General features: G+C 45.5%; 1 long non-coding RNA gene across 1 annotated transcript; it reads left to right on the top strand.

Moving 5' to 3' along the window:
• The first annotated feature begins 35,770 nt into the window (after positions 1-35,770).
• Positions 35,771-65,364, top strand: LOC138489401 (uncharacterized). Its single transcript, XR_011274791.1, has 2 exons — positions 35,771-36,396; positions 61,967-65,364. It is a non-coding gene; the product is annotated as an uncharacterized lncRNA (long non-coding RNA).
• Positions 65,365-72,089: the final 6,725 nt, after the last annotated feature.

Genomic DNA, 72,089 nt, shown 5'->3' with positions numbered 1-72,089 from the left:
CCCTCATCAATGCTTTTTAAAACAAGCAGTAGTCTTACTAAGGTCAGTGTTGCAAAGATGTCTCCACCAGGCTCTTCCCTTTCCAGTCAGTGCCCCGGCCGTGATGGCTTCAGTGGCTGTGTGAGCAGCCCTTCACAAGGGGCAGATAGCCAGGCCAATCACAGCCTGCGTCTGCAGGCCTCTCTGCTACTCCCCAGAAGCTCCACTGCCCCCATAGCTGCCTTCTGGCCTGCCAAACATGATGTGGCTGCCCACTGAGGTTCACTTTCTTTTTCATCCTCTGCACAACATGGAGAACTTGATTCTACAGCTGGGCAGCCACGTACTTCAATGCTCGATTTGAGGATTACATATTGGCGGAGTGCGGTGAGTGTGTTGGCAGTGTTGGGAACCCTAGAGGAGCTGCAGCTACTGGTCTGTTCTCACTATTCATTGGTGTGGAGGAGGAGCTATTGACAACAAATACACCACTTCCTACGCGGAGCGTCGCGGAGTGCGGCGAGTGTGTTGGCAGTGTTGGGAACCCTAGAGGAGCTGCAGCTACTGGTCTGTTCTCACTATTCATTGGTGTGGAGGAGGAGCTATTGACAACAAATACACCACTTCCTACGCGGAGCGTCGCGGAGTGCGGCGAGTGTGTTGGCAGTGTTGGGAACCCTAGAGGAGCTGCAGCTACTGGTCTGTTCTCACTATTCATTGGTGTGGAGGAGGAGCTATTGACAACAAATACACCACTTCCTACGCGGAGCGTCGCGGAGTGCGGCGAGTGTGTTGGCAGTGTTGGGAACCCTAGAGGAGCTGCAGCTACTGGTCTGTTCTCACTATTCATTGGTGTGGAGGAGGAGCTATTGACAACAAATACACCACTTCCTACGCAGAGCGTCGCGGAGTGCGGCGAGTGTGTTGGCAGTGTTTGCAGTGTGAAGTAAGTGTGAGGAAGTTCCATATAAACTGAGACCAGTCTGCCCTACTTGACACTATACTTGACATTTTATTCTATATGCATATAGTTATAAATGCGCATAAGCGCGGACTCTGTGACCACAAGTGCCATGAAATCTTGCCTCCCTGCAGCGGAACGAGCTTTGCCGTCTCCCTCTGCACATCCCAAAACTCACCTGCATTATAGACGTTGTAAATCTGCACTCGAAACACAGGAAATGTTCAATTTGCAGGGCGAACCAACAGCTGATTTACAGCAAACGCAGTCCTTTGCTGAGGACAGCAATACATGTAAGTTTACTGCGAGGAACGTGACCCGTCCTTTGGCCGAAATGGGATTAAACTCGGAATCGAGTTCAGATCAATTTAATACTCAAATACACCCTAAGAAACACATATTATCACACTCCACTAAAGTCCAAACCTTGTTGGGAACCCTCCCAGTTCCTCCTGCCCTGCACGAACAGCCGATCCTGGACCTGCTGACGGCGGAGGGTCCTGTGGGGTGCAGGCTCGAGGAGGCGGTGGCGAGCTCGGGCGCGGAGGTGGCCGAGGCTCTGCCGATCATGTCTCCGAGGCCTGCTTCCCCCGGCTTGGTCTCCCGCGGGGTGCTGTTGGCGGGTTGTTCGCCTGATCTCCGTGGCTTGGGGGTGGCTGCGGGGCATCCCGGCGGTGATGTTGGTGCCGAAGGATTGTCGATTACGGCCGACCTGGGAGGCCCCGCCGTGCTGCGCGACGAGTCCGTTGGAATCGGCAGCGTCGCGGGTTAGAGAGGTGGACCCTACGGGGGATCAGAGTAGCAAGAGGGATTCCCTGAATGAGACATTGGGAGTCGTCTCATACAGGCAAAGGAGTCATAATCCACTCCTGGAACATGAATCAGGACCACAGAAAGTTATTAATGATACAGGGAATAATTTAATAAATAATCCCAACGCGACTCAAGAAATGAAGAAGATGGAAAAAGTGAAATAGCAGCTAACAGGAAGTCCTCTGGAGCTCCCGGCGTCTACAGCAAAACTGGCCCCCCAATCGGCCAACAATGACTTGATCATGGCATCATGGAACACTAGAGGCTTCAACCATCTGACTCGCCCGAGCGACGTAAATTTAGGAAGCTTCGACATCCTGTGTTTACAGGAAACATGGCTGGTAGACCCTCCGACTCTCGACGGATTCACAATAGACATCTCTCCAGCTTGTAAGTCACTAATGGGAAGGCCTTCTGCGGGTCTTCTAACGGCAATCCGCATTGGCTCCGGTGTCTCGACAAAAGCAAAAATCATCGAAGCCTATGGTATGCTCGGCACCTTGACATCATGGCAGCGATACGACCCGGAACAGGCTGCATGGATTACCTCAGACCTTGCGAGAATAAATTTATATTGGAATCCGGAAAGAACAACTTCAAAAATATTCTGCAACGCAGTGACAAACGCTATCGACACCATCACCACAGACTTTGAAATCGACAACCTCATAGTCTGCGGTGACTTAAACGCCATGTTTAATGCGTTTAACGCCAAGTTTAAATGCAAAACTTTAACATCATCGGAAAAACCAAGTTCAACCCAGTCTATGGCAAAAAAAAGGGGTTTGGCGTGGTCCAAAATGATGAAATCAAGAAACCTCTTCAACGTAGCTACGTTAAAACCCGAACCCCAGATTCCAACATGGGAAAGAGACAAATCCTTCGTTACCTTGGACTATATCTTTGTAACCGAAGGCCTGATCCCCCTTGTTTCATCCTTTAAAGTTGTGAAAACTTTAGAAAGCGACCACAACTTGCTAAAACTAGCATGGGGAGCCTACATACTGGAAAAGCTTACTTATGCTTTAGAAGTAGAGCCAAATATGCAACAGTCCAGATTGCGCCTTACAGTTGACAACATCAAGGCCATAAAGGACAGCCTAATCACAGATCCTCAGTTCAGAACAACTAGCCTTCCTGCCAAAAGACTAGACTACATTCCCCTACTTCTGCCCCATAGGGTGGCCTTTTCAGGAAAAAAGGGCAAAAAACCCACGCACAAGCATACTTATGACCGGCTCGTGGTAACTAAGAGACGAGAATTAAGGAACCTGAAAAACTTTGCCTTAAGGCATCAAACAGCAGCGGCTTGGGCCAAATTCCGAAAGGGCGCAAGCCACTATAAATCGTGGATAAAACATCATGCAGCAAGTCTGCATCAGAACGACGCCGAGACCATGCAGAAGGCCCTTGCTTCAAAAAACACAAGAGACTTTTGGAATGTATTAAAAACAACCAACGGGCTAAACACACCATCAATAGCAAACGCGGTATCGGAACAAAACTGGATGTCGCATTTTAGTGCCCTTTTTGAAGCCCCTGCTACGTCCACAGCGGAGAAAATCGACTACTCTGGAAATCACTGGATCCAACTGGATGACATGGAAGACATTCTGAGAACAATAAATCAACTGAAAACTTCAAGAGCCCCGGGCCCCGATGGTCTTTCTAACATCGCCATCAAAAAACATCCAACTGATTGGGCTGCAGTCATGAAAGAAATCTTCATACATTGCTACAAAACCAAACAGATTCCGGTAACTTGGACAGAGGCGATACTGGTCCCAATTTTTACAAAGGGGTCCAGAGAAAATCCAGCGAATTACAGACCCATTGCACTGTTGGACATTTTGGGTAAAATATTTGCAACTCTATTACTAACGCATTTTCGGAAATGGGCTAAAGCTTCTCCGGCGTCTGACATTTTTCAGACAGGCTTCCAGAAGGGCACCGGGACCATGATTAACATCTTGATATTAAACATCATCAAAGCTAGGGTGAAAGCAGGTGCTCCGAAAGTTAATTTGTCCCTGGTCGATCTATCAAAGGCTTTCGATATGGTGGATCGCGAGAAACTCTGGGAAAAATTGAAAATCTGGAACTGTCCAACCTCAATTCTGGATCCAATCAGGGCTTTACACACCCAAACTTCCATATGTGTCCGCCTGAACCAGCAAGGTCACTTGTCTAGCAAAATCTTGACCAAACGTGGGGTAAAGCAAGGTTGCCCCCTGGCACCAGCACTGTTTATTGCCTTTATAGGCGATTTCCAGTACACCGAGGAGAAAATTTGTTCATTTCCACCCAAGGTGGGTCTGTCAAAAGTACCTAGGCTATGGTACGCGGGTGACCTTATCCTTATGGACCAGACAAAAATAGGTCTGCAGCGACAATTAGCAAACCTCTCCGCTTACATGAAAGAAAATAACCTAGAAATCAACACGCAAAAAACAAAAATCCTGCTCTTCACCAAGTCAACAGTGAACCATAAAACTACTTCAGCTTTCTTTCTGGAGAACAAAAAACTAGAAGAGGTCAACGAATACAAATATCTGGGGGTGTGGGTAGACAATACGCTGAAAGAAAAAAATACCACAGAGGCTTTGTGGGTCAAAACAAAAAACCTGACAGCCCAACTGAAAGCCGTCGACAGAAAATTTGGAAGGTTTTCATGGACTCCAGCTCTTAATTTCTACAAATCGAAAGTAGTCCCAGCTCTAACGTATGGGATGTGTGCAAACTTAAGCCTTCCTGAAGATCTATGGCAAAAGCTAGAAGGCTTTGTGTGGAAGACGGTACTGACTCTCCCTAAGTCAGCATCTATGGCGGCGATCCGTCGTGACCTCGGTCTCACGTCTCTTGCTGCATCTGTGGAACAAGATGCTCTCCAGATATTTAGAAAAATTGTCTCCCCGGATGCCCTCCCTATCTTCCAGGTGGTAGCACAAGAAATCCAAAAAGGAGGGTGCAAACCACTAACGGCGTGGGTGAAGAAAAGAAAGGACAAACTGGAAGAGATTGCCTGTTCAGAAGAACTTTTAATTTCAAATCCTGGAAGAGTAAAAGAAAAAATAGTGCAGCAAGATTGGATCCTAACAAATGAAAAAATTCTGTCTCATAAACTACTCAAAGACCTTCCGCCTGGACACAATAAACCGAAAGAGCCATTAAAATACTGTGATAAATTCCCTGAAAAAGCTCTGAGGAAAACGTTTATGCGAGCGCGGCTAAACATCCTACATACAAGAGAAATCCTGGCCATCAGATCAAAATCCACAACAGCTTCATGTCGTTTATGTGAAAACGCTGACCACCTGGAAACTGTTAGACATCTTTTGACGTCTTGTCCTGCTTTGTCTGCTGAAAGAGAGGCTTACTTGGCACCGCTAATATCCTATCCTTCGACAACAACAGAAGAGACGGGCTGGTATCGACTGATTTCTGGGGATTCTACCAGATGGTCGAGGGCCGCAGTCAAACTCTTGGACATTGCCTTAAAAAAAGCAACTCTGGGAAATCTCAATTACCAAAGGGATCCTGCTCAGTCTCAGGACGACAAAATACAAGCGGGTATCTGACCTTGGCCCTATTAAGAATGAAAATTGAGAGCGGTACCCTAAGTAGCCTCATAAGAACTATCTGCAACCAAACGCAAATTTTGTAAAAATCTTTTATCGATTAAATAAAAAAAAAAAAAAAAAGTGATTCTAAATTAAAAGGAAATTGTACAAAATAAGGAAAATAGTGTGGTTATGCATCAATTACCGAATGATAGGAGTGGTGGTCAACCTGTTGTCATGTATGAACCCTTTAGTGCTTGCAACGGCTCCTCAGAGTTAAAAGATCACTTTTGTCCGTTAGGGGATGCCATTGACAATGGAAATCTACATGAAATTCAGCCAGAAGTAAATCATAGATCCTCATTGGCCGTAGCAGACCAATTGATAATGGATCTATCAACTCTAAATAAGAGATTACAGCTGGAAACACTGTCAAGAAACATAGCAACTGGAAGTGGTGACAAATGTGAGCTCCACATAACAGAGAATGGGGCTCAAAATCTCAAGAGACAGCGGATTATTCAAGCGAAAGGACCCATGAAAGATGTATCATCATACTGAGCCAAGAGGAGAAGAGTCGAACTGAGCCCACAATTAGACATCTTAAGCTCACAAAAGAGGCTGAATAAGGTTGGGCAAGAACCGGAGGAGGACAGGTTTTTTGCCACCTCTGCCAAAATACCTCATAGACTACATGATCACTCGGAGTCAACGTCTGATGAATGCTCGTCCGACTCCTCTTTTGTCGAAAGACCCTTTCCAAAAATCAGGAGAGAACGAAATAAAATGTCCACAAAAAATGATAAACTTATCGATCCAATAAATACATCATTGGAAAAACTGAGTGCTGAACTAATACCAAAAATCTCACTTGCAATCACCATAGCGACTGCCCATTTCTCCTAGATGTATGAGCAATTTAATGAGAGCTGTAGAGAACAAAACACTCTCCTAGCAATGTTAAATACTAAGCTGGCATCAATGGATCTAGAAATGAGAGAAATGAAGTTCCAGGTGCACAAAGACACGCTTTCCTTAGATACTTCAAATTCCATTTTGAAGGAGCATTTACAGAGTTCGGTAGAAGATAAAAGACTGCTGGCGGAGGTTGCCTGTGAGGCTTTACACATTTTTAAACATACTAATCCTAACAGCGATTCCAGAAAGAATTCCATTGATAATGAAAAGATGACAGCAGAAGCCCGCTGCTGTCAAAATATGAGACGGGAAAACATGGAGGAATTTGGGTCCAATAGAGAGGCCAAGGCTGCAGCGTTAACTATAGAGACATCAGATCAGCCGAGTACCTCCAGAACGATATCGGCAGACCTTAAGTCCACAAGTGAAAAAGCACAATCTACAGATCACGCTGCGATTATAAATGATAAAACTGATACAGGACTAAAGAGTCCCACAGTTATCCCCTGTCAACCTTTGGAAGAGAGCCGTAAATCAACGGTTGAACCAACAGGAAAAATAATAACACAAATAATGGATAAAGAGACTGTAAAACAGGTTAGAATGTATCCAATATTTGGAAAGAAGAAAACACCTTCAGCAGAAAATGAAGCATCATAAAAATCAAAACAAGGGAAGTGCATAAAGAAAACGAAAAATATAGTTATATATCAGAAAACAAATGGAAACGGCTTGAGAAAATTCCTTAGAAATTTAAAGATGTTAAAAAATGACAGCTTGCAAACAAAATCGAAAAAAGAGAATTCAGCTGATACAAATAAACCAGTGGCATCATTACATTTGGCAGAAAAAGAGAGCCCTACTACTCTGGATGCTCAGGAAGATTCCTCAACCGACTTATTGGATCTATCAATTTATGAACTAAGTGATGTTGAACAGAGTGATAATGAAGTATGTCAAGAAGTGTGTAAAGATTGGCCGAAGTTACCTAAAGAGACTAATGTTGAAAAGAACGATGAAAAGACGAATTTTAAGGCGATTGAAACCAATGAAAAGGATCCAGGTCGAGAACAGTTGTGATAGCAGAATCTCAAAATAAGGATTGCATAGATAATGGGAATGTAGAAAACAATGATGCTGGCTGTTTTCGAACACTAGAAGAAAAAAGGACAGCCCTACATAATAACAGCGAAAAAGTGGCTGCCATTCAAAAAAAGTACGAGGAACTGTCAAGAATTGGCTCCACCAAAGAAATATCTTCGTTTGGATTGATTCAGCAGCTGATAGCAAATCAATCCTCTAAATCTTTAGATTGGTAGATTGGTGGGAAAGCTATAGAGAAAAACAGTAAGAGAAACATCTCATATAAACAGATGCAAAATGATGAACATGAACGAGAGAATAAGAAAAGAGTAAGATCTAATTACTACATTGCGCTGGAAAGAAGTGATAGTGCAAATGACGGATTGATATTAAACAGATAAAACATCATAACTTTATTTCAGAATATTCCGGAGTTGAAGTCAATCGTATCGAGTGATATCAAAACCGTTGAATTCATTAACGAAACTCAAACTGATCGAGTGGTACTCCACATCCACTCAAATTACAAAAAAGACCAAATCCTGGGAGGTAAAACGTCTTTATTACGGCATGGTTTCAAAGTTGTAGAAACATTTGCAAATCTATGCTATCAAGAGGGAGTTCCTTCGAAACAAAAGTGGAAGTAAACAAGATGCAAAGAACTCAATTCCCAAGAAGAGTCAATCCCGAAGAGAGCAATGAATCTGCAAAAACAGTGGCTGAAAGAAAACCAGTACCTTTATCTAATGAGATGAATGAGAATGATATGAGGCAAAAGGCACGGTTAATCACGATAACACTTCCATCTGATGGGAAGAAGATTCAGCAAACAAATCCTACACGTGCAAAAAAGATGGCTACTCAAGTTGATGACTGGAGTTGGATTGCAAGTGCCTTAAACAATAGAAATTCAAGTTAATGTTTAAAGGAGGACCAAAAAGATTTACTGGAAATTGGATCCTGGAACACAAGAGGTTTTCTCCACTTATTTGAGGAGCAACCACCGGAATTTACTGAAGCTGATATACTATGCTTACAAGAATCATGACTTTCTGTCCAACCTGTAGTTGATGAGTATGAAATATCAATGAACACGGCCATAAGACCTGCAAAGGGGCGAGCAATGTCTGGTCTACTCACTTTGGTGCATAAAAGAAGTGGATTTCGTATAACAGAGACAATGATAATATCACCCTACATCATGATCTCAATCCTGGACAGAATTAATGAAGATGTGGATATGGATCTAAGGCTATATATAATTAATATATATTGGCAACCAAAGGCTACAGGGCATGGATTTTTGCCGATAGACTATGTGATGAAATTGACAACATCGTATCTGAAGCTGAAAATCCAAACATAATTATATGTGGAGATTGGAACCTTGATTTAATAGCCTTAATTGAGGGAACAGCAGGTTTGGAGAATGGTGCTAAATTAACTACAAAAGTAAAATTAGCAACATATATACAAGAAGAGCTAAATAGTCAAGGCTTCCATCGTCTAAATGGACTTATTCAAGGAGACATCCCACCTAATTCAACTTGGACAAGGAATAACCAAAGATCGATACTGGACTACATCTTCATATCAAGTGGTTTATTAGGAAAGATATCATACCTAAAAGTACATGCTACTCAAAAGAGTGATCACGATCTTATAAAGTTTGGGATTGGAGACCATCAGAGCCTCAGTTATCAAGGCAATTTTGCGCACGACTTTGAAGTAGTTCCTGGCCGGAACAGGCTCAGGTTAAATTCCGCAAAAACAGTGGAGCTAACAAAAAAAGTTGAGGACAACAGCACAATGAATTATCCACCATTCCTGGAGCAATATAAAGAATTGACAATAGGTCATGGGAAAATTAGATACAAACCCTGCCATATCTTTGATCAAGAAATTAAGAAGAAAAAGAGAGAGTTGCATCAAAAAATCTGCAAATTAAAAAAACAAAGATTTGGCGAATTGGCGAGACGAAATATTAAAATTGAAGAGAGTACACAATAATTGGATAAAAAGTCATAAACATATGCTGCAGAATGACGTGGAAGCGATGGAACACTGTTTAAGAAAGAAAACTACCAGGGAGTTCTGGGCTCTAATAAATAACCTGGAAGCCCCACAAAATGCCATAGTCAGCAATATGGTAAGCGAAGCTGCCTGGATCAAACACTACACAGAATTGTACAAGAGCAAGGGTGAAAGAAAACCGGTGATACTTGATGAAACCAAACCATGGGATTTAAGGATTGACGAATCAGACATTCTAGACAACATAAAAAGACTAAGCTCCTCGCGAGCATGTGGACCAGATAGTCTTACAAACCACATGCTGAAACAATACCCAGATGAGTGGGCTAGTTTTTGCAGAACTGTCTTTAATACCGTCATTGAAAAAAAACAAATTCCACCAACTTGGAAGAGCGCCATCCTTGTTCCAATCTTCAAAAAAGGTATTCGCTCAGATCCCAAAAATTATAGACCCATCGCACTTCTCGATGTTGTCGGTAAGATCTTCACAACTCAACTTCAGCAACAATTGTCATCATGGATTAAAGAGTCAGGAGCATACGACATAAGACAATCAGGGTTCGTGAAGGGTTTCGGATGTAACCTGAATCTATTTATAATCAATGTATTAAAAATGGAGGAGATAAGGAAAAAGGAAACTGTATTCGCAGCGTTTGTCGATCTAGCACATGCCTTTGATGCAGTGGATCGCGAATTGCTATGGGAAAAGCTAAAAAAGAAAAACTGCCCAGAGGGTTTGATCCTTGCAATAAAACAGCTGTATACTGATACAAATATTAAAATCCGTTTGGATAGTAATGGCTCACTATCAAGATCTATAACAACAGAAAGGGGTGTGAAACAGGGCTGCCCTTTAGGTGCAATCCTGTTTAACTTTTTTATCGTGGAAATAGGAACAACATTCGAGGAAATGAGATCATACTCACCCAAAATCAACAACACGAAATAGAATGGATGATGTACGCAGACGATATTGTGCTGTTGGACCTAACGGAGATTGGCTTACAACGTAAATTAATGGCTTTACAATCATATGTGGCGGAGAATGGATTGCTGATTAATAGTGCCAAGACTGAGATAATTGAATTAATGAACTTACAGGGGCAAAGATCGACAAAAAAGTGAACTTTCAATGGAACATACTTTCTAACAGTTTGAAGAAATCCACACAACTAAGATACCTTGGAGCCACGATAAGTGCAAAAATCAATGATAAGCCTATGATGAGAGTTGTAAGGGCAAAAGGTAAACAACTGACGGCTCAAGGGTTATTCATTAATAAGAAATATGGTAAATTCAGTCTGAAACCAGTAATGAATTTTTATAAGATGAAAGTTGTACCTGCTTTAATCTATGGTGCAGAGACTTCCTTTGGATGTTCTCATAAGGTCTGGGAAACCTGTGAATATCTTTTTTGGACACAAATACTGCACTTAGGAATAGGAGTTCCAAAAGCCTGCATCAGATACGAGTTAGGTCTAACAACCATCACAGCGAAAATAATTTGGAACTCGTTATCTTTGCATGGGAAAATAACAGACCCAAATTGCGCTCCTCAATTTCGAATTCTGAAATTATGTCCCGGAATCCCTGATCAATAAATAAAAAAGTTGTGGATGGCAAATTGTAATTAATGCTAGAGACGCTTAATGTTGCAGAAGAGATGTTATGGTCAAATCTGAATAAGGTTAAAATAAAACTGTGGCAATGGGAATGGATATTAACCTGCCACCAAAGATTGCAACACAAATGTATGGAATTTGTTCCAACAGAAGCCAAACCATATAACAAATTATCGAGCTACTTTGTTAAGTTTCCAAGTATACATTTCCGTGACATGTTCATTAGATTCAGGCTAAATCAATTCGAAACGAAAGAAATTTTAGGGTACAGAAAGAAAATTCCACCGGATGATGTAACATGTAGGTTCTGCAAAACTGATGCTGAAACTCTAAAACATCTGGTGGATTTCTGCCCTGTGCTTCGTGAAAAAAGATTATTGTTCTTCAGAGATGAAATCAGAAAAAGAACAACTTGGGATTGTGAAGACTGGTGGGCAGCATTATTTGAAGGATCAAATAATAGACTGACATTTGCCTTGGTTTACTTTCTTCTCGAAAACATCGGAAATGCCATATGAATGAAGACAAAAGCAGTAGGAAAGGAAGATGATGCAATACTGTTTATCGTTACTTATGTTTAATGTAAACCTAGTTCTTCATATTTAATTGAATGTCTAGTGATTTTGATAGTTAACCAAGGTAAAGAAGAGTTTATCTAAGAAGTGACTTCTGATTTAAATCGAGGTTGTGGATCTGATTGCTCTACGATGAGCGGATGGACATCTTTGACGTAATGGTGTATTTCTCGCATTGACTTCTTTCAAAAGAAATTTCATTTTTTTCTGCTTTATACTTCCTTTTTAAAAGTTTGTAATAAACTGTATAAAAATAAAAAAAAATATTGCCAAAGTGGATGCCCAGGGTTCAAACAGACGTGTTGGTGTTTTGTCTAAAACGACTAGAGGGAGTACGTCTCCTAGAGCCTTCCCTACTCTTGGCCCACAAAGGCCCGTTCTGTTTAGGGCCCACTCTGCCCTGGCCATAGTACTTACAGGAGACTGCAAATCGTAGCTGGCTGGGAAGCATGGTTTTCTGTTACCGCAATGCCCTGGCTTGTCATTGCAGTTTTGGGGGATTTTTTATTAACCACAACAACTGTAGAATGTTGTTTCAAGCCCCATCTGCAATTGTTTCCTAGGCAAAATAGTTTCCTATTATCATAGAGTAAGGATGTTTGTCTACAGCAATGCTGCTAAAAAGTCACTTCCCGGCCGTGTGAGCAGCGGCTTCTTGAATAGTGAGCTTGACACAGCACACTCCTCTCGTGTCTTGTCCGTGCAAGCTGACGATTTCACCAAGCGTGTGGTGTGGGGGCAGAGCTGAAGCCTAACGCAGCCAGTGTAAACGCCTACGTTTTCACTCAATGTTGATCCGTTTGTTTTTTGTTCTCCAGTGTTAAACACAAACTCTTATTTGAGCCCCCACACTCAAAAAAGAACATATTGCCAAAGCCAGCCGACGTGGCTCTTGTAAATGCATTAGATGGGTATTTGCCGGACATTTGGCAACCACTGACAGTACATGCTCAGCTCTTGCCATCTTATGGTTCCGGGTTTAGTCAATTAGGTTTAGGTGTGGCCGTGTGGGGAACTGGGATGAGATAATGTAGTGTGCGCTGAAACATACTCCCGGGCAGGGTGACTTGTGCCATTTTATATTTTAGACATTTTTTGTCAAAAAATGCCAAAAATATAAAACAGCACATTTTGGAGATTTTAGTATGGGGGCAGCAGCAGCACGCCTGCCTGGGCCTTGTGGACCGGTCCGCGGCCCAAGGGCCAAGGCCCAGTTGGCGTTGGGTTGGGCCACAGCATGGACTGGTCCGGGGGTAAAGAAAGGCACAGCCAGGAGGCCCCCGCCTTGGTGGTAGCGGGTGCCCCGCAGCGCTACCACCAAGTTCTGGCCCCCGGGGAGTGGGAAACAAGGCCCCAACAAGTTGACGGCAGTCAGACAGCAACACTGAAGACGTGTAGGCCCGGCGGGCCTACACCGTCTTCAGTGTTGCTGACTGGGGCCGTGGTCGGACCCACACAGTGTTACTCGGGCCAGGCCCAAACTGGCCAAACATAATTAGAAAGTTAAGTTAAACTTAAACACAACATCTGGGTACTTACCGTGGTGCGGGCAGTCCGGGCACCTTCAACTTCTTCAAGCAAGCTTGTGGTGTGGTGGACCAGGCGGCCTTCTCTGCTGGGCTGGTGGCAGTCACGTCGTGTGGTCGTCACTCGTCCTCAAAGAATCAGGGACTGGAGCGTGTGAAGGTGGCGCAGGCGCTCGCACACACCCTGTGATCTGAGCTAGATACAGTAATGTCATTGGCTGTTTGCCAGCCAATACAAGGACTGTCATTGGCTGGCAAACAGCCAATGAAATTACTGTATCCATGTATGCAGGGGAGTGACTCCGAGGAATTTCCTTAGTGCGCTGTTTGTGCACATGATTTTACTGGCGGGGCCACCCCTGAAGCTCCCTGCCAGCCTGCTAAATTAAAGGGCTTACGTAGAGTGCGTGGAGCTATGAGCTCCACGCACTCTCCTATAGAAGAAAGAAGAGTACGTTGGGACGCGCCCCGCTGTGGAAAGCCAGGCCTGGCCCTATACACATGAATCATGATGATGGTGATTGGTGATGACATTGTTGCCTTGCCACAGCGCCCCCATGCTGTTGGCAAAGGAAATGCATCTCCTAGAAGCTAAAAAAGATTCAATCAGAGAAGTTCTCTGATTGAATCTCTTTTAGCTTCTCTCTTTCTTTTCTGGGGCGGGCGGCGCCCAGCCGCCCCATGATAGCAGCCGCCACTGGTAATGTGAATTGGGACAAGTACCCAGTCATTCAACACTCCACATTGAATTCATACCAGTTTCAGGTAGGGCTGTCTCAGTCGTTGTGTCACACACCAGATACTAGACATCCACAACAGGAAATGTGTATTCGTCACACACTCCATTCACCAAGGTCCCGCCACATGGGTGTACCCACAACATACAGTCATTGGGAATGCTCCAGCCAGTCTGGTCGGCACTTCCCACACTACCATATATGGAACTTCCACCCAACAGCCAGTCAGGGGGAAGGGACAGAGACAGGGCTTCCCGGGACTTCAGGAAAACAAGGTAACCAGCGATGGACGGCAAGAGGCCATGGGGGCCATCTTGTCTCCATCAGGAATCAACAGATGAACAGATTCCAATGACAGGGCCTGGGCATCCCAAAATGGAGGATGCTCGCGACACCTGTCAATTCAGCACGGAGCAGCCACCAGCCCGTACCCTGCTCTGTGGGCCACACACAGGTGCCCAAAAACCTAAACTAGGAGTACAGGATTGAACCCCCACCCAAGGGTGCCATAAGGGTATCCCAAGAGTCTGTTCAGCAAACCAAAAAGGAGAGCTGCACCTCCAGGAGTCCCACATGAACTCCTGCGCAGAAAACATGACAGAACACACAATAAAAAGCAATAAAGGACAAGGATACGGAGGCCCTGTCCCTCCGATGCATTTCCAGCATCACTACGTGCCTGTTCCTATTGTTCCCCAAAGTCATTTGATACTTCCCAGCTCAATACCTAAAGTCACATCTGTGCCCATGGTGTCCCCTGTGCCCCTTGCGTCCCTTGTGTTATCAGACATGGACAATTCAAGGACTTTGGCTGATCATGAAGAAGCAGAATCGTTGAGAGGGACTAAAATATCCAATTACATATCGTCAGCATCTAAAGATGCTCTGATGAACATTGCTGAGCAGTATCAACTGTTCAGCCGAACTGAGATGTTCTTTTCTTCTCTTTTGGCCCCTGGTGTTTAAGCTATCGCGAATGTGACGTGCCTTCATGTCACTCACTAAACTTTTACTGTTTGTAAATTCTTCCTAGTCAGCTTTCATTGCAATAAAAAAAGAACTGCAGGGCTAAAAGGTAGGATCATCATCTGACTAATTGCCATGGAGGGGGGGGGGGTGCCACACAATTGGGAGTATGTGCTGTACTTTCGGGCCTCTAATGATTCGGAAAATGTGACTCTTGACACAGACAATTGATGCATTGCATAACCTAAGAGGAGTCATGGAGAAGGAAGCAGGAATTACAAGTGAACCTTGCTTGGAATCTCTTTTTTATCTTGGGGGCCTTCTTGGATAAGCATGGCTGTGAAGCTCCTTGTGGCAATTTTGATCGTTTTGCTCATTATTCTTTGTGCCTATTAGATGCTTTTATGGTGCTGTTCTGCTCAGATAACTACAACAGCTGCCATAATGACTGGGACCCTGTCCAAGGCTAGAACCAATGCCATTTCATATCACATAGGTACTCAGACTGAGTTAGAAATTGATACAGGGTGAGTTGGGATTCCATACGCTGTCTCAAGTCCTCCACCAAACTGGGATGATTGTGTGGAACAGCATGTAGATTGTGCTAATGGTGGCTGACGCATGGGGTTTGTTCAGCAGAGGAGTATGCCCATAGTGGGACTAGCATGAGAGATGGTTGTAGGGCCTTGTTTCCCCAAGAAGATGGTTTAAAAGAGCAAGGTATTGGTTTATTATTTAATGTATTAACTAAATGGGAAATCTTCGTGTGGATGATAAAGATCTCAAGGTGAAAGAGGGGTTCGCGTTGCACGCGCCTTATTGGTGACTGGGGTGATGGCGATGTGGACGTGAAGTTGCAATTTAGAATGTATCTAGTGTAGTTATTGAGAATGGGATATGTGTTACTATTAGTGTTACTTTGTGTATAGTTGACACATTTTAGATTTGCAGGCGCGTCGCAACATAATGACAAGTCCGCTGACACAATATGAACATAATGTAGTTGTGTGGTGGGCCATGTAGTGCTTGCAGATGAGAATCAAGGAGTATTCATTTGTGCACACGAGAAAGGAGATTCACGGATGGAGAAATACCTTTGAGGGGACGTGGTAGTTTTGAACATACATGCACAGACATACATACACAAGGGTCTTCAGGGAAATGTGTTTCGGACAGTTGGAGAACAAGGGGTAAAAGGCAAATATATGAATCTGTATACCGTAGGGTTCCTTGATAGCTAAGGGTTGTGTAGGCTGCAGACACCTGGGGTGGCGAGGTAAACTCTGTGCTACCTGGGAAGCTGGTTAATCAAAGTTGAAGTCTGGGGGAAGGCAGCTAACTGCATTCGGGCAGCTGCAATAACATAATAAAGTCAGCTGTGGCCAGGCTCGGGTTTTACAACTTGGTGCTTTTGTGAAGAGATGTTATCTTTTTATGTACCTGGAAGCCTGTTATTCAGTGCCTAGGGAAGTCCGGCCACCTGGTAAGGTCGATTTGGGAAAATGGACGAGCATACTCATCCTTAGCACTTAAAGGGTTAAATCTATTAATGAGAAATGTGTTGCTCCTGTTGGAATGTTGCACTCAATCGTAGCTGGATTCAGCACAGCTGGAAGTTCTCTGCATCTACAGTTTTATTTAAAGGGTGGATATCCTGAACCATCCTCCAAAACCCTCTTTTTGCCTTCTTTACAGGGCGTATGTCTGTGTAAAATGGGGATTCTGATCTCTTAATAATTCCTTGTTGCCACAGAGCCAAATTTGTTTTCGTAAATTGCCTCGTACGCGTCCCCCTGACAGTGGATATGTTTAACTCAAGGTAAAATTGCCCCTTGTTTCAGCTTGATGCGGACCACCCCTGTTCCCTTCAGCAGGCCGACATAATGGGGGACACTGGTCCATATTTCTTTGGGCACCTTGTTTGGATCTTCTTGTAAGTGTGCTGATAATGCTTTTGTGATAAATATTTTATGAGGAACCTCTCTGTGTTCTACAACCAATTGAGATGGTATGCATATTTGAAACACCATTTCCCTTGTGTCGTCATAATTGGTAAGAACTGTTCATCCATCAGGTCTGTCAATAGTTGTGTTGGATCAACACATAAGACAGTGCACCATTCAGTACCTTCATCATCTGTGCCCTGGGAAACCACCAGGTCTTCTTTGTGAGTGCTGCTTCTGAGTGAATGATGACAGCGGTGACGTGTGCTACATCCTTGTATACTGCTAGTCTGCATAAGAATTTGGGGTAATCGAAATGCTTGGTCCTTAATCCTTGGCACCCATCTTAACAATGCCTGTACTCCATATAATAATAACTCTGTGTAGAGTGCTGTACCTTGCAAAGCGATGTATGCGCAGGATGCTTGATTCATTGCAACCTTTGGTTCCTCTTTTGGGTCTGCAGATAACAAAAGGGCTGGGCATGTCAGAGCTCTCTATGGGAGGTTGTGGGTGCTGATGGGAATGAGAAAGGGCTTTCCCGAACAGTGTTGCATCTGTGTAGTGTGGTACTGTATTCTGGGGTAACACATTCTTGTCCCATTGTTCGGCCAGTGTTTGTGATTGTGTTTAGATGGTGTTCATTTGTGGGTATTGAGGGAACAGCTGTTGCTGGGTAGTGCTTTGCAGAGCTTGTGCTACTGGCGGCAGATGCTACATTGTGTGTTGAACATTTACGGGAAACTGTACTTATATCTACAGGGGCTGCATCTGTGGATGTAGGTGTTGCATCAGCTGCGTCTATGGCTGTATTTGCATTGGAAGGGGCTGCATCTGTCGCTGCAGGGCATAGGTAAGTGTCTGATATGCTGGGGGCCCATCCTGGCAATACTTGTCTTGAGGTCTGCTCCTACATTCTCGTGCAAAATATCCCATCTTCCCACAAAGAAAGTATGGACCTCCAAACCTGTGGCATGCCTCTCCATATCCAAATGCCCTCCCTCTCTGAAGGTTTCCCCTACCTTGTGTAAAATACCCTCCTGGAGAGAAATATCCACCCTGTGGACCGCATCCACCTTACTGATAATACGCTTGTGGGTAATACCCCACTGCTGGACATACCCTCCCCCTGTGGATAATATCCCTCCTGCTGTATGAACTCTGGCTGTGCACCCCCCTCCCTGCACAGCGCTGAGCTTGGGTTGCCCGGGAACAATGTTTGTAATGACTGTCCCTTCCATACTAAATGTAGCTAATTTCTTTTGTACCAGTTTCGCTTCTGCTTTTAGTGCATGTTCGTCAGTATTTTTCTCCTTTTCCTGCTTCGCTCTACAGTGGTGTACTATGTGTGCTTGTATTTTGGCCCATCCTTTTGTCTCAATTCCTACCACCTTCCCCAACTCTGGCTGCATGTCGGCAGCTAGACCTCTGGATATTTTGTAATAGAAACAGGAATGTTCCTATGCCATGGCAGTTGCATCGCCAAACTCCACATCTTCTGTATCTGCTGTATGAATAATGCAGGGTCCTCATCTGGTCTCATAGTGTGTGCTAAAATAGACTGTATGTCAAAGGTATCCCTTAATACTTTCCATACGTCTGTTCAACATTTATTGAATTTACACCATCGTGGGCGTTCCTGCTCAATGATACCCCGTTACACCCTGATGGTTTCCAACTTCCGTCATCCCGCTCACCCATTAAAGAGGTGAATAAGCTTATCGTATCACCTATAGCCAAGGTAATCCCTGAAGTCTCTTTCTCAGGAGCATAGATCTATTTGCCTGCTCCTGCTGTGAGTGGCAGCCAGCTGTTTGTTACATTTTCCTTATCAATATTTGGCCATGGTACATACTGTGATCCCCCTCAACCTTACTGTAACAGGGGGAAATGCTTATGAGGCTGTGATGCACTGTCCTTCTTCACAATACTACTGCTATCTTGGGTTGTCGTGTCCTAAGTCGTTAGGACCAATCTCTGTCCCCCTATCTCTCTCTTTCTCACTATCTCTCACCCTCTTGCCCTATCATTTTTCCTGTCGCCCAAGTGTCTGGTGTGATTGCTGCATGCCACTCCTACTCCCTTGTTCCCTGCACAACCCTCACAAGCTCCCCCTCTGCTTCTTTCACTATGCTCTCTATCTGCCTTTGCACACTCATCCCTATCTCTGAATGAAGTTTGCTACTAACAGCATCTGCTGCTGTGGGGGTAGTAGTTCTGTTACTAGATGTGCATATTTGGCACACTATGACCGTGGAAGTTGTGGCAAAGATGGAGACTCCAGTGAGGGCCACTCCGCTTCCGCAATTGGCGGTCTAGTCTTCCTTGCTAGCAGGTCCATAAAGGAAGATCACACCCCCTGCTCGTAGCATTGAAACTCGCTACAGTCCGTCTACGGACTCACTAGAGTCAGTCCACAGACTTGCTACTTTGTTGCTTGACCTTCTTGACTTTCTTCTGGGGCAGGTACCTTGTACGCTGTTCCATCTCTCCAGCCCTTCTTGCCCCGCTCGGGCAGTGCTAGCTCTGTTCTGGCCCTCCTCTGCCTTGCTCTTACTGTGGCTGACACACCAACTCCTGCTTCCCCTGTGTCTGTGATTACGGAGCCGGCATGGTCGTGCCGGTCTTTCCCTCTTCAGGTTGCGCTCCCGCTCCATTTCCCCTTTAATTGTTCGCAGAGCTGGCATTTTCTCTCCTTCTCTTCCTTTCTCTCTCTCTCTCACTCTCTCCCTCTTTCTCTTCACCGCAGTCATTCTGCGTTTCTTCGGTATCAGAAGTAGACTCACATTTCTCTCTCTTCTTTCTCAAGGAGTCGGTACGCTGCCTCTTTACCCATGTAGAGCGTTTCTATTCTCCTCTTACCTGGCATCTATGCTATAGTCCTTCTTGGGCAGACGGTCCTCGCTCCTAACCACTGTGGCCTCCACACTATTGTTTCACACGGTGCTCTCTTGGAGCTTGATCTTTCTCCGCTATTTCTCTGCTCAAGAATTTCACCTGCCATTGCTCTCATTGAGGTTTCTCCAGTACCTCGTCACTACATTCTGGGAACCACAGAGGTGGAGACGTTCACTTCAAACCAGCCGTGTGGCCTCCTACTCGATCAACAATCACCCCCTTTATCAACACAGGTTTTATTCCGCCTAATAGGCTTTTTCCCTGTTTTTGGCGGCCGGCTCCTCTGGATCCCTCTCGACCGCTGTTCCTATCACAGTCAAGGTGGCCTCTAGCGGAGCTTGCCCCTACCTACATGAGAGAAAGAATGAAAAGAAGACCAAGAAGATGGAGGAAGAAGGGGGAAAAACCAAGAGAGAAAGAAGAAGGAGGACGACAGAGACTCCCGACAGCTCCACGGAGGACCCAGGTGAGGGGAACCAGGAGGAAGATCTATCAAAGAGTGACAATACTGAATTAGTCATATTAGCCCCAGATTTCTTCTTGGTTGCCCCTTTTTGATCATCAGCTGGAGGTACTGCGGGTTGATGTAGCCCACCGTGGAGTGCTATAGCAGAAAGAACCCATGAGGTGTAACGGCTGAGGGTATGGTAACTGTCTCAGTACTGTCAACTGCTATTTTGGCGTGAGCTTCCTCCTCCTCAAACATTTCCACAACTCTAATATGCTTTGTCTACTCTTCAGTTTTTTACCGTTGTGTGCGGTCAATAAATATGAGTAAATGTTTTCTTTCATATGTTGTCACTTGCTGATTGTGCGACTTTTGCACCAAATGTGATACGTCAGACTCATAGTTTTATCAATTCATAAGTGGTTTTATTCTTCAAGTATTGGTTTCATGCCTTTCAATCATCTCAATTTGCATACAAGCACTTTTTTCTCCCTGAATACAAGCACTTTTTTCTCCCAACACTTGTTTCACCACAGCTTTTAGCCTGGTTCCTCAGGAGAGATTCCTTTTGTGATTTTCACTTTTTGAAAGAATAATTGTGATTTTTGTTTTCAGAACTCGAAATTTGTGCGACGTTTGCACCAAGTGTGATGAAATTTGGTTTCCTTTATACCAAATAATCTTAGCTTGCTACGGCAGGTCCGATTGCCTGGGTCATACTCGCCAGGGTCCGCGTGAAAGGACTATAAGCCAACACAGGCTGAAGAATTGAAAAAAAAAAATGAGTACATGTTCTCCACAATATCCCTTTCAAAGGTACCATCTCTCTGCCAAGATGTGAAATGTTTTCCTGCCGTGTCCTGCACCGATTCTATGTGGTACTTTATTATTTTGTCTCTATACTGTGGCAATTTACTGCATACGTGCTCTAACTGAGTTTCCATCATACCAATTAACCCCATCCCTCCCAGCTGCATGTCCAACATTGTTCTAACAGGGTTGTGTATCCCCCGCCTCTGCAGCACTGGAATAACCCAATTTGGAAACACTTCAATCGTATCACAACAGTCTCCCAAATACCCAAAACCAATTTTGAAAAACTCAATTTTTCAACCAGTTTTTCTTTTCACGGTGCCACCACTCACACCTCACCCTCCAGTCACTGCCCACCTTTCCACTTCTCACACCAACCAAATCAATCCCCACTCACTCCAACACACTTATACCTATGCCACTTTCACACCTCTATTACATTCCTATACACATCAACACATCCACTATACTCCTACCATCATACATCGCCTCACCCACACAAAACAAAATTCACTCCAATATACAAAAAATAACATTCTCTCGCACCCACTCTGTGGGCCAACAAAAAACTAATATCCTACCTCTGCACAGCACGGTCTTTCTTCTCCTAAGAGGAGTTCCCACACAAATTCCCAATTCTATTCTACTTATGTCATCATCTTTCTTCCCACTGGAGGCGTTCCCTTCAATGGGGGTCATTACGAGTGCGGCAGTAAGGGGTTAACGGTGCCGGTAAGGATGCTGGTGCTGTTAACCCCTTAACGTTGGATTATGAGCTCCCTTAGCGGGTACCAGCCGTCCTTTTCGGGACCCGCTAAGGGACCAGGGAGCTTATAACAGGCCCTTTTTTAGCTCCCGCCCCATTCCCATTGAGCCTTATGGGGGCTTGAATGGGAATGGGGATGGGTATTTTGAATGGGGACTTACCGGGTCCTACAAGGTTGGAATGACCCGGTAAGTCCCCATCAAGGAACCCAGACCCGGACACGAGATTGGAGGCGGCCATGGCGCTATTAGCACCATGGCTACCTCCAAACTCGTAATGACCCCCAATATCTCATCAAAACTCTTACAATACTACACAGTGCCATATTTCCCCACAACAGAGGAGACCCCTTTCAATCCACTCTAATGACCAATATAATAATCAACAGAAACCTGCACAATGTTATCTGCGTATGTCCCAATGGAAGATATTGGGCCTCATTACGACCCAGGCGGAGTGGGTTTAACGGCGCTGGTAAAGGTGCCGGTGCTGTTAAACCCATTCCGCCATATTTCGAGGTTCCCTTGCGGGACCCACTCTGGACATCTGGTTAGACCAGACGTCCTTTGTGGGTCCCGCGAGGGGACCAGGGAGCTAACAACGGGCCCGTTATTAATGGGCCCGTTGTCAGCTCCCTCCCCATAGCCATTGAGCCCTATGGGGGCTCAAATGGGAATGGGGATGTGTTCCCTGAATGGGGAAATACTGGGTCCTCCAAGGTTGGAATGTCCCGGTATTTCCCCATTCAGGGACCGCGGACCCGGACCCGAGTTTGGAGGCAGCCATACCCTTATTAAGGGCATGGCTGCCTCCAAACTCGTAATGAGGCCCATCGATTCCTAAAGTACTCTCGCTTACATCTAAATCTTCAACATTTTAAACAATTTCAATGAATGCATTTATATTTGTAGCAGAGCTGCTGTTAGTGCCATTTTCATCTGTGTCTGGAATCCCTTCATTAAGCAATATTACATCAAGGTACAGATTCTGGATTTACTAACTGATTCTGATCCAGGAGACCATTATCATCTCTATCCTGATCAGTCAGTTCATTAGCCGGCCGGAGGATTTCTGGAAATCTCATTGGTTCTTCTGGCATCTCTTGTTGAAGGTCCATGCTGTCTCTGCTCAATGTGCAATTCCTCTCCATGACTATGCTGCGTATGAAGGTCCAGCATGTCTCTGCTCGATGTGCAATTCCTTTCCATGACTATGCTGGGTATGAAGGTCCATGCTTTCTCTGCTCGATGTGCTATTCCTATCCATGACTATGCTGTGTATGAAGGTCCATGCTGTCTCTGCTCGATGTGCAATTCCTCTCCATGTCTATACTGGGTATGAAGGTCCATGCTGTCTCTGCTCGGTGTGCAATTCCTCTCCATGACTATGCTGGGTATGAAGGTTCAGCATGTCTCTGCTCGATGTGCAATTCCTTTCCATGACTATGCTGGGTATGAAGGTCCATGCTGTCTCTGCTCGATGTGCAATTCCTCTCCATGACTATGCTGGGTATGAAGGTCCATGCTGTCTCTGCCCGATGTGCAATTCCTCTCCATGACTATGCTGGGTATGAAGGTCCAGCATGTCTCTGCTCTATGTGCTATTGCTCTCCATGACTATGCTGGGTATGAAGGTCCATGCTGTCTCTGCTCAATGTGCAATTCCTTTCCATGACTATGCTGGGTATGAAGATCCATGCTTTCTCTGCTCGATGTGCTATTCCTATCCATGACTATGCTGTGTATGAAGGTCCATGCTGTCTCTGCTCGATGTGCAATTCCTCTCCATGTCTATACTGGGTATGAAGGTCCAGCATGTCTCTGCCCGATGTGCAATTCCTCTCCATGACTGTGCTGGGTACGAAGATCCATGCTGTCTCTGCTCGATGTGCAATTCCTCTCCATGACTATGCTGGGTATGAAGGTCCATGCTGTCTCTGCTCAATGTGCAATTCCTCTCCATGACTATGCTGGGTATGAAGGTCCAGCAGGTCTTTTCCACTCACAGCTCTTTTGCATGCAATGTTTCCTGGATGCAAAAGCATGGTTTGGCAGGCTTGCCAACAATGTCAATTTGTAGGGGCAACGGGTACAGACCATGGTGCCATCAAATGAACCTATGACAATTCCAGGTTCCGAAGCCATGGTTTTCAAGCGGGTCTTGTGTAGGCCTTGTAATCACCTTTCTTGCTGTGTTTTAGCAAATCAATCAAATACAAGATGTGAATGTAGCCTTGATACCCTGCTACTCAATCCACAGTGTAGACTCCAAAACACACTTCAATACTTCTTGAGGTTGTGATTGTACATATGTCCAAAGGTAGGCCTCAAACCAAGGATCAATTCTTCTTTGCTACGTTGAAAAGACTTGACTGTTGACGGCACTTACCAGAGGGGAATGATAGGCTGGATGCCTAGAATGTGGAATTTTTCCCTCGCAGGTTGCAGCAATGTGGATTCTACAAATACTAGGCCCCAAGCAAATGTCCTTCTGAACCTAGGGAGGCTCGGCTGCCTGTTTACTTGATATAATATGATATGGCATTTATAACGTGGCTATACACAAGTATATAAAATGGCCTTCTGGCCATTCAAAGCCATGGTGAAACTTGGCTCTCTCCCTAACACGCTGCCACTCCTCTACGCACTTGCCTGTCTCCACCAATTCCTACCGTATGATTTAACCGTATCCTGAAACGGATCATATTGTAACCCGGTCCGCACGATCCACTGTATTTGCTACTCTCATTGTACCTATCTATGCAACTTTGAATGTATGTACCTATTTCTTATGATTTCATGCAACGATATGTAACTATGTTGTCCACATGATTATGCGCCCAGCTACCCGAGGGTTCGGCCGCGCTCTATAAATAAACAAACTAAACTAAACTAAGTATTTCAAGGCGCGCCAAAGAATGATCTGTTCTTCAGCTGCAAATCAGGGGGTTTCCCACATGTAGCCGGAAGATAGGTAGTTTCCTCACTGCTTTGGACTATGACTGTCGTAAGGCAAAGGATATTCTCCCCTTCACCGATGCAAGTTGTGCAAATGTAGGATTGGTCGTCTCTCCACAATGGATGCAGGTGCACTGCTTGGCTGCAGATTACTGTGTCTGTTGGACCACAATGATGGCGGAGCCAGGTGTTGTATTTAAACGCATGCTGCTGCTGCTGCAGTCATGTAGTCATCTTGGCCTGGTCTGGGATGCTCTATAGGTGGTCAGCTTCAGTCACCATGGGGCACAGCAGAGGTTGTGGCCTCGTCCCAGGATCAGGTCTGCCAGATGCAGGATGCCATTGAAGAATGTAGTGTGGTGTCTCTGAAAGCTGATGTACATATGGGATATGTATTTATTTATTTTTACATTTATAAAGAGCACAAAAACCTCAGGAATTGCGGCACTGTTACAACCAGTTAAACTCAAGTATGGTAAGAGTCGGATGCTGGAACGACAGGTGTTTAGGCAAATAGCCAGGTTTGCAGAGCTTCCTGAAGATCCAGTAGGAGGGTTCTTATCTTAGGTGTGGAGGGAGGGAGTTCCATTGGTTAGCTACAACAGATAGGAGGCTGGCGCCCCCACTCGTTACCCTTTTGTATTTGGGTGAGACCAGTCTGTGGGTGTATGCCCTTCTGACGGGGCTAGAGTGGTTGGAATTTGCAGAATCTTTGTGCACGGCATAGTGGGGCAGCGTTGGATATGCATGTGTGTGCTAGACAAGGTTTTAAAGCTAATTCTTTCATTGACTGGCAACCAATGGATGCTCCTTCTGGGCTGGATATGTGCTCTCCTTTGAGAATGTTAAGAGCAGCTCCAGTGGCATTGTTTTATATCACTTGGAGCGTGTGGATTTTGTGCGCTGATGTTCCTGCAAAGAGGGCATTGCAGTAATCTAGTCTGGCCCCAATAGTGGCTTTGGCAACAGTAAGGCAGCTGTTTGGGTTAAGGAAAGGTCTAGCCGCATTGATTCACTTTGTAATGTAAGCTTCTGATATGGCAATGGCGTTGACCGGACGTGTCAGGGGGAGTGATGAGTCTAAGTACACCCCTAGAGTTTTCACTGATGTTGAGACAGGTATCTGCAGTCCGTCGATACTGAAATTGGTACATTGGGGGTCAAGATTTTTTATTATTGATGGGGGCCCAACTAGTAAGATCTCTGTCTTCTTGTCATTTAGACAGAGGCCGTTGGCTGCTATCCAGGCTTGGATTGGAACTTAGATTCTGTTTTGTGCTTGGGATTCTTTGGTGTGGTTGTCAGTGAGTGGTAGGAGAATTTGGGTGTCATCAGCGTAGTTCGTGTAGGAGATGCCGATGGAATCCAGGAGATCGCAGAGGGGCTTGGTGAAAATGTTATAGAGTGTCAGGGAAAGGCAGGAACCTTGGGGCACCCCGCAAGATATGGTGGGTGGTGGGGCACAGGCAACTTCGTAGAAGATTCTGATTGATCTGCCAGCCAGGAAGGAGGCAACCCAGCATGTGGCTTCCAATGAGAAATTGGCTGCTGATTTGAGGTGATGGCAGAGAGTGTTGTGGTCCACTAGGTCGAAGGCAGCTGATAGGTCTATTAGGAGGAGGAGGGCAGCTTTGCCATCGTCTTCGATTTCATCGAGTGATTCTTGAGGTCTCACAGGGTTGATTCTGTTCCGTGGCCTCGTCGGAATCCTGATTGGCCTAGTCCTAGGATGCTGTTGATTTCCAGATAGTGTTGGATTTGGGTGTAGGCGGCCCTGTCTAGGATTTTTAACACGAAGGGATCTGTGGTAATGGGTGGTAATTGCTCGGGATTGCTGTGTCTAGCATAGGCTTCCTTGAAGGAGGCAGGGACTAAGCTCGATGTGAAGTAGGCATTGATAAAGGGGATGAGGGCCTAGGCACAGTCCTTTATGAAGGGGGCAGGCAGGTGTCCCCTTTGCATTTGGAGGGTTTGAGGTTCTTGAAGATGGCAGTCCCTTCAATTTCAAATACTTGGTGAAATTGTAAAGGGACTGGGGGGTGGAGTGTGGTGAGTGGTGGTTGAGGTTGCGGGAGGGTGGTGATTGTAGAAAGTTTTGTGAGGATTTTGTCATGTAGGCTAGTGATTTTGTTGAGAAGGGCCTTTTGGATGTTGGCCCACCAGGTTTCATCCTTGGTGACGCCAGGGGTCGAGGGGCTGGTGACTCTAGCTCCCTGAGGATGGAGAAAAGTCAGAATTAGCATTATATTCTATGGTTGTATGCGGTAGCTTTGGCTTGAACGATGGCTGATTTGTATATCTTAGCAGCCAATTTGAAAAGGACTTTGTGGGCTTCAGAGGGGGATATTTTTCAGGAGGCTTCTGCCTAGCGTTTCTTTTCTCTTAGCTCATATAGCTCAATAGAGAACAGATGGCTAAAGGGGCAACAATGTCTACCACTGTGGTCAGTGTTTTTACTTAGATGTCAGCCAGTGCGACTGGATTGTTGGCCAGGTGGAGGAAGTGGTTGGGTTGGAGGTCTGATAGCAGTGGCGTGATGCTGTCCTTGGTCATTTTACAAGAGCTCTGAGGCCACGTGGGAGGCAGGTGGGGGGGTTGCCTATCAAGTTGTCCAGTGGCTACGGGATGAAAAATGTCACAACATGGTGGTCTGACCAGGGGCATGGGGAGATGGCGCTGACGTCTAGTTTTCAGTTGAGGACAGTTGGCTACTCGACGGTGCAGCCTTTGACATGGGTGGGGGCATTGACATGGTGAGTGAAGCCTAAGGCACTTAGAGAGTTTGCTAGGGATGAGGCCTTGTGGTCAGTGGGGTTGTTTAAGCCCAGGTTCAAGTCACCCAGGAGGAGGATTTTAGATGTGGGCTTGATGTTAACATTAAGTATATATAATAGGTCTTCCTCAAATGTGGTCATTGGTCTAGGCGGTCTAGAGAGAATGTTGAGTAGGATCATGCAGGTACGGGAGAAGGTCATTTTTGCGGGTAGTAGGTCACAGTTACCCTTTATTTTGGCTGTGCATTGTCTGATTGTGAGTGAGTCCTTGTAGATAAGGGCAACACCCCCTCCTTTGGTGTCTAGTCTATCAGTTCTGGGGATAGAACATCCATAGGGGATGGCAAGGGACAGGGCTGGGCCAGCGGCTGCATTTAGGCAGGATTCAGTGATGGCTGGAAGGTCAAGATCAAGGGAGGTGATGAGGTCATGGATATGTGAGTCAACTATATTCAACATGTTTACACATATACATTATTATTATACTTATTATTATTATTATACTTATTATTATTATACTTATTGAGCATGGATCTAGCGTCAAGAAGCAACAGAGCGATTTCCAGTAATATACAATACAGATACACAACAGAGAGCTTTGCTGAGGTATACAACCCTATATATGCATAACAGAGAGATACTCAGAGGTAACAGAGGAACAGATAAACAGCGGGGGTAGTATACAGCGGGGGACAGCTGTACAGGGTGGTAGGAAGGAGAGGGGTGGACGGCATCTAGAGCATTAGATGGCATGGGGAGGTGACATGATGGCCTCGGTGTTGAGGAGAGACTCCTTGAAGAGGTGGGTCTTGAGTTATTTTCTGAATTGTAGAAATGTGGGGGTGAGTCTGATGCAGACTGGGAGGAGGTTCCATAGTCTTGAGGCGTAGGCAGAGAAGGCTTGTTTTCTGGTCCCTTACTTTTGGAGCTGCAAATTTCAAGTCGGCACGTGTCCTGGCTTCTGGTGGTGCATTGTCCTCTAGAGATGCTGAGTTTCTCTGCGAGGTACCTGGGTGACTAGGGGGCGACTGCTTTATCGATGATTCAGAACGACTTGAAGGTGATTTGTGCATGTAGTGGGAGCCACTGAAGCTCAATGAGAGCCGGGGTGATGTGGTTGTATCTGTGTAGACCTTTGATAAGGCGTGCAGCACGTGTAGGACACTTCTCAGGGGCACAATAGAGGATGATGGGAGCTCTTTGAGTAGGGCATTGCCCCCATCCAGGTGGGATAGGACCAGTGCTTGAACAGTGTATCTTTTTTTTTAGCTATATGTGTCTTGAAGGAGAGCTGTTTGTTGATGTGGAACTTGAGGGACTTGGGATGTGGAAAGCAAAGGACACGTTATGCCCTTTTATGGTGGTGGGCAGAGCTATGCACATTTCCCAAATATGCAGATGTGTTTGTGAGGGTGTAAGGGGAGGGGTGTAATGCACAAGTGACCCTCAGGCTCACTGTGAAAAGTTGGCATCTATGTATTTGTAGGTGGAGAGGAAGGGGAAGATGGAATTACGATCCGCACCTCCTCTTCGCCACACAAATGAATGAAAATGAGGTGTAACAGAAATTAAATGCACAAACGTCTAACACATGACTTTTGCGCATTACAGTTATGTTACATTTAGGTAACACCTTTTGGAAAATGAGCTCCATAGTACTTAAGAAGAGAAAGCAAACAACGATACCCAAAGTGAGCCGACCAACGACTGGCCTGTAAAAGGTCCCTTAAATTAATGTTATACCATATATGGCTTTAACGGAATGTCCTTGTACATCATGGTGTTCATGATACAAAAGGAGCATCATGTGACATATGCTAGTTATAGCACAAGTGGACACCAATACCGAAATGCACTTGTTTCCAGTATCTTTGTTGGCCCCTTTTATTATTGCACAGTGACAGGTGAGGGGCTTTGAACCACGGACGCCCATGCTTATGCAACATTGACAATGAGGGGAAAGACTTCTGTCACCTGCTTAAGTATTGAAGCCAAAGTGAAGCCAAAGAACCCAGCAACGTGTGCCCCTACAAAGTGTGGTGATGGACAGAGGACTAACCCGAAGCCCACCAGTGCCTGAATGAAATCTGGACCCAAAGAATTGATCGGTGGAAGTTTTTTGAATTAATCTGAACCACTGGCATGGCTCTGGGCAACCTCCCACACCACCGATTTTTAGCCCGCCTGCACCATTGCAAAAGGGGTCCAGCCATATGCAAATCAGTGAGGTACTGCCACCAGTGGGAACAGCGCTGCCCAAACTGATGAGTCCCAATGAGGTCGAAGGATGTCTGGGGAAGCTTGTGGTCTCGTGCAGAAGGGACATGATCAAGCAGTCCGAGGTGGACTGCCCCTTCGGGGGTGGGACCAAGCCTGATTTGCATATGGTCTTTCCTCTTTTGTAAAGGCTTGGCAGGTGAAGAACACCTATTATACAATAAGACTCTGTGTAGTGCGCTCAGGTAGGGCAGATCTCTGTGAATGCCCTGAGGTTGTGGATCCTCAAGGGAGTGCTTGTGTGCCTTGCAGGGGATGTATGAAAAGAAAAGGAAAAGAAAAGCTCAGGATATCTAAGCAATTCCTAAAGGTGTGCTTCTGATAGCACCTATCTTGACACAGACCATGAACTCGCTAGTGTAAGGGTCATCATCCTTAATTGGTTAACACCCCTCTGCCAGCTCTGTACCAGCCCTGTTCTCACGGAAGTCCAGCCATGAATTGTTGCGAATTTTCAGTATCCTTTCCCACCATATGAGCCTCAGCCTGTAAGCCCATCCGTCTTCACTAACCTGCCTGTGCTCCCTTGACCCCCACCCTGCCAGTCCACAGTCCATTGAGCCCATGCCCGTCCACTCATTCATATAGATACGAATCTGACCACTTTGTAGTGACCAGATGGAACACCCACCAGAACCCTAGACCTATGTGCCAATATATTCTCCCCAAATCTAAACACATGCCCACCAGTGCCATGAGGCATCAGGTAAATCAAAACCTACAGGGCAGGCTCTTAAGTCAAGGGGCTCTGTATTTTATGGACACGAGAGAACAAGGGTTAAAATGATGGTATATTTGCTTGGAGGCTTTGAAGTTGCCAAAATGTAATACCCAACTTTTTATTGTTACTATCTGTCTTGTGTCATAAGGTCTCATTGTTTTAGCATAGTCAGTCAGGAAAAACAGTGCGCCGACGACCTGACCTTCACCACGGAGATGAGCCCAGCTGACCCACGTGCCACCAGACTGACACCCGAGCAACAGCCAATCCAACACAATCCCTCTGCATACTTCCATACTGTATCAGTTTGTTCTTCCAATTGTATTGTAGAAATGTGGTACCTATAGCAACACATCACTAGTAATATGTTTTTGTCTTATAAGATGCTGCCCTTGTTATTGTTCGCAGCGCGCTCTCCGGGCAGAAGAGTACTCTGCATGTACAACTTACTTTACATACATTTTGTTTTACTTGCAATCCATCTCCTGGTATCATTCCCTATCGGGGTGTGTCCATTATTTGGTCTATGGAGTAGAACGTGTAAGATAGGAAGGTAGCCTTCATTTGGTGACCCCTCTTGCGTGATATTCCTCGAGACACCCCCGTAAATTGGGGTGAGATCAGGCCTTCCTCGGAAAGGCTGCCCCCACCTACGGCTGACAGTTCCCAAACACGTATGCAAGAAGAGAAGGTTGTGTGGGTCCCGGCTTTGCGAATACCAAACTGCTCACTTGAGCCAGGTGGGGCCACGACGGGGAGGCCCAGCCCTTGTGGATAGACGACGCACGGAGGCTCGGGGAAGAACACGGACATGTGAGTATTGATTGCTAGGGGAAAACAAAAGGGGAAGTTGGGAGATCGCTGACCCAGTATATGTACCAGGTTCAAGCACACCAACCACAACGGTCACCCCATCCCTACATTCAACTAACCACTACTCCCAGCCACACGGGTCCCACTACTCGGGATTTGGAAAAGGTACTAACATCCATCCAGATAGAATTGATTCTATTACAATCCTTATGCAAGGGCACACTGCAATTATCTGCGGGAGGGCAACCTCTGGTACCCCAACTGTTAAAGAGCTCGTCCATGTTACCAGACGACGAATGGAAATCGCGAGACTTCCTCTTTAGGATACACAGCGCACCCATAAAAACCGTCCGGGTAGAACGTGTGGGGAGAAAGACAGTGTAGGATATGATACAGTAGCCTGAGATCATGTGAAAGAATGTTGGAGTGATTTGGATGAGTCCAACAAAGGGGTGGTAGGAGGGATCTCACAGTGCCAGTGGCCCACCCCACAAGTGACAAAGGGAAGAAGAAGGATGGGAGGGGAGGTTGCGAAACTGGATGGGTTGGATGGCATTGGCAAAAAAGAAGGGAACGAAGGTGAGTAGGGGAAAGACAAAGGTCACATTTCAAATGCCCCTCATTTATAAAGGAGCGGGATGGCCCCATTATGTGCAGAGGGCACGAATGGATATGAATAATCCCCTCCAGAACATCCCACAACTGCCAACGGGGGCGGGAAAGTGGATATACACATTTGAGAAGATCACGGCAAGGGTTCCCCTTGGCCATAGGAGACATTAAAAGTCTCTTGGTGTCAGAGGTAGGTGATCAGGCAGACTCAGTATAGGTGATGGTGGGGTTCCTGGGAGTGACGATGGGTAATGATCTGAATGATGGGGCATCCTTCAATAATGTGAGAGCACAAGTGTGGGATGCATTGCGGAGGACCTTCCCCCATACCCCCGAATTACATTCTATAATGCAATGCACTATGGGGGATGAGGAAGATGCTGTGCAGTTTATTCTCCGGGTGCAGGAGATTTGGCAGGCGGAGACGTGCACGGCCTGGGACCAGTCTACCTCCCTATTTTACTTTATCATCAAGCAAGGCCTCCCGAAGGAGGTACAGAAGGCCCTTGATAAAATAGCTGGGACAGAAACCATGGGGTGGGCAGAAATTAAGAGCATTATTAAGAAAGAGAAAAAGAAACAGCCCAGAGACGATAAGCAGAAGAAGCACAATTGGTTCACAGTAAGCTAGTGAAGGTCGCGGCAGTAGCCGCTGCACCACCCCCGGAGCAGCAAGGGGAAGAAGGAGGAGGTGCAGTGGCTATCCAGGCATGGATGGCTACAGCCTGTCCAGACAATGGGCAGGGACAGTGGAATGGAGAAGAGCAATACATGGGACCCCTAAGGCAAAACAGACCCACATGGGACGAGGTGGGTTTCGGGGCCAAAGAGGGGGATACAGAGGACAAGGCCAATGAGGGGGTGGACCAGAGCCATGTTGGTCGTGCGGGAGATGGGGACATTTCGAGAGAATCCTGCATTAGACTTGTAGCAAATTATCAAAATAACCAGAGGTACAGTAATGAACAGTAGTACGGACATCCACACACAGGCAGCCCATATTGCGTACCCATAGGAAATTACAAACCAGATGAACAGCCAGATAGCCGGCCAATCCCAGGACACAATACCCTCAGTCACCCCCCTCACTGCATGCAGACACGCCCAAGCTCCCAAAATCACATGACAGACACGCACACAAACCCATTTGTCACTACCGCAAATGGGCTCCCACGCCATACCACGGAACATGTGTGCTTAGTGACAGTGTTTTCTCTTGCCCCAGGACAAACACTTACCCCGATTAGGACAGCCCACAGGGAGCCCTTGCGTGTCCAGTTCTATCTGGACTACCTTACACCCAGGCGAGGAACCACTGGTGGGAGCAGAGATAGGAAATAAGTAGTTAATCTTTATGGTGGATGCGGGGTGGAGAAGTCATGCTTATGTGAAGGCAATGCCCCCTATCTGGCAAAAATCTCGAGATGCAGGGATTCTCTGGGGATGTGGTCATGGTTCCTTACACAGAAGATTTGGATGTTAAGACAGGGGGGAAAACAGTGCAAGCACCCCTGCTTTACCATGAAAACTCACCTGTAAATTTGCTAACACGAGATTTGCTCAGCAGATTAAACATGACCATAGTGTTCACAGACAGGGGGATGGTATGTTCCACCCCGGGGATGTGCATGCTCCGAGAATGCTACTGATACATACTATAGCCAATGAAACGGCAGTCCAAGGAATACCGACCAATGCAGACATGTTTGTGTACAGTATACAAGTGTTAGCCAGGGTAGTGCAAGAAATTACACAAAAAGACTGGAGAGTACCCTCTTATTTTGTCTTCCAGTAATGTAGAGACCCCTGAAATAGTGCCAGGTACAGTTCTCTCCGTCGATCTGCAAGGAGTACAAGTATCAGCAAAATGTATTGTGGCAATTGGCCTAGACATGCATGGGTGCAAATGGCGGACAGTATTGTGCATTAACCCAAGCATACCACTACGTGAATTGACTGATGAGGAATTGTTCACTGACAGCGACAGTGCCAGGGAGATTATAATGGAAATATGCATACCCTGCAACATTATGGTATAAAACAGGAGTGTGACAAATCCCCTCATGGCCGCTGTCAGTGCACAGCCATCTTTCTGTGATGTGGACTTGCAGCAGTTGCCACCATATCTATGGACCACAAACCCCCATGATGTAGGATTGTTGAAGAAAGTGACCCCAATAAAAATAAAGCTCAAACCAGGAGCAGTGCTGCTCAGGGTAAAACAATACCCCTTATAAAGGGAGTCGGGGGAAGGAATAATAGAGACATTACGTGCACTAATATAATAAGGCATCATAGTCCAATCCAACTCCCCATGTAACACTGTAGTGTACCCCATCAAAAAATCAAAAGGGGGCGTGGCGTATAATTCAGGACCTCCGCCCACTTAATGATATTGTCCAAAAAGAGTTCCCACTTGTGCCAAACCCGGCATCCATCTTGTGCAGCATCCCAAAGAAAGGCACACACTTCACGGTAGTGGACCTGAAAAATGCCTTTTTCTCGGTGCCACTGGATCCAGACTCCCAATACCTCACTGCATTTACCCTGGGGAGCAAAAGATATGAGCACCGCAGGTTACCCCAGGAATACTGTGAAAGTGTAATCATTTTCAACAGAATATTGCACGAAAACCACAGCAATACTAGTATCCAAAGCACAATGATAAAATATGTTGATGACCTCCTTTTATGTGGGGAGGAGGAGTAAGCATGCCTGATAGACTCTGTGTTCCTATTAAATCTATTTGCCCAGAAGGGGTACAAGGTAGACAAAAACAAACTGCAGTACTGTCTGACTGAGGTCCTGTACTGGGCCAGCTGATTTTGAAAAAGATGGTAAATGAATAATACCTGATAGAGCAGCGACAGTGCGTGCCTCAGCCAGACCCCATACTGTAAAGGACATGCAGAACTTCCTCAGCCTCTGTAATTACTGCAGAGCGTGGATATTAGATCACGTTGCCTACACACGGCCTCTGCTGCAAGGGTTAAAAGAAGCCCAGAAAGAGTAGGCACCAATCACTTGGACTCCTGAATTGAACACTGTCTTCACAACCCTAAAAGCGTTCATATGTACATTCCCAGTTCTAGCCACACCAGATTATGAACGGGAATTTTCTCTGTTCTCCCATGCAAACGAAACACTGATGACTGTTGTGCTGATACAAAAAAACATCCTTTAGCCACAAGACAGTAGCTTAATATAGTGGCACTCTTGATTCCGTGATGCAAGGGCCACTTGCCTGATTTTAGAATTTAATAAACATTGTGTATGAACAAACAGTCAGGAAACATTGTATAAGCAGCGTCCTCGTGCTTACAGAATACATTAACTGCTTGTAGGAGGGAAATGCTTAGAACTGTGTAGAGACCTGGTTTCCCCAGTATCCCTTTTAGTATGCATGGACCCTTGGGTGAGTGACATGGAATGCAGCCTGTGACAATGTTGACGTATGGTTGAGTGTTCTGAGTGAGTCAGATGGAGAGATGTAGCTTACCTGAGAGGAGGCCGGTGCATGTTGCCTTGAGCTTGAATGTACCTGACTCAATGTACATGATATTATCTACAAGAACTTTAAAACATTATTAACCAGCACATCAGGAGAAGTCGGGTCATCATTTGGGGAACCCAAGCTTTACAAACTGCTTGGGGACTGTTATTTAAACATTCCAACTGCATGGGAAGTTCTTGGTAAGTGGGGGGGATGGGGAGGGGTAATACCAAGTGTCTCCCCAGATGTTGCAGTGTATTAAACATGGCATGTAAGGAGGGAAGGTAGACACATGTGCCCAGGATGAGCTGACCAATAGCCGGCCTGTAAAAGTGGCATTTAACTGATATCTGGCAATGAGATCACTCTCACGCTTCAGTAGTGATAGTATCTGCGCATGCTCTGGAGAGTAGTGTCTCTTGGTCCTGTGATTAGTGTCTCTTGTTCTTGGTGATTAGTGTCTCCTGTTCTGCGCAGCCTCAGTGCAGTCCTGGGATCCTCCACATCACCCAGTCTCCTGGGACCTTCCTCTCTTCCTTAGTGGGTTTGTTCTGAATCCTGCAAGAGGTCAGTGCAGAATAATCCATTCAGGATCTCTAGGGAGGAATCCAACCAAGATCACTGGAGGGGAATCCACCCAAGATCACTGGAGAGGAATCCACCCAAGATCACCGGAGAGGAATCCACGCAAGCTCACTGGAGAGGAGAGGAATCCACCCAAGCTCACTGGAGAGGAATCCACCCAAGATCACTGAAGGGAAATCCACCCAAGATCACTGTTGAGAAATCCACCTAAGATCACTGGAGAGAAATCCACCCAAGATCACTGGGGAGGAATCCACCCAAGATCACGGGGAGGAATCCACCCAAGATCACTGGAGAGGACTCCACCCCGGATCACTGGAGAGCAATCCACCCCGGATCACTGGAGAGGACTCCACCCCGGATCACTGGAGAGGACTCCACCCAGGATCACTAGAGAGAAATCCACCCCGGATCACTGGAGAGAAATCCACCCAAGATCACGTGAGGGAAATCCACCCAAGATCACCGGAGGAATCCACCCAAGACTACTGGAGAGCATTGGCTGGGAAAGAGCCAGATGAGGTGAGGGGCCTCCTGGGCTTTTTCTTTGGGGACAGGGGCCATTGCTGCCAACTGGGCCCATGTCACGGGGCTCATCTTTTGCCCTCCCTGGTATTTTAGCCAACAATCCTTTGGATTCTTGGAGTTGTAGTGTCACGTATCCCACCAAAAATGCCCCTTTAAGTGTTAGAATTCCCAGCATGCAGCATGCTATTGCCTGAAAAAAAAGGACTGGCTGAAGGGGTCCTTTATGACATGGAGCTTTTCTCAGGTGTGCACCACGTATACTTGTGTTTATTGAAGAGAAAGCTGAGTGCTTCTATCAGAAACACTGTGCATAAGTTATAAGGTTGGTGAGTGGACCAATGGCCTAACAGGGCATTTTACAATGGTAGTGAATAGTGAGCAGGAAATGATGGAGGTGGCAGAGGAGGAAAATACAAGTGGAAAACCTGGGCGAGGGGCATTATAGATTGCCAGTACACCATGTACATTATTTATACTTACTTATAATAACCAGTAAAGGAAGGTGAAGTTGGGGATTAATGGGGAGGGCTGATGACACTATAGTCTCCTGCAACTCAGGTGAGTCTCCAGGAAAAGAGCGCTGTCTCCCGGCCTCTGCTATTGCCTTTAATAATGGCTTTAATGATGACAATAAGTGCACTGTCTGCCAACCACGCCCTCGGGCATTCTGCGGGGCAGCTTTAAGGAGATGGGTGGGGTGTTGCGCTGAGCACTGCACATGCCACGTTTCTCTATGGGCTGTGACCCTCACATATGTCGCTCCAGGAGCCCTCTTGTACCTGGTACTTGCCTAGGGGTCTACAAAAGTATGTTTAACATTCCCAATAATACCTAAATCTAAGCCTCTATTGTCCAGCAACATTGTAGTGTATTCACTAGTTGTGTATTCTCTATCACCTTAAGTGTATCATTTTCTGAAGATTTCTGTGCATGTACAGATCCCCAAATGCACAGACATTAATTGCCTGAGACCCGGTCTACCCTCTTCTAAAGTTCTGCAGGTCTCCCAAACGTAGTGAGGCCCTCTTTTATGGGAAAATAAACATGAGGAGTAGCAGATGTCACAGTCAGTTATCATCAAAGCCAAACTTTGGCTGTCTGAATGAGAGTATATGGCTCATGGTTACAGACACCTAAAGATATGGGTGGGCGTTGCGAAAAATAAAATGCGCCTCAAGTCCATTGTGCTTCATGTACTTAGCGGTTCAAGAATACAACCATTATATCACAGAGATACTTGTCAAAGTTAACACTCTGTAGTCATTCGTATGTTCTCAAAATGCCCTTTATTGTTATGTAAAGCAGCAAGGAGCCCCCATTAGTGCTATTTGTGCCATTGCCCATTCTAAGATGGGTATTTACAATACAATGGGAGTGTACAGGACTGTGCATCTTAGAGTGACATTCTCATATCATCAAACCTTAGACAGATTACAAAAAGAAATATGACAAAATATATACATAATACATTGCAAACAGATATGTTTACTTTTGATTTAGAAAGAGAAATGGTCTATATAATATTAAAATACGTAAAGTAGCTAGCATTATAATTAGGAACAATCATCAGACTATGTTTCATACATCTAATATCAGAAAAGAATAGATATGGTTGTACTAGGTATTAATAATGCACCGTTGGCTACAATATTTACTGGAATTGTAATAATGACAGTACAATGAAATAATTTTTTTTAGTATCACCTTTGTCTTTCAAAATATTATAAAACTTATATTGGGATGTGATCCGATTAAAACCAATGATCTGCTTCTTCTGTGAGCTCCAAGGCAATGCTTAAGTTTGCGTGCGGGCCACTGGTTGCTACTGTTGCAAAACTAGCACATTTATTACAGTTTGAAAGGCACTAATAATTAACAAAGAATGGAACATACAAGCACATTTGCAGAGCCTGCAGCCTGGTCCTCTGTCGACTTACAAGATCTGGTAGAACCGCAGCACATCCCCTGCGGCGGAGCCTATCCGCACCCCCCTCAAATCCTCCATACATACAATGCACCCAAGTGTGATGCCAGCTTTCCTGCCGCGCAACCAGAATTACCACGTATGTCTCCAAATACTACGCTGCTCCCCTCCTATGGGAGTGCTGTTGTTGCTGCTGTTCGCATTAACCGTAGCAAATAACCCTCAATCCTCCAAGACAGCACTTGTGCTCTGGCTGTCGCCCTGTCAGCAGCAGCGGGGGTGGGTCTAGCAAACATGCACCTAACAACGCAAATATCTCCCACCGAGTGGGAGGGAGCCATCCTGCATGAAGGCTGTGGGTAGTGGAGCGATCCTGCATGAAGGCAGTCTGTAGCAGAAATTGGGCAAAGGGCCATCGTGCCTTATTACTACAAAAAGATGCAGAGGACATGTTAGCAGTCCTGGCCTCAAGAGATTCGGACAATTTTTGGTGAATGATACGATGGGGTAAAATGCAATCCTCGTTGCAGCATCAGCTGATTTCTGGCCATTTGTGGGAGACCTATTTTAGCTACTTGTATGCTCCTGTGATTCTCCCAGGGTTTTGTGCGTGTGGGAGTACGGGAGCCTTTTTGGGTGCAGTGGCTTGTGAGTTGTTGGATATTGATCTTGTGGGGATTCAGCTGGCCATTAGGAGGCTAAGGGCCTCATTACACGGACGGCGGTAAGGGTTAACGGTCACCGTTAATGGCAACGGTGACCGTTAACCCTTACCGCCGTACTACGAGGTCCCTTTGCTGGTTGGAGGAACTAACGCCTGCTTCTTGCAGGCGTTAAGTACCAACCTGCTAAGGGACCTCGGAGCTAATTACGGCACCGCAAAATTGCGGTGCCGTAATTAGCGCCTTCCCCATTCCCATAGAGCCCTATGGGGCTGAAATGGGAATGGGGAAGGGCAATGGCGGAAAGGGGATTTACCGCCCCTCCAACCTTGGAATGGGGCGGTAAATCCCCTTTCCGCCAAGGCGGTGCCGGTAATTTACCGGCATGGTCCAGGGTGCTAATAGCACCCTGGATTACCGCCTTCCGTGTAATGAGGCCCTAAGTCTTCGAATGCCCCTTGACCCCATGGCCTTTCCAAATAAAAATCAGCAGCGCTATTAAGGGCTGAGGTCTTGCTTGAACTGTTTGGCAACGTTGTTGGGCGGGCTAGGTGCCCTTTGGCTTGGAAGGAGGCTATTGTAGTGGTTATTTTCAAAAAGGGTGGCAGGGCGGATTCAGGGAATTACCGCCCCATCTCCTTGTTGAATGCCTCCTACAAGTTAATTTCAGGCTTTTTATTGCATGCACTCGAAAGATGGGATGTTGATGCTGATAAGCTGACCACAGTCAGTCAAGCTTTCGTAAAGGAACAAGTACAGCTTTGAACTGCCTCTTGATACAACTCTCATAGCTCTCAACTCGCCTTTACAACGCCTTGTAAAGGGCTGTATCACCCGCCAAGCCTCCTACACGCCCATTCATTCCAATGGGCATCTCACCCGCCAAAAACAAAATCGGGTGATTTCACCCGCCCCTGCAGCACAAATGGTTGAGAGCTATGCAACTCTTGAAGAATCAGGCATTTAAGTCCAAGCAAACTTTGTTTCTCCAATTTCTCGACATCTCTTAGGTGTTTGACTGCGTTGATCACTCGAGGTTATGGGGGATGCTTAGATCCTCAGGTTGTTCGGAGACCCTGGTTATGATGCTGGAGCTCTTGAACAAAGATATTAGACTAAAAGTGAGGCTGGTCCAAAAGGGTACTTACCTGGGGTGGATCTCTGTGGACCGGGGCTTACGCCAGGGGTGTGTATTGGCACCCTTTTTGTTCAACTTACACATTTTTGGAATAAGGGAAGCACTAGCAGGCATTGGTGTCAATCCTCCGGGGTTGGGTCTTGTGAAAATCCACTATCATCTGTATGCCGACGACCTTGGGTTTCTTGATTATACTGCAATAGGCCTACATAAATCTTTGGTACGCTCGTATGATTTCTTCAGGAGCTCGGCCTGGACATTAGTGTGACCAAGTCTAAGGTCTTGGTGATTAATCGCAGAAAGATTTTGTCGGGTAGGCCTAACTTCGGTTGGTATATTGATGGTAAGATATTGGAGGTGGTCTGGGAGTTTAGGTATCTTGGGGTTGTGATTAAAGCCAACTGGTCGGTCTGTGTCTTTGGCTAATCAGGCCTTGAAGCTTGATGCAAACTCCGCAGACTCTAAGCTCCACATACTCAACAGAAAATATGGCAGTTTTTCACTATTGCTGACACTCAGAATGTATAATCAGGTACTTATTCCAAGGCTGACCTACAGGTCCGAGGTATACAAGTTCGACTTGGTATTGGACAAGACAGAGTCCCTTATTTGGAAATGTCCCTTCCAACGAGCACTCCGTTTGCAGCAGTTATGCACATTTTGCGACTCACATCATTAGAAGCTAAGGTCCTTAGGCTAAGAATTTTGCTTCTGCAATCCATTATGTTTCCGCCGGCCTCTACCTTACTTATGCAAATGAATGCACTCTATCCTCTTGGCAATTGTGTGCCACTTAAGGCTTGGGTGAGTTCTGTGTTGGCCATGGTGAAAGAGAGAACAGTTTTGCTTGAAGAATTAGAGCGTAATCCAGCTAAGGTAAAAAAGATGTTATTGTAAAGTGACTGGATTGAAAACCGGAAAAAGATTGCTCTCTCACAACGTGTTTGAGCATTTCTCCTTGGATGTTAAACCATTTAATTCTACTCTGAAATGTTTATTAAAACATGCCTTGAAAAATCTCAGAAGGTTTTAGCTACTGTAAGGTACTCAGGTTGGCAACAGTAAAAACAGACACAAGTGATCATAGTTCAAGGGTTTTTATTAGCTGTATGCAGGTTGGAAAAATGCCTATTCTAAACCTAACTCGAAGATGGAAGCAAGCTTCGCCCATCAAATGAAAAATAAGGCAGTCCTTGTGGTGTCTTGTCAAAATAAAAGGGCCTATACTAAAAAAAACTATTGCTAATCCTTACAACTAAATATAGAAAGAGTGTGGGATAGGGTTCACAAGAAAGAAAAAAGTGTTTACAAATACTAAATCAGAATGTGGTGGCCGTGGTCTTCCTTCCCCACATTATGAGCAGAGGATAAAGTGGGACTCCTGAGCACAGCACTCTCTCAAGCGTTCCAAGCACAAGACGATAGTTCCTTTTTCACATATCAGGACCTTTGATGGTTAAGTCTCTTTTCGGGAGAAAAGTTTCTTTGGCTCAGAGGCGCTGATGCGTAAACAAATATAAACAAAAATTCTGTCCCGATTGCACTTGGGTGATGTTTCTTTACCCCTGGGTCTCCCTCTGCTGGGCTCAGACCCCTCTCAAAGTTCAGCCTCCCTCCATCAGGTTCAAAGCTGGTTTTCCCTTAATATCAATAGTTCTTTGAACTTCCGTTAGTTTGCTACTTGCAGCTTTCTTTCAACACAGTTCGGTTTCTTATCGGCTCTCCTCTTGACTCACTGGCTGGTATGAACCACCTGGCTATTCTTGTATCTGGAGTCAAGGACGGGACCACAGTATCAGGTGTCTCTCTCAGTCCTGCTTATCAGCATAGGCATGCTGCGTGTACCGTTGACATCTGCTGCAACACACTCGGGCTATTCTTTGCAGTCTTACGATTCTTTGCAGGGAGGTTTTGTGGGTCTGGCTTGGAAAGGGCAAGGTCGCTTCTCTCCTTGTCACCCCTTCAGTTCTCACTGGTTTTCTCTGCCTCTTGAATTGCCGTGCTTGGGTAGCTGTGTCGTTGTGCAGTCTGCCTTGCTCGTATTGTGCTCTCATGCTCCACCTAGTATCGTTTTGTATAGTGCTGGGACGAGGAAGATGCGACTAAGAGTAGTGAACACTTGTGAGTCATTTCACCGCTCTAGTACTGGGACAAGGAAGAGGCGACTAGGGATAGTGAACACCAGTAAGCCATTTAACCACTCTAGTACTGAGATGAAGAAGAGGCCGGCAGAGTATTGTGAAGGTCAGGCATGTCCCATGATCTCCTCTAATTGCAACCAGGCTATTACAATTTGGAACTCACACCTGCAACCTGTCAAGTGGTTGCAGGCGAATTAGAAGGGAGGAGACCAGCAGCACAGAGACCAGCAGGGAATGCTGTGTGTGAGGAGGCAGCTGTGGCGGGTCCTGCAGGAGAGCCAGGACACCAGCAGGTGACCTCATGGAACTGTGGAGCTCAGGGCCAGGCGGGCCACAAGACGACCACAGATGTGGAAGCCTCCATGGTCGGAGATACGCAGCTAGAGCTGCGGGCGAAGAACAGGAAGCAAAGTGACCATCAGCATCTGCGGAGAGGAAGCAGAGCTGCCGATCAGAAGTGTGAGCGCGGGTGAAGGAAAGCCAGCTGGCGGAGCCAAAAAACAAAAGTACACCTGTCTGGAGGGAATGCCAGGACTGGTGAGTAAAGAGGGAAAGTTAATGGATTGGGGCGCTCCAGGGGGCTATGGTGAAGCGATGTGAATGCCGAGTGAATGAAACAGCATGCGCACATGAAACAAACCCCAAGCCACCTATTGGAAGAAAATTAAGAACAATATAATGTGCAAGTGGCAAAGCAAACAATCACACATATTGAATCCCAAACTGAATGAGAACTGTTACAATCTAATGACAAATCATTGTGAAATTCAGAGAGTGCCTAACTGAAAGCAAAGTACGAAACAAGAAAGCAAGTAGGGAAGATTGCGAGAGAGCCTGACAGCATGGTGGTGAAGGAAGAGAACCACCACAAAGTGAACTATATGCATGAATACTGTGTGGCAAAGCCAAAGACTAGCAACAGATATATTACATATTGTGGCAAAGCCAAGAGGCTGACAAGGAGAAGCCAAGTGTGTGTGAACATTCACATACAGGCAGATACAGAAGAACCTGTGTGGGCTAGAAACCTAGGGTTCCTGGTTGCGTGACCTGTAATGGGTGGGCTGTGTTGCCTGACAACTGCGCCTAGAATGGGGAACCTTCAATTGTGTGATCCAAAGACATTGCTGAAGTGAACCAAGAAGAAGTAATCTGATTGAACGGAGATTATGTAGGAATGTACATATGTAGGAATGTACATTGTGTGCGTCCTCAGATAAAGTATTAAAAACATAAGAACAGCCCCTCAAACCATTTCATCTTCCCAGACTTCCCTGGGAATATGTCTCCATAGACAGTATGGTCAAAAGTTATTGAGAAATATGTAACAGTATTGGTTGACTTATACTCTAAATGGATGGAAGTGAAGCGTGTGTGCGACACAGATTCCAGGGCAGTAGTTCAATTTATGGATGACATTTTTCAAAGAGAAGGTATTCAACTCAAACCTTTAACTGATAATGAATGGTGTTCAATTCACATCAAGATTTAGGAAAGAATTTCTCAAGGACATGGTGGTGGAATACCATAAAACTGCTCTTGTCCATTATGCCTCGATTGGCATAGAGGAAAGATTCAATAGAACCCTTATGCATGGAGTAGGCTTGTTAATGAGTTCTGTTAGGGTGTGGAAGGAGGATATAAAGAAACTGGTAGTTGCCTAGAGATTTGCGCCACACTCAACTACAGATCTCATTCCATTTGAAGTTCTAAGAAGAAGGAAAGCTGCAAATTCAGTGTGTCCCCAATGGTTGGGGAGGATGCTTTTTGTGGAGTGGGATGTGTAAGGAACTCATGGTGACTACAGCAAAGACAGACACAAGTAATTACAGTTCAAGGGTGTTTATTGAACAATGAATGCAGGGTGGAAAAATGCCTAATCTAAACCTAAATCTAAGATTGGAGCAAGCATCGACCATCAAATGAAAATATTAGGCAGTCCTTGTGGCATTGTCAAAATAAAAGGCCCATACTAGCAAAACCTATTACCAGTTCCTTATGCTAAATACAAAAGAGTGTGGGATAGGGTTTTCAATAAAGAAAGAAGTGTTCTCAAATCGCAAGTCAGGATGTGATTGGCAGGGGTCTCCCTTCCCCACGTTTTCTGGCACGGGACAAGGTGGGTCTCCAGAGCACAGTACACTCTCGAACTTTCCCCAGCAGGAGCCGACAGTTCTGCTCCAGCTATCGGACTCTCTTATGGGCAAAAAGTATCTTTCCAATAACAAGTCTCTTATTTATTTATTTATTTATCTACATTTATAAAGCACACATCGGCCCTGGGGCATCCTGGCGCTGTTACAGCTTATTCACTTGGCAGGCAGACATATAAACAGGCACAGAAGTACATTGAATGGCATAATAGGCTGTCACTAAGGTTACAGTTGAGCAGCGTGTCTATACATAATGGTTAGTTCTAGCCGAACAGTATGTTTTTCAGTTTTTTGCAGAAGACAGTGTAAGAACTTTCGTTTCTGAGGGTTGTGGGTAATGCATTTCAGTTTTTGGGAGCCAGGTGTTGAAAGCTGGGCCCTCCCGCTTTGGTTCTTTTGAAGGCTGGCACGTAGATCTGGTTGGTCAGGTGAGATCTGGTGGGTCTGTTGGCTCTTGCCCTTGAGGGACTGATAGTTCCAACAACAAACATAAAGTTCTGTTCTATGAACACCTTGGGTGAGGATTTCACCGCTGGGTACCTCTCTTCTGGATGCTGACCCCTCAGAATACTGTTGTTTGATGGTTTCACCCCTGTGTCCCCCTCTTCTGGGCGCTGGCCCATCAGAATACTTTTAGGTGACTGTTTCACCCCTGGATCCCTCTCTTCTGGTTGCTGACCCCTCAGAATACTTTTGGGTGATGGTTTCACCCGTGGATCCCTCTGTTCTGGGTGCCAACCCTTTGCGATACCTTTCGGGTGATGGCTTTACCCCTGGGTCCTCCTCTTCTGGATGCTGACCCTTTGTTTCTTTCACAATTATGGTGGGATTCAATTCCCTTGCTTTCTCTCAGTACGGGATTCAGTTCCCTTGCTTTCTCTTAATATGGGATTCACTTCCCTTGCTTTTTACCAGTTTGCGTAACAAATTCGTTTGATTGTATGGGGAATTTTGCTTGACCTCCTGTATGACCATGTTGACCTGTTCGTGCAGCTCTCCTACGGCCTTCTGGTATCTGTAGTTTTCCACAACATGAGATTAGCCAGAGTCTCTCGAGTTAGCACCCACGTGATGCCTGTTCCCTCTGCAGCTGGTTTTCCCTTTTACAATTAACAGTTCGTTGAACTTCCTTCAACTTATCACTTTACTACCTTCATTCAAAACAGCCTGGTTCTTATCGATTCTCCCCTCGACTCATTGGCTGTGATGAATCGCTTGGCTTTCCTCTTTACTGGAGTCAAGGCCAGTACCACAGTCACTGAGCCTCCCTTGTTCCTGCTTATCGGCGTAGGCTTGCCCCGTGTACCAATTAATGTGATCAAGTATGGGTACATAGACCGTGTTGGTGTATTCTTAACGTTGAGAGCAAATTTGTTGGGCCCTTGAGAGTGGACAAGGTGTTAGATAATGCTGTTGTGTTAGTGGACAGCACATGGAACCAAATGCAGAACAGCATTCAGACCCAGGACAAGTGGTCAAAGATAAAACAAATATAAAGAAGAAAGGAGGTTAAAAAAAAAGAGAAAAGGCTGTTTTCTTCCTTCCAGTATAAAGGGGGAGAGGTGTGTTATATAATGGCATTTGCATAATTCATGTACTAAACAGTACAAGATGTAAGTTGTGTATCTAAACTCTTGTAAATATCTGTTGGGATAGAAGTAGCATTTTCAATATGTAACAAGTTTCAGTTGAGGTAAACATGTTATGGTTGTGATTAACAGTCAACAGTAACAAATATAAGCTGAGGTAAACATGTGATGGGTGTGACTAACGGTGAACGGAACAAGTGTAAGGTGAGGTAAACATGTGATGGTTGTGACTAATGGTCAACGGTAACGCGTATAAGTTGAGGTAAACATGTTATGGTTGTGACTAATGGTCAACGGTAACAAGCATAAGGTGAGGTAAATATGTTATGGTTGTGACTAACGGTCAACGGTTACAAGTATAAGTTGGGGTAAACATGTTATATTGGGGCTAACCATCAACATAAACATTTTTGGTGAGGTGCAGCACTTCATATATCTATTTGTCTATCTTGTTGCCATGTTTAAGTACAACACAAGCTTAACATGTTGTTAGGTTTCCAGGACACCATAGAACCTATCAAGTTTCCAAACTGGATGCATAGGAGGCTGTGTGAGTGTCCAGCTGTTAGTTCACAGCCTGGACAGGAGGGCCTCCTTTTATGAATAAAACCTACTTGAGGAAATGTACCCAGTTTCCTATGGATCTTTGGATAATTCAGATCTCATAAAAAATACACCTTTTTATGCATAAAGATATATCAATATCTCACATCTCCTGCAGTGTCTATATAATATTTACTGAATTATCCATGGCTTTCATTATTTGAATATAAAAAATCCTTCTCTAATATGCACCCTGGCAGATATAGATTTGCCAAATTTGTAATGATTGTATAGGGGGTTCGTTTGGCAAGACAAGGATTGGCTGCCAATATGCCCCTTCATCTCTCTATGCCAATTATCTGTATGCCCCACTGTCACTTCAACATCATATACAATTACAGAGTACATGCTGTTTAAATAAGATATTATATCTGGGGATAACAAACATGTCCTATATCTTTGTTCAAAGCCCCTAAGTGATGCCATTACAGGATTTAACTTGCTTTCAGTGCCAAGACAGGTACAGTTAACACGTGCTGGTGTAAAGCCTTAGGCTCTGGCCTTCCAGTTTCCCCAGGGGCTTGAGTGGTGTTCTGCAATCAGCTTCCAGGTCTGAACAGCTCCTGACCTGGTCTCGCTCATCTTCTCTGTGTATGCTCTCCCATTTTTTCAAGCAGCACTCCTTCCACTGTTTCTCGCTCCAGGAATCTCCCCTTGTGTTAAGGAAGCATTAAAAGGAACAGCTGCTTCCTCTGGGATTCTCTCTCCTTCTGCACATTCCCAGACCATTCCTTTTATAGTCTTTCATGTTTAAGGCTGTTTCTGATGGGTTACTCCCATGCGTGTTAGAACTCTTTTTTCCTTAGTTCCTCACATTATTGTATTTAATTAAGGCATGGTATTGAGTGATGACCAGATTACCTCTATTGCTGCAATCTCTTACCCCCCACTTAACTTTACTGTGGCACACTCTTGTGCTGACAACCTGTGCCGACACTGCGCTGACTTCCTTGTACCCCTGTGGCATCAGCCCCTTCCACTTACGTGGGGTGGTGCTGATGCCGCAGGGTCCTTTTTTGATATAGCTTTTCTCCCCCACTTAGCGTAATGGTAAGTGAAGGACACCCCTGCAACCCCTTCTCTGCTTGGGCGCAGTAATGTGGGTCGGGATGTTCGTACGAAGCTCCGGCGCAGTTGTAGTAATGACACCACAATCGTGGTGACATTATGGTACGATTCCTCTTTGAATTACTGGTAGCATGGTAGAGGACTCTGAAGTGTTCCCCAGGCTCTCCTGCATCCTGAAAACTTTGCTGCAATATAAGCAGTTACACCCAAGGAACACAACCCTTCCTTCCCTTGCTCTCGCTCAGGTAGGCTCTCAGTATTCTTTCCTGGCAATTTGAGAATATCACAGGTTTGCAAACAGTATTTCTCTAATTGTTACATGTTTGTTCATCCAAACCCCGGATTGCAGCAAAAGGTGGCAAATCTTTCTAGGAGTTGAAATCCTCCAGGCCATAATCCCAAAGGTTTGCCACTTGGGCTGTCTTTCCGCGTATCTGGAGGAACAGCGAACCAGCGCGATTCCACCCCATCCACTCTCTGGGGGTGGATCAAATGACGTAGCCGCTGGACCAGCTCAGTCCCTGTTGGCTCACTTCCTCCACATGCCAAGATGAGGAGTTCAGTTGGCACATCACACCTGCCCTCGGAACTCAACTCTCTCACATGCAGGTGAGGGGTTAGAATCTGCCTTGCGTTCATAGAAGAGGTTACTGGATGGATCTGCACCACATGGCATCTGCCAGAGAAGAGAGGAATGCAATCGGATGGTCATTCTTGCAGTAACATGTGTGCTTGCTCTAACTATAAATCTAGTCATATCATAATATTCCCCATTGTAAGACTATTGTGTTGAGTTTATCTCAGCCCACAATCCAGTTTGTAGGATGACTAGACTTTGTGGCAGCTAATGAAACCTAATGTGAGGCTATATGGAAGTGGAATATAGCCACATATCTGCTAAGTACATTTAGGCTTTAGCAGACTGTATTAAATAATGTCAAACCTTTCCCCAACTCTTCCAAATGATAACAAACACTGTTGATATGCTCTCCAAGTTGATTTATTTCTTGGTAGTTTCTCTACAAGTTTTAATTATGCTATATTAGTTGTCTGTGTTAATACCACTGATTGCAAACCTCGACGCGTGTTTTTCCATTGATTTTACAATGGTTCATCAGGAGATTAAAAAGAATGTGTATCTTTAACATTTAATTCACTGCAAAATAAAGTCAACAAGAAACCTTGTGTTAGTTTGAAACAATCCTATGATGTATGTTGCTATTCAGAAATGTCATAACGGAACAAAAGTCATGTCAGAATTGATAATTGTTACTTTCAGGTGCGAAAAAACGATTAAATGACTAAATGACACCTTCATTAGCTTACTTGTTTTGGACCTTCACTCAGGATAATCAGTCTGTGATTTCAAATTCACATTCGATTTCAAATCAAATTTCATAAGTATGGCGAAATTTTCATTTCTTCCTTTTTATCCTCTAGGGGTCTTTAATTCCTAAAAAATAATAGTTGATTTCAAATGAAAATAGTATAAAGTGTGCTAGTAGTATGGGATCCATGAGATTCTTATTCTTACCTGAATTTCTTCATCATATCAAATGAAAACCTTATTGTTCCTGTTTTGCATTTACCCACGATCGTACAAGTGAACCGTGAGGTACAAAAATGTCCACCTATTTGTATTACGTCGTTATGTGAAGGCACGTGATCAGCACGTACGCGCCTTCACGTGACAGGTGCCATTTTAAATCGGGAAGTAATTATTGGATTTTAGATCGGGAAGTAATTGTCAGGTTCTGGTTGCCGCAAATTTAAGTTTTTCAAATCATAGCTTTTTCAAAAGTAATTAATTACAGCTTTTTCTAAGCAAAATTTTATTAAAAAAAAGAGTTTCCCTTATACTAATTTAGTTTCAACTATGGATGCCAAATTACTTAAAATACTTTGCAAATTATTTTGCCAACTTCAGGTATTTGACCTGATACGTCTAGTTTCAGGACTTATCTATTTCATGGCATATAGGTTTTTGCGGTAATGTCTCTGAAAAACATATTAATACTTGACAATTATTATAAAGGTTTACCTGAATTGCAATATTACCCCCAGTACATCATTCAGTCTGATATTTACTTTGTTGTTGAATATTCTTCAAAGAAAATGTCTAAGTTCATGGTCTGAGTTAAGACCTGTTACACAACTGTCCCTAGTGTAAATCCAATTAGCCTCTTTTTGTCTCAACAGTTTTTCTCTGCTATCACCTCTCTTAGGATTTGTTACAGGTTCTAGTCCAAAAAATGTTATGTTAATAATTTGTTCCTCTGTATGTATTTCCCCAAAATGTTTGCTCATTGGATAGTGTTCATCTTTTTGTTTGATGGCTCGAAGGTGTTCTGCTATCCTGATTTTCAGACATCTTATTGTACTTCCTATGTAGATTTTGTGGCATACACATTTGATTGCATAAATGACACATTTGGTATTGTAATTTAGGAAGTCTTCAATGATATAAAGCCTCCCATTGGGTTTCATTATCTTTTTCAATCCATTTTCTGAGTATGCACACATGCTGCAATTACCACATTTGTAATGTCCAGTCAGTTTTCCAATTTCCCATAATTTATCCAGGCCCCTAGTTGTTTTCTGTTTAATGAAATGGGAAGGACACCAAATGTTTTTAATATTAGGTGCATTCCGATATTTAATATATGAAGTATTAGTAAGGTACAGAGTAAGATCTGTATCCATTTTTAGCAGATTCCAATGTTTTTTTTAAATTGATCTTAGGTGTTTAGCTTCATTATTGTATGTAGTTACTAATCTGATTTTTGATAAGGAGGTATTGTCTGATTCTTTCGGTTTGCTTTTCAAAAGGTCTTTTCTCATTCGTTCCTTGCTTTTGTTTTGAGCTTGGTTTAAATGTTGCCGTTAGTAACCTCGCATCAGGAATTTTTCTTTTGCTATGTTCAAATGTTTGGTCATTTCTCCGTCTTGAGTGCAATTTCTTTTGATCCGTAAGAACTCCCCATAGGTAATATTGTGTTTGATGTGAAACGGGTGGTTTCTTGCAGCAAGTAAAATACTATTTCCTGAGGTGGGTTTGATGAATAGTGTTGAATGAATTTGGTTGTTAAAAAAGTTCTAAATCTATGAAATTGATTCTCTCTGTACTTTCCTCCATGGTCAGTTTTAGGTTGTACTGGTTAGTGTTCAAGTATTGATGGTATTCAAGAAGAGATTCTCTGCTGACTTTTCATATTATCAAAATGTCATCGATAAATCTGCTCCAATAGATTATTTGATTGTTCTCTGAGAATGATGGATGTTGCCATGCATGGCGTAATTCATATGAACCCATATGAAGATTTGCATATACAGGGGCACATTTTGCCCCCATTGCAGTGCCTTGTTTTTGTTTGTAGAATATTTCGTTGAATAGAAAGAGGTTATTATTTAATGTGAAGTTCAGCATTTCGATGATCATTTAGTTTTGTTTTTGATATGAGATGGATCTTGTACGTAAGAATTCTTCTGTTGTTTCTCGAACTTTTAGGTGTAAAATAATAGTATACAAACTAGTAACATCAAATGTGACTAATCTGTATTCTGGTTCCCATTCAATCAGTTCCAGTCGGTTGATCACCTCTTTTGAATCTTTTATAAATGACACTAGGTTTGTGGCTAAAGGTTGAAGATGTTGGTCTATATATGCAGAAATAGGTTCTGTCAGAGAGCCAATGCTATTTATTATTGGTCTACTGGATGGCAGCAGATCACATTTTTTGTGAGTTTTAGGTAAGAAGTAAATACTTGCAATAATTGGATGAGTGTTTTTCATGAAATTCTTCTTCTGTGATTAGATCTTCCTCAAACCAATGTGTATTAAAAGTATTCCATTCTTTGATTATGTCTGGTAATGGATTTGTTGTAAGTTTTTCACAAGTCTCTGTGTTCTTGAGATGTTCTTCTGCCATTTTTATGTAGTCTGTCCCAACTCTATCATATTCCAGGGATACAGTTGGAGATGCCAATGGACATCTGTGTAGTATACGCCTGTCTCCTTAAGGCTTGTAGGTTTTTTAAATGGAGTTTAAACGAAACACAGATTCTGTTTTCCATTTCACATTTGAAGTTGAATGTAACCTAACAGCTGCTGGTTATGGACTGGGCACAAAAGACATATACATGTATTTATTATATCAAAAGCCGTGATTATTGTAAGCATGCACTTGGCTTAAAATTAGCTCCGGTGGCAACACAGTACTGCTGTAATATTATTCCTTCCAAATACTCCCAACACATAGGAGCCTGCTCCCTGCTTCCGCCCACACAGATCAGGGGTACCAGCAGATCAGCCCCACAGGAAGATGCTGTAATATTATTCCTTCCAAATACTCCCAACTTACAGGAGCCTGCTCCCTGCTTACACCCACACAGACCCGGGGTACCAGCAGAGCAGCACCACAGGAAGATGCTGTAATATTATTCCTTCCAAATACTCCCAACACACAGGAGCATGCTCCCTGCTTCCACCCACACAGATCAGGGGTACCAGCAGAGCAGCACCACAGGACGATGCTGTAATATTACTCCTTCCAAATACTCCCAACACACAGGAGCCTGGTCCCTGCTTCCACCCACACGGATCAGGGGTACCAGCAGAGCAGCACCACAGGAAGATGCTGTAATATTATTCCTTCCAAATACTCCCAACACATAGGAGCCTGCTCCCAGATTCTACCCACATAGATCAAGGGTACCAGCAGAGCAGCACCACAGGAAGATGCAGAAATATTATTCCTTCCAAATACTCCCACCACACAGGAGCCTGCTCCCTGCTTCCACCCACACAGATCAGGGGGACCAGCGGAGCAGCACCACAGGAAGATGCTGTAATATTATTCCTTCCAAATACTCCCAACACACAGGAGCATGCTCCCTGCTTCCACCCATACAGACCAGGGGCACCAGCAGAGCAGCACCACAGGAAGATGGTGTAATATTATTCCTTCCAAATAGTCCCAACACACAGGAGCCTGCTCCCTGCTTCCACCCACACAGACCAGGGGCACCAGCAGAGCAGCATTGCAGGAAGATGCTGTAATATTATTCCTTCCAAATACTCCCAACACACAGGAGCCTGCTCCCTGCTTCCACCCACACAGACCAGGGGTATCAGCAGAGCAGCACCACAGGAAGATGCTGTAATATTATTCCTTCCAAATACTCCCAACACACAGGAGCCTGGTCCCTGCTTCCACCCACACAGACCAGGGGTACCAGCAGAGCAGCACCACAGGAAGATGCTGTAATATTATTCCTTCCAAATACTCCCAACACACAGGAGCCTGGTCCCTGCTTCCACCCACACAGATCAGGGGCACCAGCAGAGCAGCACCACAGGAAGATGCTGTAATATTATTCCTTCCAAATATTCCCAACACACAGGAGCCTGGTCCCTGCTTCAACCCACACAGATCAGGGGCACCATCAGAGCAGCACCACAAGAAGATGCTGTAATATTATTCCTTCCAAATACTCCCACCACACAGGAGCCTGCTCCCTGCTTCCACCCACACAGATCAGGGGGACCAGCAGAGCAGCACCACAGGAAGATGCTGTAATATTATTACTTCCAAATACTCCCAACACACAGGAGCCTGCTCCCTGATTCTACCCACATAGATCAAGGGTACCAGCAGAGCAGCACCACAGGAAGATGCTGAAATATTATTCCTTCCAAATACTCCCACCACACAGGAGCCTGCTCCCTGCTTCCACCCACACAGATCAGGGGGACCAGCGGAGCAGCACCACAGGAAGATGCTGTAATATTATTCCTTCCAAATACTCCCAACACACAGGAGCATGCTCCCTGCTTCCACCCATACAGACCAGGGGCACCAGCAGAGCAGCACCACAGGAAGATGGTGTAATATTATTCCTTCCAAGTAGTCCCAACACACAGGAGCCTGCTCCCTGCTTCCACCCACACAGACCAGGGGTACCAGCAGAGCAGCATTGCAGGAAGATGCTGTAATATTATTCCTTCCAAATACTCCCAACACACAGGAGCCTGCTCCCTGCTTCCACTCACACAGACCAGGGGTATCAGCAGAGCAGCACCACAGGAAGATTCTGTAATATTATTCCTTCCAAATACTCCCAACACACAGGAGCCTGGTCCCTGCTTCCACCCACACAGACCAGGGGTACCAGCAGAGCAGCACCACAGGAAGATGCTGTAATATTATTCCTTCCAAATACTCACAACACACAGGAGCCTGCTCCCTGCTTCCACCAACCCAGATCATGGGCACCAGCAGAGCAGCACCACAGGAAGATGCTGTAATATTATTCCTTCCAAATATTCCCAACACACAGGAGCCTGGTCCCTGCTTCAACCCACACAGATCAGGGGTACCATCAGAGCAGCACCACAAGAAGATGCTGTAATATTATTCCTTCCAAATACTCCCACCACACAGGAGCCTGCTCCCTGCTTCCACCCACACAGATCAGGGGGACCAGCAGAGCAGCACCACAGGAAGATGCTGTAATATTATTCCTTCCAAATACTCCCAACACATAGGAGCCTGCTCCCTGATTCTACCCACACAGATCAAGGGTACCAGCAGAGCAGCACCACAGGAAGATGCTGAAATATTATTCCTTCCAAATACTCCCACCACACAGGAGCCTGCTCCCTGCTTCCACCCACACAGATCAGGGGGACCAGCGGAGCAGCACCACAGGAAGATGCTGTAATATTATTCCTTCCAAATACTCCCAACACACAGGAGCATGCTCCCTGCTTCCACCCACACAGACCAGGGGCACCAGCAGAGCAGCACCACAGGAAGATGGTGTAACATTAATTCTTCCAAATACTCCCAACACACAGGAGCCTGCTCCCTGCTTCCACCCACACAGACCAGGGGCACCAGCAGAGCAGCATTGCAGGAAGATGCTGTAATATTATTCCTTCCAAATACTCCCAACACACAGGAGCCTGCTCCCTGCTTCCACCCACACAGACCAGGGGTACCAGCAGAGCAGCACCACAGGAAGATGCTGTAATATTATTCCTTCCAAATACTCCCAACACACAGGAGCCTGCTCCCTGCTTCCACTCACACAGACCAGGGGTATCAGCAGAGCAGCACCACAGGAAGATGCTGTAATATTATTCCTTCCAAATACTCCCAACACACAGGAGCCTGCTCCCTGCTTCCACCCACACAGATCAGGGGCACCAGCAGAGCAGCACCACAGGAAGATGCTGTAATATTATTCCTTCCAAATACTCCCAACACACAGGAGCCTGGTCCCTGCTTCAACCCACACAGATCAGGGGTACCAGCAGAGCAGCACCACAAGAAGATGCTGTAATATTATTCCTTCCAAATACTCCCACCACACAGGAGCCTGCTCCCTGCTTCCACCCACACATCAGGGGGACCAGCAGAGCAGCACCACAGGAAGATGCTGTAATATTATTCCTTCCAAATACTCCCAACACATAGGAGCCTGCTCCCTGATTCTACCCACATAGATCAAGGGTACCAGCAGAGCAGCACCACAGGAAGATGCTGAAATATTATTCCTTCCAAATACTCCCACCACACAGGAGCCTGCTCCCTGCTTCCACCCACACAGATCAGGGGGACCAGCGGAGCAGCACCACAGGAAGATGCTGTAATATTATTCCTTCCAAATACTCCCAACACACAGGAGCATGCTCCCTGCTTCCACCCATACAGACCAGGGGCACCAGCAGAGCAGCACCACAGGAAGATGGTGTAATATTATTCCTTCCAAGTAGTCCCAACACACAGGAGCCTGCTCCCTGCTTCCACCCACACAGACCAGGGGTACCAGCAGAGCAGCATTGCAGGAAGATGGTGTAATATTATTCCTTCCAAATACTCCCAACACACAGGAGCCTGCTCCCTGCTTCCACTCACACAGACCAGGGGTATCAGCAGAGCAGCACCACAGGAAGATTCTGTAATATTATTCCTTCCAAATACTCCCAACACACAGGAGCCTGGTCCCTGCTTCCACCCACACAGACCAGGGGTACCAGCAGAGCAGCACCACAGGAAGATGCTGTAATATTATTCCTTCCAAATACTCCCAACACACAGGAGCCTGCTCCCTGCTTCCACCCACACAGATCATGGGCACCAGCAGAGCAGCACCACAGGAAGATGCTGTAATATTATTCCTTCCAAATATTCCCAACACACAGGAGCCTGGTCCCTGCTTCAACCCACACAGATCAGGGGTACCATCAGAGCAGCACCACAAGAAGATGCTGTAATATTATTCCTTCCAAATACTCCCACCACACAGGAGCCTGCTCCCTGCTTCCACCCACACAGATCAGGGGGACCAGCAGAGCAGCACCACAGGAAGATGCTGTAATATTATTCCTTCCAAATACTGCCAACACATAGGAGCCTGCTCCCTGATTCTACCCACATAGATCAAGGGTACCAGCAGAGCAGCACCACAGGAAGATGCTGAAATATTATTCCTTCCAAATACTCCCACCACACAGGAGCCTGCTCCCTGCTTCCACCCACACAGATCAGGGGGACCAGCGGAGCAGCACCACAGGAAGATGCTGTGATATTATTCCTTCCAAATACTCCCAACACACAGGAGCATGCTCCCTGCTTCCACCCATACAGACCAGGGGCACCAGCAGAGCAGCACCACAGGAAGATGGTGTAATATTAATTCTTCCAAATACTCCCAACACACAGGAGCCTGCTCCCTGCTTCCACCCACACAGACCAGGGGTACCAGCAGAGCAGCATTGCAGGAAGATGCTGTAATATTATTCCTTCCAAATACTCCCAACACACAGGAGCCTGCTCCCTGCTTCCACTCACACAGACCAGGGGTATCAGCAGAGCAGCACCACAGGAAGATGCTGTAATATTATTCCTTCCAAATACTCCCAACACACAGGAGCCTGGTCCCTGCTTCCACCCACACAGACCAGGGGTACCAGCAGAGCAGCACCACAAGAAGATGCTGTAATATTATTCCTTCCAAATACTCCCAACACACAGGAGCCTGCTCCCTGCTTCCAACCACACAGATCAGGGGCACCAGCAGAGCAGCACCACAGGAAGATGCTGTAATATTATTCCTTCCAAATACTCCCAACACACAGGAGCCTGGTCCCTGCTTCAACCCACACAGATCAGGGGTACCAGCAGAGCAGCATTGCAGGAAGATGCTGTAATATTATTCCTTCCAAATACTCCCAACACACAGGAGCCTGCTCCCTGCTTCCACTCACACAGACCAGGGGTATCAGCAGAGCAGCACCACAGGAAGATGCTGTAATATTATTCCTTCCAAATACTCCCAACACACAGGAGCCTGGTCCCTGCTTCCACCCACACAGACCAGGGGTACCAGCAGAGCAGCACCACAAGAAGATGCTGTAATATTATTCCTTCCAAATACTCCCAACACACAGGAGCCTGCTCCCTGCTTCCAACCACACAGATCAGGGGCACCAGCAGAGCAGCACCACAGGAAGATGCTGTAATATTATTCCTTCCAAATACTCCCAACACACAGGAGCCTGGTCCCTGCTTCAACCCACACAGATCAGGGGTACCATCAGAGCAGCACCACAAGAAGATGCTGTAATATTATTCCTTCCAAATACTCCCAACACATAGCAGCCTGCTCCCTGCTTCCACTCACACAGACCAGGGGTACCAGCAGAGCAGCACCGCAGGAAGATGCTGTAATATTATTCCTTCCAAATACTCCCAACACACAGGGGCCTACTCCCTGCTTCCACCCACACAGATCAGGGCTACCAGCAGAGCAGCACCACAGGAAGATGCTGTAATATTATTCCTTCCAAATACTCCCAACACACAGGAGCCTGGTCCCTGCTTCCACCCACACCGACCAGGGGTACCAGCAGAGCAGCACCACAGGAAGATGTTGTAATATTATTCCTTCCAAATACTCCCAACACACAGGAGCCTGGTCCCTGCTTCCACCCACACAGACCAGGGGTACCAGCAGAGCAGCACCACAGGAAGATGCTGTAATATTATTCCTTCCAAATACTCCCAACACACAGGAGCCTGCTCCCTGCTTCCACCCACACAGATCAGGGGCACCAGCAGAGCAGCACCACAGGAAGATGCTGTAATATTATTCCTTCCAAATACTCCCAACACACAGGAGCCTGGTCCCTGCTTCAACCCACACAGATCAGGGGTACCATCAGAGCAGCACCACAAGAAGATGCTGTAATATTATTCCTTCCAAATACTCCCACCACACAGGAGCCTGCTCCCTGCTTCCACCCACACAGATCAGGGGGACCAGCAGAGCAGCACCACAGGAAGATGCTGTAATATTATTCCTTCCAAATACTCCCACCACACAGGAGCCTGCTCCCTGCTTCCACCCACACAGATCAGGGGGACCAGCAGAGCAGCACCACAGGAAGATGCTGTAATATTATTCCTTCCAAATACTCCCAACACATAGGAGCCTGCTCCCTGATTCTACCCACATAGATCAAGGGTACCAGCGGAGCAGCACCACAGGAAGATGCTGAAATATTATTCCTTCCAAATACTCCCACCACACAGGAGCCTGCTCCCTGCTTCCACCCACACAGATCAGGGGGACCAGCGGAGCAGCACCGCAGGAAGATGCTGTAATATTATTCCTTCCAAATACTCCCAACACACAGGAGCATGCTCCCTGCTTCCACCCATACAGACCAGGGGCACCAGCAGAGCAGCACCGCAGGAAGATGGTGTAATATTATTCCTTCCAAGTAGTCCCAACACACAGGAGCCTGCTCCCTGCTTCCACCCACACAGACCAGGGGTACCAGCAGAGCAGCATTGCAGGAAGATGCTGTAATATTATTCCTTCCAAATACTCCCAACACACAGGAGCCTGCTCCCTGCTTCCACTCACACAGACCAGGGGTATCAGCAGAGCAGCACCACAGGAAGATGCTGTAATATTATTCCTTCCAAATACTCCCAACACACAGGAGCCTGGTCCCTGCTTCCACCCACACAGACCAGGGGTACCAGCAGTGCAGCACCACAGGAAGATGCTGTAATATTATTCCTTCCAAATACTCCCAACACACAGGAGCCTGCTCCCTGCTTCCACCCACACAGATCATGGGCACCAGCAGAGCAGCACCACAGGAAGATGCTGTAATATTATTCCTTCCAAATATTCCCAACACACAGGAGCCTGGTCCCTGCTTCAACCCACACAGATCAGGGGTACCATCAGAGCAGCACCACAAGAAGATGCTGTAATATTATTCCTTCCAAATACTCCCACCACACAGGAGCCTGCTCCCTGCTTCCACCCACACAGATCAGGGGGACCAGCAGAGCAGCACCACAGGAAGATGCTGTAATATTATTCCTTCCAAATACTCCCAACACATAGGAGCCTGCTCCCTGATTCTACCCACATAGATCAAGGGTACCAGCGGAGCAGCACCACAGGAAGATGCTGAAATATTATTCCTTCCAAATACTCCCACCACACAGGAGCCTGCTCCCTGCTTCCACCCACACAGATCAGGGGGACCAGCGGAGCAGCACCACAGGAAGATGCTGTAATATTATTCCTTCCAAATACTCCCAACACACAGGAGCATGCTCCCTGCTTCCACCCATACAGACCAGGGGCACCAGCAGAGCAGCACCACAGGAAGATGGTGTAATATTAATTCTTCCAAATACTCCCAACACACAGGAGCCTGCTCCCTGCTTCCACCCACACAGACCAGGGGTACCAGCCGGACAGCATTGCAGGAAGATGCTGTAATATTATTCCTTCCAAATACTCCCAACACACAGGAGCCTGCTCCCTGCTTCCACTCACACAGACCAGGGGTATCAGCAGAGCAGCACCACAGGAAGATGCTGTAATATTATTCCTTCCAAATACTCCCAACACACAGGAGCCTGGTCCCTGCTTCCACCCACACAGACCAGGGGTACCAGCAGAGCAGCACCACAAGAAGATGCTGTAATATTATTCCTTCCAAATACTCCCAACACACAGGAGCCTGCTCCCTGCTTCCAACCACACAGATCAGGGGCACCAGCAGAGCAGCACCACAGGAAGATGCTGTAATATTATTCCTTCCAAATACTCCCAACACACAGGAGCCTGGTCCCTGCTTCCACCCACACCGACCAGGGGTACCAGCAGAGCAGCACCACAGGAAGATGCTGTAATATTATTCCTTCCAAATACTCCCAACACATAGGAGCTTGCTCCCTGCTTCCACTCACACAGACCAGGGGTACCAGCAGAGCAGCACCGCAGGAAGATGGTGTAATATTATTCCTTCCTTCCAAATACTCCCAACACACAGGGGCCTACTCCCTGCTTCCACCCACACAGATCAGGGCTACCAGCAGAGCAGCACCACAGGAAAATGCTGTAATATTATTCCTTCCAAATACTCCCAACACACAGGAGCCTGGTCCCTGCTTCCACCCACTTAGATCAAGGGGACCAGAAAAGCAGCACCACTAACAAGACCCAGGTCAGAGAGTTAATCTACATTTCTCTCATGCAATATGTGAATATGTAGTGAGTTCCAAGCATCTTCTTAAAATGATTTCTGTACTTTATCATTTTATTTTTACTTGTCTGTTCCATTTGCTCTTCTTTCGCCTTGGTAATGCATGTTATAGTTCCTTATCCGAGACCACTGTGCCAAACACGTATTGGTCTTAGTTGTCTTTGTTTTAGTGTATAGCTGCTGTTGCAGTATATGGTGAATAATACTAATGGCAACATGTCCATGTTTATATAATGTATGAGATAAAGTACTCAAGAATTAAGTTTTATTGGACTCTTATTATATAAGACTAGGTAGTGTGTCTTTTATATTTTGATCCTTCATTGCACTAATTATAGTACTTTAAAAGTTCCAAATAAAAAAACTATGTGTTAGATACATTTTGAGCGAAACGAGGCAGTGACCTCTAATTAGTGGCAGCGAGCATTGGACAACTGCCAAATGATTTTGGTGAGTTGGGAGAACAGTTTTTCATGTGCTGATGACAGAGAAGAGGTAAAGGGGGGGAACGGAAATATGGAATACCCAAAATGATCTTCTCTAATACCTGCAACATGCACATCCATCAATGGTCAAATCTAGGGCCAAGAGAAGGATTGTCTGTATTGTTAGATGAGCTATAGTATGCTACCGCAATTTGGCTTATTATAAAGTCATAAATGAGCTTCCGTTCGCTGCTGCCACTCTCCTGTTCCATGAACTGCACCCCCCTCACCTTAGAGGCACACAGTCCCCTGTATCCACCCGTTTGTGCCTGCTGAGATAACACATGAACCAGCACTTGTGTAATATCTACTTGTGGTTTCATGAATTTAGCAGGAGGTACACAGTGTAACATGAGTCGTAGCAGAGGGGAGAGAACACGCATTCAGCACACCGTCTTCCCAAGACATAATGATTAATAGCGTTGTTTTGTTTATCAATGGCCATTTTTCTCTTCTTCCAATGCCATATCATCCCACTGTAACATCACAGCAGAGGATTATGGAATTCATAATCAATACCTGTTATATCATGGGCTGTGGTGCCAGCGTTTTCTCTGCCTCCCCGTGTCATATAAGAACTGAGGGAAGCCCCAGGAAAAGCCCAACACCCTGCCCACATACATGAATAGCTTCCCTGACAGTGCAGGGGCCGTGATTCTGGGTGTTTGTGAAAGCTTTGACTCTAGTGCTGCCACAGGCCACACTGCGTTTGACATGGGGGCCATAGACATCATAACATTATGATTGGGCAGCTATCAGTAATGGGGTATATTCCACCTCGGGGTAACTAATGGCATCATAAACTCAAGCTCCACTTTCCCTCAGAACCTCTGGATTCGATGGAATATAGTCCCATAGTCGATAGCTACTCATTGATAATTCTATTTTTCCCTAATCAATTTCCTGTTTTAGAAAGATTAAGATTAAGGATGGTGAAGGCACACACGGGTTTATAATATACTGATTAAGGATGGTGAAGGCTCATAGGGGTTTATAATATACTGATTAAGGATTGAACTGTGCAGCGACTTCAAGCTCCTGATTTAAACTCATGAAATTGATCTGAGTCAAGACTTACATTACTTCTCACAGGATGACCCATTAAGTTTGTGAGCGGGGTGTAAAATGAGGATTAACAGCTCTGTGATAGATCTATTGTTTTTTGGGCTGTACTATGACATACAAAATAATGTGTTCCTCTGCTTCTTTCAACAGAGAATGAGCAGCCATCAGAGGATCCATGCTAGGGAGAAGTCCTACGAGTTCACAGAATGTGATAAGCACATTAATCACACCTCTAAGCTGAGAAGGCATAAGAGATCCCACAGAGTGGAAAGACCTTTCAAGTGCTTGGAGTGTGAGAAAAGCATCACTCAGAGCTCACATATAACCCAGCATTTGCAGAGCCATACTGGGGAGCGACCATACCAGTGCTCAGAGTGTGAGAAAGGCTTCACTCAGAGCTCACATCTACAGCAGCATCAGAGGATCCATATTGGGGGCGACCGTACCAGTGCTCAGAGTGTGAGAAAAGCTTCACTCAGAGCTCACATCTGCAGCAGCATCAGAGGATCCATACCAGTGCACAGAGTGTGATAAAAGCTTCACTCTGAGCTCAGATCTGCAGAGGCATCAGAAGATCCATACTGGGGGGCGACCATACCAGTGCACAGAGTTTGTGAAAAGCTTCACTTACAGCTCGGATCTGGTCAACCATCAGAAGATCCATACTGGGGGCGACTATACCATTGTTCAGAGTGTGATAAAAGCTTCACTCTGAGCTCACATCTGCACCAGCATCAGTAGATCCATACTGGGGGGCGATCATACCAGTGTACAGAGTGTGTGAAATGCTTCACTTATACTTCAGATCTGGTCAAGCATCAGAGGATCCATACAGGGCTGAACCCTATCAATGCACAGAGTGCAAGGCAAGGTTTTGTTTCCCATCATCCCCGAGTTACCATCAAAGGACACATAATGATCAGAAGCCCTATCAATGTACAGAATGCAAGAAAAGCTTCAGTGACCCCTCGGCCCTGAGCAACCATCAAAGGACACATACTGGAGGGAAGCCCTATGAGTGCACTGAATACAAGAAAAGCTTCAGTTACCGATCAACCCTGAGGCGCCATCAACTGATCCATACTGGAAAGAAGCCATATTGGTGCACAGAGTGCCAGAAAAGCTTCCATTTCCTCATAGACCGTAGCAACCATCAAAGGACCCATACTGGGGATAAACCCTATGAGTGCACAGAATGCAAGAAAAGCTTCAGTGGCCGATCAACTCTGAGGCGCCATCAAAGGATCCATACTGGGGAGAAGCCCTATGGGTGTACAGCATGTGGTAAGTGCTTTAATCGTTCATCAAACCTGATGACTCATAAGAGATCCCACACTGGATTGAAACCCTACTAGTGTACAGAGTGTGAGAAGAGCGTCACCTGTAAATCAAGTCTATCCGCGCATCAGAGTATTCATACAGGGGTTAAGCCCTAGAACTGCTCAGAGTGCAAGAAAAGCTTCAGTGACCTTTCAATTCTGAAGATCCATCTAAGGATCCATATTGGGGGGGAAGCCCTATTAATGCACCGAGCCCAAGAAATGCTTCAGTCTCCCCTCAGTCCTGAGGAGCCATCAGAGGACCCATACTGAGAAGAAGCCCTATCAATGCACAGAATGCAAGCAAAGCTTCGGTGACCAATCAACTCTGAGGCGATATCAAAGGATCCATACTGGGGGGGAAACCCTATGGGTGTACAGAACTCAAGAAAAGCATCAGCAGCCATCAAAGGATCCATACAGGGCAGAAGCCCTATGAGTGCCCAGAATGTGGTAAGAACTTTAAGCGTACATTAAACATGATCACTCATAAGAGATCCTACATTGGATTGAAACCCTACCACTGTACAAAGTGTGAGAAGAGCTTCACTCTTAGAACATGTCTTTACAGGCATCAGAGGTGCCATACTGGAGAGTGACCATACTAGTGTACAGAGCGAGAGAGTCTTCATTCATATAGTTAAAAGCCATGTTTATGTTGGACAAGGGCTTCCATGACAACAGTGGAATATATATTGTAAATAAAAACAAGAGATATTTTGCAAAAAGAAACATGTATATTCCTAACAGTTCCACGAGTGCTCCATCTGAGGATGGAGGTGATATGGGGGCCAAAGAGTGGAATTCTCTTCCAACCGCTGTTCCATTTCCTGATGATAATCAGATCTTTTGGGAATCTTGGAAGTCCTGCATAAGCAGCCCTGCTGCGTTCTCCTGTGGTCCAAGCATTTGGTCACCAGAATACCCTTTGGGTGAATGTTGCATGTTGCATGTTATAAATATGTTAAATAGAAACCGCTCATTAGGTAAGCACACACAGTGAATATCTACTTACAGCCTTCATGTCATGCACCATTCCCAGCATGATAGCTCAGCATGTTGAGCAACTGCTGCAGAAATTAAAAGGCCAGATATTGAGCCCTCTGCAAAGCCTGAGGATAAGGGCAAGGCAGTCTGCAGCTGTCCACCACCTCAACAGCATCCTGTACGGCTGCTTTCCTATTCTGTTTGCCCTGCCCACCCTGCTCCAAAAGACGCTGGCTATCGAGTCCTTGATGAAGCCGAAGGACAAGGGTGAGGCAGCAGTTTGTGGCATTCTGTGAAGGGCTGTGAGGCTGTATGTATTCTAAACAACCCTTGCTATGCCACCTTACTATAGGCCTCATCACGAGCTAGGTGGTAGCCCTTAAATGCAGCAGTAACGCTAATACTGCAGCATTTAAGGGATGGCCCTATTTTGAGTTGGCTGAAAATTTGGAGTTTCACCTCCCGCTTTTTGCTGGAGGTAAAAATCCTGCTTTCTGCCCACTTCTCAGCCGTATTTGGCACTGTTACTGCCACCGCTATTACCACCTGTGTTAATAGTGCCCACCAACCCCATTGGGGAATGGGAGCTTACTGCTGTACCGCTACTTGGGATCCAGTGATAGCTCCAATTAGTGAAAGGATACCGCCCAACACCTGATGAGGCCCTATATCGATACAGGTTCTTTGGACCAATAACATTAAAAGTACTCAGAAGTCCATTTATTTGTTAAAGCTATTTTTCTTGCTGTCTTTACCTGGCTACAGATGTATAGTGTGATCTGAGACCTGCTCCATCAATCACATCTGACTTCTAACTTGTAATACTGTAAAGGTGTGGTCCCCAAGTAATCATCGAAATGATCCAAATGGATTCAAACATGGAGTGTACAAGCAGCAAACAGAAACTGAACTTGAAAGCCTTTCTCAACATTATACTCCTGGGCTATAACTTTTTAAAGCAGAAAATTGCAACAATGAGCATAATTCTAACATGTTGTTTGGCCACTCGAAATCAGGCCTACATGCTTTCAATCTTTGGGCTTCTGTTTCTTCTTGTTTCTCTTCTTCTTACCTCTCCTTCTCCCTTTTCACCTCATATTTTCTTTGTTCTTTCCTTCGCTTACATTCTTTGTCTCTGTATTGTTTATATAGCCTCTCTTCTTGCTCTACATTGCACAAAATCTAACTCATGGTTTCCTTTCTCATGACAAATAAATATACTGACCGTTCACCATTACCTAATGCGATAGTGTTGTGAAGTATTTGTTTGTGAATGTATTCGGTAAGGAGGGAGATGTGTTGTGAAGTACTTGTTTGAGTCTGATGTAGCTTGTCACGTGCTTGATGATGTCATGTGAGTGCCTGTGGAATGTTGATGTATGAGTGGGAGAATGCTGTGTTGAGTGTTCCGCGTTAGGTCAGTTGGTCCCTCCCTTCCTGGGTGATGGTTGCCGGTGTTTATATGTCTTTTTCCGGATATCTGTAACTTGTAACCTAAGAACTGAAGTAAACTTACAAAGAAGTAACCAAAGCAAGCCTGGACAGTACTATATTACATTGGCGACGAGGATATCTGGATCCCATAAGAGATTGAATCAGCAGCCCATAGTTCTTGGGAGTGCAGTGTTGTGGAAATAAGAAACTGGAAGTGGGCCATGTGAGAAGGATGCCCCTGGTATTATCAGACAGGATCAGCAGCCCTTAAGAATTTGGGAGTGCTGTGTCAGGGGTTTCCAAAGGAGAGACTGGCGTCATGTTAAGGGAGTTTAATACTGGAGCTGCGCATTTAAATTAATCAGAGTAAAAGATGCTTGAGACTATGAAAATGCTGCATGTTCATTATACACAAGCAGTAGCAGCTCCAGAAGTGTTAGAAGTGATTGAAGGGGCCGTGTAAGCAACGGGAATTCTTGCGGAACATAGAAACTCATAAGGGTCTGAAAATGCTGGTGAAGTTTAAAAATGTTTTTGAAGAAGCTGAGTGTACACCAGAGGTGCTGGCGGAGTGACCGTTAACCCAAGGGTCAGCGCCGCAGTACCTTTGCTTTCTGTGTCATATTCAAGTATGATGACGTCACATTCCAGCAGAGAGAGTCGACGAAGCTTTGGAACTCTGTGCCTCAGTGTTCCGGAGAGAGACCTTTGAAGGATTCGAGCAGTGAGCGGTGATACTCGAATAGAGCACCTTGATGGCATCTTGCAACATGAAGACGTCATGTCGCGGCATCCGAAATGTTTTAAAAAAAAGAGGAAGAACAATAAATCATTGCACTTCTTAGTAGAGGACTGTGCTATGGAGATGCAATGTGAGGTGACACATTAGACAATACGGAAGTGACTCTTTATAAAGAAATCTGCTCATATGGACAAAAGAATGCAAGGAACGTTTTGGAAGCAACGCGAGTAACGCTTTGGGTTACGGGAAAGCTTTATGCTGAATTAATGCGGCAAAGAAGGCCGTATCGAAGTAGGTGGGCAGCAAAGCCGCTCCGCCTGTTAGGGGCGTTTGTTAGCGTCCAACAAGTTTGAGTATCGTTCAGGGTTTTCACCTAATGATAAAAGCGTGTTTTAAATTAAGGCTGCAACGAGAAACCTTGTGCTTGGTGATGGACAGTAAAGCCGCTCTGCCTGGTATGGGTGTCGAGTAGCAGCCAAAGGTGAAGAAGAAGAGGGTCCAGGACTTTCATTTTGGATGTGTGCAGTAAGTCCATGAAGTGTTTCATTATGTAAGAGGTTGTGAGAAATGAATGCCGCCTGATAATGAGGCGTTATGTAGCGGCCATCGATCGGCATATGTAGTATGTTCCTGGAGGTTAAGTAGTAATTAAGTGACATTTTGTTGTGGCTAATTAGTGCAATGTTGTAATTAGTAATGCACTATATATATATATATACCCCCGTGCACTGCTAAGACTAACACCCACGACATCAAAGATGACATCACATGTGTATTTACTTTTCATGAAATGTGTGTACAAGGGATTCTTATTATAATGTTGAGAAAAAACTGTCAAGGATCATTGGAATAAATATCATGAGCTAATTAGTGCATTAAGAAATGCATTGATATACATAGCATTCTATTATGAAGTTCTATCCAGTATACTAAGCTACTCATGCAGAAACATAGGCATTGTGTGCAGCATATATGATGAAGGTACAATATTCATACTTTTGATATGTTGAATAATGAAATGATAACTGTTTTCTTATTAGAGTTTTGCTTACTGTGAAATATGTCATAAATAGCTAATAAAACTCATGTATTACATAATTGCAAGAACACACAAATATGGGTATATACAGGGAAAGTGAAGTAAGCAAAAAAGCAGAAGTAGTAGCAGAAACAATTCATAACGTAACTGATTATCTTCATGCAAATAAATGATTGCTCTGTTTGAAAGCTGCTATTTACCCTATGTATATGTATGACATGATGTGACTGGACCCTAAGGAAAGTAGTGTGAGTACAATGTATACAAATATGAGCATATACAGGGAAAGTACAGTAATAAAAAAACAACAGAACTATCAGAAAGTGTTGATTAATTATAATTTTGGCATTTATATAGCGCTACAAACCTTCAGGTATCTGAGCGCTGCTTATTATTACCCACGGTGTGTGGTGCTCATTTATCGACCTCGGAAGGATGAAAGGCTGAGTTTGGCCCGCCGGGATTCGAACTTGCGTTGGCAAGCTCTGCACGGATGTCAAAGCGAGCGCTCTACTCGCTGTGCCACTTGACCGGTTGATAACTCTACTGATTATCTTCATGCACAGAAAGGATTGCTGTCTTTCAAGCTTGTGTTTTCCCCTATGTATATGTTTCATATGTTTCATATGATATGACTGGACACTAAGGGAATTACTATAAGAACATACTTGAAGGATAAGTCTACAAATATAGTACGTTTACAATTTTTTGTTCGTGACTGTTACTGAAGAAAACCATGTGGCCTAGATGTGTCAGTAAAGGAAAAAAGAGGGAGACAGATATGTGATGTCATTAGTGATGTCATCAATGACATTTGTGATGCCATCTTTGATGTCGTGGGTGTTAGTCTTAGCAGTGCACGGTGGTGGCGCGAGTTATGGTTGCTTACCTTACCATAACTGGCGAATTTCAAGGGTATTTCGGTTTTACTTGGAACCACAACGTCGCTTTAACAAAGTTTTTTAACTGAATTTCATAGGTTTTTAGTAGCGTAACTTAACCATAACGTCCCTTTAACAAAGTTTTTTTACTGAATTTCATAGGTTTTTAGTAGCGCAACTTAACCATAACGTCCCTTTAACAAAGTTTTTTTACTGAATTTCATAGGTTTTTAGTAGCACAACTTAACAATAATATCTCTGACTTTATGTACAAGTAACATAGAACATACTGAACCCCCTCTAATGAATGTGATGTCCGTGAACTCTTCTAATGTCCGTGGACATATGCAGACATGCAGACAACAGCACCACTACCCAAAAAGTCTGGGGGGTATGTTTAATTGTTATATCATAACATATGAACATTTTACAAATTCACAAATCAGCACACATATACATTATATGTAGTAATAAATAAGAAGTGTAACCCATATATATATATATATTTTATTTACTTGTTTGTAATCAAAGAACAGTTTGATTTTTACAAGACGTTGTTTCACATAGAAAACACAATGTAAAAAGGTGAGTAGGAGAAGATAAAAAGAAAACCAGAAAGCATAATACATAGAAAAAACAAGTAATGTAAAGTAACCCATATATATATAACACATTAACCATTAATTTGAATGCAATATGTTCTAAAATGGAATATACCAAAAGAAGAAAGATAGTCTTCCAACAAGATTACCTCACAGAAACTCCACAAATAAGAGCAACAACAGATCTACAGACCAGTAAGAACACACCTTACCAGAAGCTAGTAAGTGTACTGCATTTTACTCATATATTTGTAAACTTTCTGTATTAGACACAAAAAAAGTGATATTATGTTTTTTTTCTCACAGAAATGTCTAGTACTCTGGAGTGGCTAGAGGAGCATTTCCCACGTGAGGAAATGTCTGAAGATAGTGAACCTAATGGTAGACACTTTACTATATAAACCAATTAATAAATATTATTTTATATAAATTTAACATATACATTTGTTTTGTACAGACCATACAAAAATTGAAAATACTAAAGAAAAAGAAGTATTGGATAAGACTCTTCAGCACATAGAAGAATAAATGGACTTACTCATGGCAAATTTTAACAATTTAAAAAACTTTGTGGAGGATCACTTGTAACAAACAACTACATACCATTGTCCCACATGTACCTGTCCCACCTCACCATGTACCAGTCAATTATCCCCAAACCCTCTCCATGAACCAAAATGTTTTGATGAGACTTCCATCCCTTCTTCACCTCATATAAATCCTATTGAAACCCCCAATTCTCCTGTTTTTGTTTCAGTTTCCGCCTCACCTTCTCTGTCATAAATTTAACATCCATATAAAATAAAGTAAAATTATTATATTGTGTCCTAATCCGTTTCTTGTCTTTTTTTAAAAAGCAGTTCAGGTGTCCGCGGACAGCGCGGGTATCCGGAATGTCCGTAAAGAAATGAAAATGTGAGCGTCCTAAGGATACTATGGGGGTAATTCATGGAATTTCGCACAAAAGTGGCGCACGCGGCTGGCGCACAGTGTCCCTGTGCGATACACTGCGCCAGCCGCGTGCGATAAAATCCATTTCATCGCACAGCGTATTCATTGATTTCAGCCTCCAAAACCATCCGTGGCGCAGACTGGCTGAGCGACCCTGCAGCAGCGCCAGTTACGCCCCCAAGAACGCCCTTGCGCAAGGAAAATCCATCAAAATACCCAATTCAGCGCAAAGGGCTGCGCTAACCCTGGACCAGTGTACAGGGCTGCCAAACAGCAAACGCCAAGCGGGAACGTGTATTTCAGGGGTGCGCATGAAGTTTCACACGCGATTTCAACAGGTCACGTGTATTTCGGGGTGCGCGGGAAGTTCCACACGTGATTGGCCTGGGTACGTGTATTTCAGGGGTGTGCGGGAAGTTCCACATGCGATTGTCCTGGGTACGTGTATTTCAGGGGTGCGCGTGAAGTGTCACACGCGATTGGCATGGGTACGTGTATTTCAGGGGTGCGCGTGAAGTTTCACACGCAATTTCAACAGGGCACGTGTATTTCGGGGTGCGCGGGAAGTTCCACACGCGATTGGCCTGGGTACGTGTATTTCAGGGGTGCGTGGGAAGATCCACACACGATTGTCCTGGGTACCTGTATTTCAGGGGTGCGCGTGAAGTTTCACATGCGATTGGCCTGGGTACGTGTATTTCAGGGGTGCGCGTGAAGTTTCACACGCGATTTCAACAGGGCACGTGTATTTCGGGGTGTGCGGGAAGTTCCACACGCGATTGGCCTGGGTACGTGTATTTCAGGGGTGCGCGGTAAGTTCCACACGCGATTGTCCTGAGTACGTGTATTTCAGGGGTGCGCGTGAAGAGTCACACGCGATTGGCCTGGGTACGTGTATTTCAGGGGTGCGCGTGAAGTTTCACACACGATTTCAACAGGGCACGTGTATTTCGGGGTGCGCGGGAAGTTCCACCCGCGATTGTCCTGGGTACGTGTATTTCAGGGGTGCGCAGTAAGTTTCACACGCGATTGGCCTGGGTGCGTGTATTTCAGGGGTGCGCGTGAAGTTTCACACGCGATATCATCAGGGCACGTGTATTTCGGGGTGCGCGGGAAATTCCACACACGATTGGCCTGGGTACTTGTATTTCAGGGGTGCGCTGGAAGTTCCACCCGCGATTGCAGTAGGGTGCGTGTATTTCTGGGGTACCGGGGAGTCCGACACGTGATTTGGCAGTGTGGGTCCTCCCAGGTGTTCCCTCTACACCCTCCACGGCCCCTGCAGGCAGCCCACACCACAGGGGACTACCCTGCACCCCTGGTCATGTCCCGCAGCCAGCCCATCCACCATGTGCATGCCCCCCAGCAAAGCCACATGTCCCCTTGCACCCCCAGCAGAGCAGGGCACCTGCCCGCAGGCCCCCACTCATGTCCCCCTGCACCCCCACCCCCCAGCAGTGCGGGGCACCTCCCAGCAGGCCCCCACTCATGTCCCACTCATGTCCCCCTGCACCCCCACCCCCCAGCAATGCAAGGCACCTGCCAGCAGACCCCCACTCATGTCCCACTCAAGTCCCCCTGCACCCCCACCCCCCAGCAGTGCAGGGCACCTGCCAGCAGGCCCCCACTCATGTCCCCCTGCACCCCCACCCCCAGCAGTGCAGGGCACCTGCCAGCAGGCCCCCACTCATGTCCCCCTGCACCCCCACCCCCCAGCAGTCAGGGGCACCTGCCAGCAGGCCCCCACTCATGTCCCACTCATGTCCCCCAGCACCCCGTCCCCCAGCAGTGCAGGGCACCTGCCAGCAGGCCCCCACTCATGTCCCCCTGCACCCTCACCCCCCCAGCAGTGCAGAGCACCTGCCAGCAGGCCCCCACTCATGTCCCACTCATGTCCCCCTGCCCACAGGTCCTGACAATCCTCAATCATGGCCCTCATGGCCAGCCTCCCCAGCCCAAAGACCCAACCAAGTATCCCATCCACCCACATAGAGAAGGCAATTACATGATACAACCCCAATGGAAACAATGTAAATGAACACATGTGTGTCACACACACACAATGGTTGCAAGTGAACCTGAAAACCCATATCATGACATGCATGAAACCAATGAGATGATACCACACATCGAAGTATGATTTAAAAAAATGTATTAAAAACAACATGAATGGCAATGAAATGAAACAAGCAACAGTGGGAATAAAAAATAAAAGCTGCCTGTCCCTTTTAAAATCAAAAACAAGAAATCATAATCCAAAGAAATGTTGTCCAAAGTCACAGTCCAAAAAAAGTAATCCAAGGGAAAAAACAAATAGA

Source organism: Ambystoma mexicanum, chromosome 9 (genome assembly GCF_040938575.1).
Source record: "Ambystoma mexicanum isolate Mex_15411 chromosome 9, UKY_AmexF1_1, whole genome shotgun sequence".
NCBI lineage: Eukaryota > Metazoa > Chordata > Amphibia > Caudata > Ambystomatidae > Ambystoma > Ambystoma mexicanum.
This window is presented reverse-complemented; position numbering and strand designations above follow the sequence as displayed.